The 60,948-nt window shown below is 39.8% G+C and overlaps 2 protein-coding genes across 2 annotated transcripts; both read right to left on the bottom strand.

The window, feature by feature from the left end:
- Positions 1-1,888: 1,888 nt before the first annotated feature.
- MUC21 (mucin 21, cell surface associated) lies at positions 1,889-12,176 on the bottom strand. Its single transcript, XM_072638023.1, has 3 exons — positions 11,536-12,176; positions 10,807-10,927; positions 1,889-2,256 (listed from the first exon to the last, which is right to left on the bottom strand). Exons 1-3 carry the CDS (start codon positions 12,145-12,147, stop codon positions 1,889-1,891), a joined length of 1,101 nt encoding a protein of 366 aa, XP_072494124.1. The 5' UTR covers positions 12,148-12,176.
- Positions 12,177-37,801: 25,625 nt separating this feature from the next.
- On the bottom strand, positions 37,802-43,301 carry MUC22 (mucin 22). The gene is made up of 2 exons (XM_072638022.1): positions 38,130-43,301; positions 37,802-37,921 (listed from the first exon to the last, which is right to left on the bottom strand). The coding sequence occupies exons 1-2, from the start codon at positions 43,299-43,301 to the stop codon at positions 37,802-37,804; spliced, it is 5,292 nt and encodes a 1,763-aa protein (XP_072494123.1).
- Between the last annotated feature and the right edge of the window lie 17,647 nt (positions 43,302-60,948).

The raw sequence follows: 60,948 nt of genomic DNA, 5'->3' as shown, positions 1-60,948 counted from the left end.
AGCCTCCATCTGTTCCATTTTAATTTTGAAAGAACTATTTTCTTCAGTGAGCTTGTGGACCTCCTTTTCCATGTGGCTAATTCTGCTTTTGAAAGCATTCTTCTCCTCATTGGCTTTTTGAACCTCTTTTGCCAATTGAGTTAGCCTATTTTTCAAGGTGTTATTTTCTTCAGCATTTTTTGGGTCTCCTTTAGCAAGGTGTTGATCTGCTTTTCATGCTTTTCTTGCATCTCTCTCATTTCTCTTCCCAGTTTTTCCTTCACCTCTCTAACTTGATTTTCAAAATCCTTTTTGAGCTCTTCCATGGCCTGAGCCCATTGAATATTTATTTTGGATGTTTGGGATACAGAAGCCTTGATTTCTATGTCTTTCCCTGATGGTAAGCATTGTTCTTCCTCTTCAGAAAGGATGGGAGGAGATATCTGTTCACCAAGATGGTCTTATTTTATTTCCTTCCTTTTCTGGGCATTTTCCCAGCCAGTTACTTGACTTCTGAGTGTCCTCTCCACACCCACCTCACCTCAAGATCCGCCCAGCCAGGGCTTGGGGTCTGAGATTCAAATGCTGCTTCCCAGCCTCAGGGCTTTGGGTGGGGGCAGGGGCTGCTATTCAGTGTGAGATTAAGTTCAGGTGCTCAGGTTGGGCAGAGCCACCACTCAGGGCTCAGTTCCCTCAGGGGGTTTATGCAGAGACCGTCAACAATGGATACGAGTTCCTGCCTGCTTTGGGAGCCCCTGTCTGCTGCTGCCTCTGCTCTGCCCCCTCCCGAGGGGGCCCGAGTTATGGGGACACCCAGCTCCCCTCTTGGTGAGCCAAAGAGACTCTCTCACTGACGTTTGGCGCCTGTGGGTGGAGGGACCTGCGTGGCTGCTGGAGATTCCGCCCCTGAAGCCTGCTCAGATCTGCTCCTCTTGGTGCCACGTGGCCAAGGCAGGGCTGGGCTCTGCTCTGGGTCCAGTGTGTGACAGACCTTTTGGGTCAGATTTTCAGGTCTCTCTGGAACAGAAATCTCCTCTGCTCTGTTGTTCTGTGGCTTCTGCTGCTCCAGAATTTGTTGGGAGTTCTTCTTTACAGATATTTTATGGGCTGTGGGTTCGGAGCTAGCATATGTGTATCTTTCTACTCTGCCATCTTGGCTCCTCCCCAAGGGTAATAAATCTTTACCTTGACTTTAACCATGGTTGAGTACATGAATTCTTCTCCAGATGACCTGCCCCTGGTACCCTAGTCTTTGTGGGGGTCTCATACCCCCTTTCCAGCCCTCATCAGGTCTAGGAGAAGTACCTTGAGATGAGCCTGCTCCACCCTGAGGGAAATCACCAGGTGTGTCTCCTGGCATGCCCCCTGCTTTCTGGTACAGCTTAATAATGATGCGGTTGCAGACCTTGTCTAATTTTTTCTGCTGCCGTTCAAATTTTTCCTTTTCAGCAGTCCAATTCTTATCCAGTTAGTTGATTATTTCATTACATTTGTAGTTATATTTCATTCCATCCATTTATCTTCATTATCAACTTTGCCTTGGAGTTTCTCTTCCTCTAAGGTAGCCATCATGTTGAAAGCATAAGAATCAAGAGAGTTCTTGGGAGATACCTTGTCTCTCTGCTTTTGTTTTCAGCCTTGTATTTCTCAACCTTTGGGGTCATAGCTCAATGTCTTAGATCAGACAATCTTTGTCATTGGCGATAGCGATCTTATTCTCCTTGTTTGTGCTCTTATTCACAGCAGAAACATTGAGGATGCCATTTGCATCAACTTCAAATGTTATTTCAATCTGAGGAATACCTCTGGCTGCTGGGGGGATTCCTGTGACCTCAAACTTGCCAGATTTGTTATCCTTTGTCATTGTTCTCTCACCTTCAAAAACCTATGTAAGATCATACTGATTGTCTCAGTAGGTGGTAAAGATCTGTCTGGTGAGAATGGTGGTATTGTGTTTGATCAGAACTGTCACAATTCCACCAGCAGTTTCAGTTTCAAGGGAAAGAGAAGTGATGTCCAACAGGAGCAAGCCCTGCACATTTTCAGTTTTATCTCCAGACAAGATGGCATCCTGGACAGCTGCACCATAGGCAACAGCCTCATCAGGATGAATACTCTTTGACAGTGAAGAAGTCCTACAGAAGTTTCTGGATTTAGGGATCTGAGTGGAGCTACCCACCAAGATGATGTCATGAATCTGTGATTTATCTAGCTTGACTTCCCTTAGCACCTTTTTCACAGGGTCCAGTGTGCTGTGGAAGAAGTCAGCTTTTAGCTCTTCAAAACAGGCACAGGTGAAAAAAGATATATGAATTCATACATTTACAGAGAGAGTCAATCTCAGTACTGTACTGTACTGTACTGTACAATCTCAGTACTCCTTTCTCAAGGGAGAATGCTCTTTGTACATTCACAGTCAGTGTGCACATAGCAGACAACTGTCTTTTTCTTGTTGATGTCCTTGTGCTTTTGCTTGAACTCAGCAATGAAGTGGTTGACCATGCAGTTATCAAAGTCCTCCCCATTCAAGTGGGTATCTCCAGATGCCATCTTCAATGGTAAGAGTGGAGACCTCAGGAGTACTACCTCCAAGGTCAAAGATCAACACATTTCCTTCAACACCAACCTTTTTGTCCAATCCATAATCAATATTAGCAGCAATTGATTCATTGATGATTTGGAGTAACCAGTGATGGTTCCAACATCTTTGGTGATTTGATGCTGAGAATTGTTGAAGTAGGCAAGTACTTTGACAATGGCATTTGTAACAGTATTCCTAAGGTAAACTTTTGAAATTTCTTTCATCTTGGTCGAGACTATAGAAGATCTTTCTTCTAGATAGAAACTTTTGGTCTTCCCTTTGTATTTTATTTAGACCAGTGCTTTTTAAACTGTGGGTTGCAAACCCCAAACGAGGTCATGTAACTGAATGTGGGGGTCACGAAAAATTTGGCAACAGTAAAAGGTTTCTGAATGCACAGTGATCAAAAATTAATTCAAATCAAACAAGTAATGAATCTAAAATGTTTCTCCTAGCACTTGTCTGTGTTGCATCACACGACTTCATTGCAGCCTTGATTCTGAACATACAACATGCACACTTTGCATTGTGCACACTATTGTGCCATGCAATGCCAATGAACATTGACAGAAACACTTTAACTCAGATTTGAGATTATTGTATGTTATGAATTGCAGTGTTTTATTGTACATATGAAGTTTTCTCATCCTACAGAAACAAAATAGTTTAATTAAGGAAAATAAAGACGTTTAATATTTTCCTACCATCATTCCTCAGCATGTAAGCATCAAATGGGTATATCTTTGGATTGTATTATTAGAATATTTGATTTTTAAAAATCACTGTTATCTCCTTCTTTTACAGAAACATAAATGTATAATTGCCCCAAGTAAAGACAAAAGCCTTTTAATAACATTTTTGCTCCATCACCACTGTTATGTGTATATAAGTGTGAACATCAATTTTTTAAAAATTAAGCACAAATAAATGTAATTGCAAAAACCAAAGCTAATATCTATTGGAGAAATTATTAGCAATATTTATATTTTAGGACAAAAATATTTTTCAGTTATACATAAATGGCTAAATTAGGCAGAAGAGGTAAAAAATACTGATGACGATGTAGCAGAGTCTTTACTACCTGGTTGTAGTACATACCTAAATTGACATAATAAGAAAATATGTTGAATCATTTGGCTCTCCAAAGGGTGAAGTTTAAACAGAACACTGAAATTGAAAGATGAAGTTGTTATATTTTTAAATGAGCAGAAAACTGATTTTGTTAATTTTTTTCATAATGACTTATGAAAAAATTTTTTTTTCAAAATTGTGTTATTTGTTGAATATTTTCAAAAAATTCAATGATTTAGATACACCACTTCCAGGAGAAAGTTGTACCACATTTACATGAAAAGATAAAATCTAAAGTTTTATTTAAAAAAAGTTTTCTAAAAAATCATTAAATGACTTTTGACTTGGGATTAGGACAGAATTTCCAACAGTTTCTGAAATAGCCCTAAACATACTTCTGCCATTGTGTATTACGTATTTATGTGAAGTAATGTTTTCAGCATTGGCAATTTTAAAATCGAAATATCTATCAACTCTGAAAAATGTCAGAGATGCTCTATGTTCTGCAGTATCAAATGTTCCAACAAAATTTAATTCTTTATGGAAAAAGAAATAAGCATATCCATCTCATCAGTATGAAAATTTGCTTTTGTCTTTAATAAATGGCAAAATTGTATATATACCAAAGAATTGTTTTAAAATAAATTTCTTTATGATTTATTTTCAGTAAATGTTTGATTTGTATAACTATTTTATATATTGATATACCTGAGGTTGCATAAAAGTTTCTTGGGTGAAAAGAGGTCACTAGTGGAAAATGTTTAAGAAGCACCTGTTTAGAACTTAAGCCAGCTTGCATCATTCATCACCATGAAACAACATTGCTTCATGTCTGGCTGTACAACTGCAACATCAAATCTTTGACCAATTAGACATTTAATATTAAAGACTGTACTTGTGGGATTCATTGCATCTTAATTCTTTGCAGTCTCACCAATTAAACATTCTGTGTTGGTGAAGATGATGTAGCTTGGCGTGGTCCTGTTTCTTTCATTGCTAGCAATGATCTCCACTTTCCCATGTTGGAAGACTCCCGCACAGGACTAAGTGGTGCCAAGATCAGTGCCACCTGTGGGTCCCTTTGATGTGGTTGCTAGAGTGTTGGGGATTCTAGTTAACTGCTGTGGAGCAAAAAGAGTTGCTGCTGTGCTGAATGAGACCTGAATAAGTGACTATTTGAACAGAAGCACCCCAATGATCTGACCTTGGATTTGAACTATCAAACATTTTTATCTGATTAATACTTGAAGTCCTTAAAGACAATTATTACCCCTGTCCTTTGCCCCCTTGTATATGTGTTTAATTTTCTCATCTCTAGATTAAACTTTCAATTCAATTTATATCAGTAAACATCCACTAATTGTGTATTAGGTGATAGGTACTGCTCTTGGTAAGAGATATAAAGATTTTTAAAAAAAATTCCCTATTACCTTGAAGTCCAGGAAGATACAATCTGTATGCAAATAAGTATATATTATATACAAAATAATACAGAGTGATTTCAAGAGGACCAGAGTGTTAGTAGTGGAGAATCAGGAAAAGCCACATGTAGGAGGTAGTACCTAAACTCTATTCTGAAAGAAACTAGGAATTCCAAGAGGTAGTGGTTAGGAGGCAGGGAGAGCATTTCAGGCGTGGGGGACTGGGTGTGAAAAAGAGTGCCATGTATGGGGAACAGCAGACAGACTGGAAAGGGAGGATATGCCTGATTATGGAGACCTTCAAATGTCAGGCTAAGGATATTGCATTTATCCTAGAGGCAACAGGGAGCCACTGAAGATTTTTTTTCTGTAGGCAGGGTAACATGTCAGATCTTTGTTTCAGGAATACCAATTTGGCAGCTTGTGGAGGATCAACTGGAGAAGAGAGAGACTGAAAACAAGAACTTTCCCAATTTCTTCAACAAAGTATTCTGTTTTTGATAAGAAGGCACAATTCTTGCTCTCAGAAAGTTTCCTAACCACAAAATATTATATAGATCCAGGAGGAACCTATGCCTCTCCCAAATTATAAAAGGTTGCTAAAATGTTGTATTACAGAATCAAAATCCCAAAAGATATAAGTAGTCTAGAACACTGGGCCTAAACAAATAAGAGGATACTGAATATGGACAAGTATAAATACAACAAAGATGTAGCCTGCATGTGTGTACCTTATCTGACACCTGGGCAATATACTTGTGTAAGCAGCCCACATAAACGCCTGCGCTGCCTTCCTTAAGTCTACTATAGGAATACAAAATGTCACTTCAAAGAGAGTGAAATATCTGGTTGTCCAACAAGGGACACTAAATTCAGGGAAGCTATCAAATGGTCCCTTCAGATTTGCCATGGTGCTAGAGTGGAATAGTCTTTCTGAGAAGCTGTAGCATCCACACTGGCCACTATATGGCACTCAGCCTCCAAATGCTCAGCTTGCACTCCCTCTAATCACTATTGAATTGAATGATTTCCCAAAGCAACCTTGACTAGGTTCTGAATTTAGACTAGGGAATAATAAAATATTGCTTGAAAACTTTGCAAATAGAAAAATCCATAGCTCCATCTCCCTACTCATCTTTGGACCCCACTCAATGGATACTGCCACTCAATCGTCTATGGTCACATTGTTTAATAGTTGCAAAAATGTGAAGAAAATGGTTATACACTGCCCATGTGGGAAACCTCTACTTAACCTCTAACTTAACCTTTTCTTTCCCATGCCTGGAGGAAATCCCCCAACATTCATGCCCATAGTTCACAGAGAAGGGAACAGAGGAGAGTGGTTCATGTGTCCTGAGTGCCTGCTTTTCACACTGGAGATTAAACAGGAAGGCAAGGGCAGCATAGAGGGTTAATCTCCAGCCATTGGCTCACCACTTCTGAGTTTTGGTGATGGATGACAGGCTCTGAACCTCTGAACCAATGCTTGATCTGCTTTTCTGCTGCTTCTCCTCCCCTAGGTCTGACCTCAGCTTTCCTGCCCTGCCACGTTCAGTCATAACAGATAGACACATGAGTTGCAGCTACTGAAAGCAAAGAGGATCCATCCACCAAAATTTGCTGCCTTTTGCTTCTGTGTGCAAGTTTAACTGTGGTGAAATTGTTGGCTAGTCCCCTCATTGGCCAACAGGAAGTTTCTCTCAAGAACAAAAGAAAGAGACAGAGATCTTTCCACACCCACAGGTCCTACCATTTCCCAGACTTTCATTAATCTGCTCTGTTTCTCTTTCAAGATTTCCAAAGTCAATACTGTGGAAATATGTTTTAACACGATTGTACATGTATAACCTATATCAGATTGCTTGCTGTCTTTGGGAGGGGAGAGGGAGAGAGGAAAATTTGGAGCTCAATATTTTACAAAAATGAATGTTGAAAGCTATCTTTACGTGTAATTGGAAAGAAAATAAAATACTATTAAGAAAAAAAGATTTCTGAGGTCTAAAATTTCACAGAAATGAAGCAATGCTTTAGAAATGTGCTAAGTAACTCTACGCTTGGGTTTTAAAAGCAACTTCTTAAGCACGAGATGAAGAAGTAGGTTAGAAAATAATCATGTGGAACAGTCTTTGAGGTTTTAATAGATGACATAACACAGTTCCCAAAGCTCATTTGAATTTAGGTTGCATTAGGAAAGTTATTGAGTCCAGAATGAGGGAGCTAATACTCCTACCATTTAAGACAATATCTGGAGGCACCACATTTTTTGAGGGTATTGACATTCTGAAGTGTGTCCAGAGGAGGGTTGGTGAGAGGACTAGATACCATTCCATCCCAGCCTAAGGTGAAGGAATTAGGACTGTTTAGCCTAGAATGGAGAAAAGGGATAGGACTTGATAGTTAATTTAAAGCATTTAAATGGATTTCATTTAAAAAGGGGATTAGATATGTTTTGCTGGATATAGAGGGGAGAACTAGGAACCAGAATTAGGAGAACAGTAGTTGGAAGTTGTAGAGAGAGAGATTTCTGCTGGACGTAAGGAAAAGTTTCCTTACCATTATAGTTATCCAGTAGTTTGATGGGCTGCCTCAGAGAGGTCTTCTTTTCTCTAGGTCTTAAAATAAATGTGCTAATAAGTAGCAGATAATTTTTATAAGGTAGAAAAGCTGGACTGCTGAAGAAAGAAGGAATGAGAATGAGAAGAGAATTCTCCTCTTGCCCCATCTTTGGAATGTGAGGGATAGCAGTCTTTTTCAGTCATTCCCTTTCCACTCCCATCATCTGTATCAGTTATCTAAGAAAAAAGCTCAGTTAACAACCAGACATGTTTCCCCTTAGTCTTACACTGTTCCACTGTTCCACTGCTGTGGATGAAAGCAGTAGCAAAGGTGAAACTCTAGTCACTATTCAACAAGCTGCACTAGTCATTATGAGTCTACTAAATTTCCCCAAAGGGGGCAATATCGTCCCCTAGAGGGGGCATTAGAATGATTCAGGATGGTGGTAGTATCCTCAAGTGCAATTGGGGGGGTATTGAATGAAAATAAGGGGATGGTGGAAGCATAAGGAAAGAAGAGAAGAAAATTTTGAAAAATCATTCATAAATGTTTCATCTGTTGTGTAACAGAGTTAAAGTTGCAGTGATTACATTATTTTCCAAATAAACACACAAGATACAAGTTATAAGCAAACAGTGATGAAGTCTATTGACAGTTCTTAGCAAGCAAGTGTTGGCAGGCAAACGTCAGACATTATCTAGAAGTCCAGCATGCATCACCAGGAAAATGTTTGTATAATGACTCATTACAGTATGATACCATATGGTTACATGATGTAATACTGTGTCACCAAATTTTCGATGCAAGAAAAACCCCACGAATTTACAAGAAATTATTAAATTTAAGATGTATCATTTAAAAAATATTTTATGTTTTTTGAAATGATGCAAATTTCAAAAAACTGTTACAGGGTTAAAGAAAGATTTCCATGGTGGTGCTTAGTACTTTTTTTAAAGGGGGCAACAGGTCAAATAATTTGGGGAACCTCTAATCTAGACCTTATTTACTTATCTTTCCATTCTTTTTACTACCAGTATAGTTGGATTTTTGGACTTGGTAATGACGTCATTGAAATTGATGGTCTCTCATGGACAAAGGGATATTTTTAGATCATCTCTCAGAACAGTTGGGAGTTGGTGAGCTATCTCTTACAGATTCCTCCTTGGGCATATCCCATGTCACTCATGCAGTGAGAACACATCTATCCTCTTGATGACTTTGTGCCTCAACAATTCCTTCTATTATTTTTATATTGGAAAGTTCCTAAAGTCAAATTTCTTGGTATCCTTAAAACTTAACAGAGAATTCCTAAGAAGGAGTAGAAACTAAGTCATGGGGCAGCACTTTCATAAATGAAAGGATTTCCTTGAAATAGAAAGGAAGATCAAGTGTGTGAACAATGTGTAAGAGTAGTTGAATTTCATGGTAAGGGTGCCAAATGTGTACTTAGATGTTTCCATATCTTAAAATCTTTTTCTAGTTTATGTACTATGGCATGTAAACTGATCAGTATAGAATAATCATATTAACTGGTACTTACATAGGATTTTAAGGTTTGCAAAAATGCTTCATGTATATTATCTCATTGAATTCTCACAACAACTCTGTGGTGTGGTTGCCCCATTTTACAGATGAGGAAATTGAGTAAGTGATTTGCTCAGGCTCACACAGCTAGTAAGCATCTGAGACAGGAATAGACCTCACTGTCTACAAAGGCAATGGCAGGGTTGTGTTGGAGCGAGTTTGAACAGAGCCAGTTGTATCTTCCAGGGTGAGATTTACACTTTGAAAACCAGCAAATGTTATAAACTAGGGCTGAACTTAATGTTTTCTTGATTTTCTAGACTTAAGAAAGTGTTAACAATGCAGATAAGAATTTAAAATGTGTCCTGAATACATTTTTCTGGTGAATTTATTTTTCAGAGAGATTTTACCAACACACTCCTGCATGATGGCAGAGTACAGGACTTGGGTGTCAATGAAGACCCGAGTTCCAATTCTACCTCGGACCCTTATTACCTGTGTGAACTGAAGAAATCACTTAACCTCTTCCTATCTCAGTTTCCTCATCTAAAAATAGGGATCATAATAGCACCTATTTCCCAGCATTGTTGTGAGGATAGAGGGAGATAATATTTCCAAAGACTGTTGCAAATCTTAAAGCACTATTTTTATAATAAATTATTTTTTGTTGTTTGTTTATAACATACATTTATAGATAGCATTTTTATGCTAGGTGTTATATGAACTAATCTAGTCCATATAATAGCTTCTTTATATAAGCACATCGCTGTATGAAATGAATATAACTAAGATAGCCATTTACATAAAGCAATAATATTGACAAATATTATAATGAAATTATAATAAAATAATAAAAGTAAAGACAAGCTTTTGAAGGATTTGGAAGCTCTGATCAATATAATGTCCAACCAGGATTCCAGAGGGCTCATGATGAAGCATGCTGCCCACCTCCTGAGAGAGAAATGATGAACAAAGGGTACCCAATGAACTATATATTCTTTTGGATATGGTCAGTATGGGAACACCCTTGATTTAGTATGCTTTGGATTTTGTTTTTCTCTATTCTTCAATAAGGGTCAAGAAAGTGGGAGGGAAAGAAGGCAGACTTTTGTTCATTGAAAGAATTAAATTTAATTTTTCTAAAAAATCCTTAGCTTCCTTCAAGGTTCACCTGAAATGCTACTTCCTATTTATCCTGATTACCCTAATTGCTAGTGCTCCCCTAAAAATGGCTTTGTTTTCACTTTGGTTACATGTCAGCTCTTTGAAGCTAGATACTTTTCTATTTTTTGGTCTTTGTACCCCTAGTATTTGACATACAGTAAGTGTTTAATTGGTTGATAAGTTGATTAAATTAATAGATGGAGAGATATAGACACTAAAAAAGTCTGACTTTCATATGTGGTAAATATATTTATTTTTAGATTGGATATCCTCACTGACAGAGTTTAAACACGGTCTTTGGGGTGGGGGGTGTATGAGGCTCAGGAGTGCTAGGAAGAAAGATCCACAAGCTGGAGTTGGGGAGAAGGAAGCTCTCTTGTTCTAAGCTGCCGCATTTCCTCCTGGAGCCAGTTGACCTGCCATTGGAGGACCATAGGCTTCCTCAGGATCAGTGTTTCCCACTTCTCATCATGGCTGATGGGGCTGCTCATCTCCTCTAGAACCAATTACGTCCCCATCTAGGTTGAAGTCCATGGTTCCATCCATTTACCCCATGGCCCAGGCCAGCGGTGGGGCCATGAGGATGATAAATGGTTATGGGGACGGGATTTCTTGGGTACAGAATATTTCTCTAAAACAGAAGAAAGTAATTGGTTTCCATGCTGAATCCTTTTAAGATCCTTTCCCAGCCTTTCTCCCCAGATCCTAAACCCCTTGTCCTCCCTCCCCATCCCTAGAATATAGACTAGAATCATAAACTCGTAGAAGTTAGAGTTGGAAGAGACTATATGTGGTTAGTCATATAGTCCAACCCCCTCATTAAATGAATAAAGAAACTAAAGACAAGAGAAGGGAAATGACTTGTATAAGGTCACAGTCAACAAATAACAAAGCCAGAATTAGAATCCAGGTCTGAACTCCCAAAGTGCTTGTACCCCCCTACATCATTGCTCTCAGAATTTTCTCTGGAAGGAATAAGGTGCTTTTCTTTGTCTCTCTGGCTCTCTAGCTATTTCTTTTCTAATTGTTATTAGTATTGCAATGGCATGACTGTAACAATTATAAATCCATTTGCATATTGAAGTTTTTCCAGTCTCTCATATACATTATCATATTTCACTGTCTTTCTAAAAAGTTTCCTCCATCTCTCATTTTCACTCGCTTCTCCTTACATCCTCTTTATTTTCCCACAGCCACAAAAACCCTCCCATCCCTGTTCCCTAGGACTTAAACACTTACAAAGCAATAGAAGACTCCAATGCCAGCACCCATAGCCCCAACAATTGTGGCAACAGAGATGAGAGCGACAGCCCAGGGTTTCAGAGGCTGAGTAGGTTTCGCAGGATTGCTGCTTGTACTGGGAATTCTCCCAGTAGTGGAAGATCCTGTTGTAGTGATTGTAGACATAGGAGTAGAGGTGGTGGGGTAAGGTGTAGATGTTACAGAAGCTGTAGAAGGGATTGTGTGGCCAGTAGTAAAGACTGTGGAGTCAATAGCAGAGGTTGAGGAACCAGAAATAGTTGTAGAGCTCATAGTAGAAGTTACAGACCTGGAAGTAAATGTGGAGCCCATAGTAGTAGCTGGAGAGCTGGAAACAGATGTGGAGCTTATAGTAGAGGCTGAGGAGCCTATAGTAGAGGTTGGAGAGCTGGAAACAGATGTGGAGCTTATAGTAGAGGCTGAGGAGTCTATAGTAGAGGTTGGAGAGCTGTAAACAGATGTGGAGCTTATAGTAGAGGCTGAGGAGTCTATTGTAGAGGTTGGAGAGCTGTAAACAGATGTGGAGCTTATAGTAGAGGCTGAGGAGTCTATAGCAGAGGTTGGGGAGCTGGAAATAGATGTGGAATCCATAGTAGAGGTTGGGGATCTGTAAATAGTTGTGAGACCTGTACTTGAGGCTGGGGAGCTGGAAATAGTTGTAAAACTAATAGTAGTGGCTGGAGAGCTGGAACTAGATGCAGAGCCCGTGGTAGATTGTGAGGAGCCTGTGATAAAAGTTTTGCATTTTTATCAATAGGAGTAGTAGTGAAGTGGTTGGTAGAGCTTATACTTATAGGAGCTGAGGTTGAGTTGCCTATAGAAAGACAAGTGTTAAAAAGGAGGTTCTAGAGTTCTCTAACATGTATTTCTTCTATTACATGGCACCACTGATTCTAGACCTATCGATTTCATAAACACTTATCATATCAAATGCATAAATCTGATTGAAAGACCACTGGCTCTGGCATTAGAAACCCAGGTTTATATCTTTTTTTAAAAAATTAATTAATTTGTTTTCAGTTTTCAACAATCACTTTCATAAGTTTTAAATTTTCTGCCCTTCCATCTCCTCTCCCTCCCCAATATGTTTTGCAATCTTCTGTGGGTTCTACACATAGATTCTTATTAAACACATTTTCACATTAATCATGTTGCACAGAAGAATTAAAACGAATGGGAGAAACCATGGGAAAAACCAAACCAAAACGTAACATAACACAAGAGAAAACAGTCTTCTTCATTCTGCATTCCAATTCCACAATTCTTTCTCTGGATGTGGATGGCATTTTCCATCAAGTCCTTTGGGAATGTTTTGGGTCCGTGCATTGCTGTGAAGAGCTAAGTCTATTAGAAACAGTCTTCACACACTGTGGCAGTTACTCTGTATAACTGGGTTCATATCTTAATGCTAACTTTTACTTATATGACCTTGAATAAGTTATTTAACTTTCCTGGGTCTCAGTTTTCTCATCTGTAAAATGAGAGTGTTGGAATAGTTGGCTTCTGAAGGTCCTTCTAGTTCTAGACCTATGATCTCCAAAGACCAAGAGTCCTAGAAAACAAGGTCGAGTTCAGTCCCTATATCTTATCTGGTACAATTAGGCATAGGATCCAGGGGGGTCATCAGCATGTCGTCGTCATTATCACCATCATCATTGAATTTTAAAAGCACTCTAAACACTAAGATTAGAAAGCACTAAAGCTTTCCTCACCACAACACTGCAAGGTATAACTATTATTACAGATGAGGAAATTGAAGAACAGAGAAATTACTTTGCTGACCCTCTTGCCCTTAAACTTCTCACTCCTTTCAGAGCCTTATGTACTCAAAGTTCCTGCTTTCTTCACCCTACCTTCCACTCTCCTCATATATTCTGTGTCCCCATAGCTATATCTTCCTGCCACCTCTCTTCCAATCTAGGACCAGTGTGCCTCACCACTCAGAGTATAAAGTTCCCTTGGAGAGATGGAATGTGACATGAGAATTAGGACTGACCCTCAATTAAGTGAATGAGCAGGGTTCAGATATTCAGATTATTTTAGATTGGTTTAGAGGTTAGGACAGAACTGAAATTTGGGGCTGAGGTGGTGGTATATTGTGATGGAAATATTTTGAAGATTATAGAAGAGATACTGATCACTATGAGCTTGAGAAAGGGTTGTTAGATTAAAGTATTCCTGGGAGAAATTAATAATACTTTAAAGTGGGGGAGGAAATAAGAGCAGGACCATTGAAATCCCTCTGATTCCTATATATCTCTGAGAACCTCAATGATCCATCAGAAAAGCAAATTACTCACCATCTTCCAAGAATCCCAAAAGAATCAACAATAGCAGCCAATGTGTGAGGACAAGCTTTTCAGTATTCATCTCAAGATAATCCTCTGGGGCTTCTGGGGAAGGGAGAAGGAGAACAAGGGGAGTTCTTAGAGAGAAGGGAGAATACAGGCAGAGAGATGAACCTACAGCACTGAATTCTGGGGTCCCCAAAGCATAGAGGGATGAAAAGGGAAGGAGAAGGGAGGGCAATGTCTGAGACTGGATACCTGGGTTCCTTGGGCTTCCTCCACAAATCATCTTCTCTTTTATGATTTATTTTTTACTTCATAGCTACCGGAAACATTTATAGCTTCAGCTGAACAAGGAAAGGGCCGGGCTTATAACCTATTTCTATTTGCCAACCATGGCAAGGTTAGGGGAAGGTAAGAGAGGAGAATGGCATGATACCCATAGTCAGGGTGCTGATTTTGGGGAGGAGTAGGAAATAGAAAAAACACAATGGGATCAAAGTTGTCAGAATAATCTGGAAACCTGTTCTCAATGGAGATCTTCAAATTCCTGATTAGGGAGGGCTGAGGTAATGCCCTGGGAAATATAACTCAAGGAGATATTTGACAATGACTGAGAGAGAACACTTGGGTCTTTATAAGGATCATGACTGATGTGACTGGAAAATATGTTGTTACAATAGGGTCTGTGGGAGTATCTCCCTATTTTTGTTTGAATGGAGTGAACCATCTCCCTCCATATTGTGTATCTCTAATCAATTCATAGTCTCTTCTGTAACAGCATCATCAAAGAGCCCTAACGAAACATTTCTTTGTGATTTGTGTTGTGAAGAGCTAAGTCTATTAGAAACAGTCTTCACACACTGTGGCAGTTACTCTGTATAACTGGGTTCATATCTTAATGCTAACTTTTTCATCTGTTGAATTTTAACTTGTCATTTAGAGTCCAACTTAAATACTATCTCCTTTTTTAAATTTAATTTTCTGAATTACATGTAAACAAAAACTTTTAACATTCATTTTTCAAAATTTGAATTCCAAATTCTCTCCCTTTCCCCCCTTCTTGAGAAGGCAAGCAATTTGATATAGATATTACATGTTGCAAAACAAAATGCAGGCCAAAACAAAAAGGAAAAACCAAAGATATAAAGAAAGCTTAAAAAATATGATTTAAGCTTTATTTAGACTCCATCAGCTCTTTCTTTGGAGGTGGATAGCATTTTTCATTATGAGTTCTTCAGAATAATTTTGGATCATTGTATTCCTGAGAATAGCTAAGTCATCACAGCTGATTATTGAACAACATTACTGTTACTGAGTACAATGTTCTCCTGATTCTGCTCATTTTGCTTCATATCAGTTCATGTAAGTCTTTCTAGGCTTTTCTGAAGGCATCCTGCTCCTCGTTTTATATAGCATGATAGTATTTCATCACAACTGTATATGGCAACTTTTTCAGTCATTTCCCAATTGATGAGCATTCCTTCAATATCTAATTCTTTGCCACCACAAAAAGAGCTACTATAAATACTTTTGTACATGTAGGTCCTTTTCCTTTTCCTTTGATCTCTTTGGGGTACAGACCTAGTAGTGGTATTCCTGGGTTAAAGGGTATGTATCAGGGATGGGGAACCTATGGCTTCAAGGTCACATGTGACCCTCTAGGTCCTCAAGTGTGACCGTTTGACTGAATTCAAACTTCACAGTTCAAATCCCCTTAATAAAAGGATTTGCTCTGTAAAATGTGGACTCAGTCAAAAGTCTGCACCCAAGAACCTAGAAGGCCACATGTAGCCTTGAGGCTGCAGGTTCCCATCAGTTTTATAATCCTTTGGACAAAGTTCCAAATTGTTCTCCAGAATTGTTATGTCAGGTCACGCCTCTACCAATGGTGCATGTGTCCCTATTTTTCCACATCCCCTTCTCCCCTCCAACATTTGTCGTTTTCCTTTTCTGTCATATTAACCAATCTGATGGTTGGAAGATGATACCTCAAAGTTGTTTTAATTTACATTTCTATAATCAATAATGATTTAGAGCATTTTTTCATATGACTACAGATAGCTTTGATTTTTTTTTTAAGTAGCCTTGATTTCTTCTTCTGAAAACTGCCTGTTCATTTCCTTTATTAATTGGGGCATGATGTATAGTCTTGTAAATTTGACTCAGTTCTCTGTATATTTGAGAAATGGGATCTTTATCAGAAAAACCTGTTGTAAAAAAAATTTCCCCAGTTTCCTGCTTCACTTCTAATCTTGGCGGCATTGGTTTTATTTGTGCAAAACCTTTTTAATTTGATGTAATCAAAATTATCCATTTTATGTGCCATCATGCTCTCTGTCTCCTGTTTAGTCATAAATTCTTCCTTTATTCACAGATCCAACAGGTAAAATATTCCATGTTCCGCCAATGTGTTCATGATTTATCTTTCTTTACATCTAAATCACCTGCCCATTTTGAACTTGTCATGATATATGGTGTGAGATGTTGGTGTATAACTAGTTTCTGCCAAATTGATTTCTAGTTTTCCCTGAAATTTTTGTTAAATAGTAATTTCTTCTCCCAAAATGTTTGGTCTTTGAATTGTCAAACATACATTACTATGATCGTTTACCACTGTGTGTTGTTTACCTAATTTATTCCACTGATCCACCACTTTATTTCTTAACCAGAACCAGATTGTTTTGACGATTACTACTTTGTAACACAGTTTGAGATCTGTTACCTTCCTTCACAATTTTTTTCATTGATTCCCTTGATATTTTTGACCATATGTTCTTCCAGATGAAGTCTGTTATTTTTCCTAGTTCTACAAAATACTTTTTGGTTATTTAATTGGTATGGCACTGAATAAGTAAATTAATTTAGGCAGATTTGCCATTTTTAATGTAATGGCTCAGTCCACCCCTGAGCAATTAATCTTTCCCCATTTCTTTACATCCAACTTCATTTGTGTAAAAAGTGTTTTGTAATTATATTCATATAGTTCCTGGGTTTGTCTTGGGGAGTATTTGTGTTGTCAATAGTTATTTTATGTGGAATTTCTCTTTCTATCTCTTCCTGTTGGACTTTATTGGTAATATATAGAAATGGTGATGATTTATGTGGGTCTATTTTATATCCTGAAACTTTGTTGAAGTTAATTATTTCAACTATCTTTTCAATTGATTCTCTAGGATTCTCTAAGTATACCATCATATCATCTGCAAAGAGTGATAGTTTTGTTTCTTCATTACCTACTCTGATTCCTTCAATTTCTTTTTCTTATTTTGTTATAGCTAGCATTTATAGAATAATACTGAATAATAGTGATGATAATGGGCATTCTTGCTTTACTCCTGATCTTTTTGGAAAGGTTTCTAGCTTATTCCCATAAAGATAATGCCTGCTGATGGTTTTAGATAGGTACTACTTATAATTTTAAGGAAAGCTCCTTTACTCCTGTGATTTTTAGTGTTTTTAATAGGAATGAGTGTTGTATTTTGTCAAAAGCTTTTTCTGCATCTATTGAGAAAATCATGACTTTTGTGGGTTTTGTTATTGATATGGTCAGTTATGCTGATTATCTTCCCAATATTGAACCAGCCCTGCATTCCTGTATAATCCCACCCAGTAGAACTGTATGGTCTTTGTGATATATTATTGTAATCTCCTTGCAAGAATTTTTGTATTAATGTGCATTAGGGAAATTGATCTTTAGTTTTCTCTGTTTTTGCCCTTCTTGGTTTAGGTATCAGCACTATATTTGTGTCATAAGACGAATTTGATAGGACTCTTTCTTTGCCTGTGTTCCCAAATAGTTTATATAACATTGGAATAAATTGTTATTTAAATATTTGGTAGAATTCACTTGTGAATCATTTGGTCCTGGGTATTTTTCCTTAGGAAACTCATTTATGACTTGTTTCATTTCTTTTTCAAAGATAGCATTAAGAATTTTATTTTCTCTTCTGTTAATGTGGGCAATTTATATTTTTGTAAATATTCATTCATTTCACTTAGATTGTCAGATTTATTGGCATATAATTGAGCAAAAATAGCTCCTTACTTTAATTTCATCTTGTTTGTTGGTGACTTCACCTTTTTCATTTTTGATATTGATAATTTGTTTTTCTTTTTTAAAAAATCAAATTAACCAGTGATTTATCTGTTTAATTGGTAAATAGTACCTCTTTCTTAAATCCTTTCCTTATCCCTCCTACTGATAGTGACCCTCTCTTTTGGACCTTACATAACAGTAATGTTATATACTATTATTACTGATGTTTCTATCTCACTTTCCATTGAATTGTAAGTTCTCTGAAGGCATTCATATATTTTCCAGTGCTGATTGCTATGCTATGCATGCACTAGGTCATTAATGGATTCTGAGTTTAACTGGGTTGATTTGAGATGTACAAAGTAAATAACACAGAGACAATCCCCTACCCTGAAGAAGATTGCAGTTTGATGCCTTCTGGGCAGCAAATGGAGCCTCACAGGATTTTTGGAAGGATAGGACTGTTAAAACTGGAAAGTGATATGAAAATGTAAGTTAAAGTTATTCTAGATATTCCCCCATTGAAGTCTATTCCTATGTTGCCATGAAATTGACCTTGGATTCTCATGGGCTATGCTAATGGGGCATTCCCTACCAAGCTAGACCCCAAGTAGGGGTTTGGTGATGTAATGTCATTGGGCTAAGTTCAGAAAGGTTCATTTCCAGGTCTACTATCATGAAGGGTTGCCATCTGCATTGGTAATACAAATACATAACACTAAGAAAATCATATATCCTTGAAATATCACTGCTACTACTTCTATTATCTGAGTCTGTCTTGGACTCCAGACATCCTAGTTCTGGTGAGCATTTCACCTTGGTATCAAATGCTCAGAAAATCCTTCAAAAGATAATGCGTAGAGGCGAAGAGCACAAGAATCTGGGAAGAGAGATGAGTCTCCCTGAGCATTGCTACAAATAGGCAAAAATCAGCTTAAAATGTTGTAAGAGGAAGGGATGGTTTTTTTAAAGGCAAGTTGTTTGGGGGGAAATTGATTATTATTAGAATAGTGTTTTGGTGATGTACTATAAAAAAAAAACACGTTGTGTTCATAGACTCTAAAGGTACTTGGGCTATCTGTGCATAATAAGAAAATGGTAGGTAAAAAAGGCCAGTTGATTATTGAGTTCAGTGACTAAAGGTTTGTAAGTTTGAATCTGGATTCTTTTTTTTTAATCGAATTATTTTATTTGTCTTCAGTATTCACTTCCATGTATCTTAGATTTTTTTTTTTACTCCCTCCCCCTCATTACCTCCTCCCTCTGAACTCCCACCCTGAGACAGCATACAATCTTATATAGGTTCTACACATACGTTCCTATTAAATGCATGTTGCATAGAAGAATTAAAATGAATGGGAGAAAACAGAAAACAAAACAAAACATAATACAAAAGAAGATGGTCTGTTTCTATCTGTGATCCAATTCCATAGTTCTTTCTCTGGATGTGGAAGCCATTTTGCCTCAGGAGTCCATTGGAGATTTTTTAAGTCCATGCATTTCAATGAAATACTAAGTCTATCAGAAAAATTCCTCACATACTGGGGTTGTTGCTGTGTACAAAGTTCTGATTCTGCTCCTTTCCCTCAATATCAGTTCATATAAGTCTTTCCAGGCCTCTCTGAAGTCTTCCTGTTCATCATTTCTCATAGCACAATAGCATTCCATTACATTCATATACCACAACTTGTTCAGCCATTCCTCAATTGATGGGCATCCCCTTGATTTCCAGTTTTTGGCCTCCACAAAGAGAGCTGCTATAAATATTTTTGTATATATGGGACCCTTTCCCATTTCTATGAGCTCTTTGGGATAGAATCCTAGAAGCGATATTGCTGGGTCAAAGGGTATGCATATTTTTGTAGCCCTTTGGGCATAGTTCCAAATTGCTCTCCAGAATGGTTGGATCAGCTCACAGCTCCACCAACAATGAATTAGTGTTCCAACTCTCCCATATCTTCTCCAACATTTATCATCTTCCTGTTTTGTCATGTTAGCTAATCTGATGGGTGTGATGTGGTACCTCAGAGTTGTTTTGATTTGCATCTCTCTAATCAATAGTGATTTAGAGCATTTTTTCATATGATTACAGATAGCTTTAATATCTTCCTCTGAAAACTGCCTGTTTGTATCTTTTTACCATTTATCAATTGGGGAATGACTTGTATTCTTCTATATTTGACTCAGTTCTCTATATATTTTAGAAATGAAGACTTTCTCACAGACACTAAATGCAAAAATTCTTTCCCAGTTTTCTGCTTCCCTCCTAATCTTGATTGCATTGGATTTGTTTGTGCAAAAACCTTTTAATTTAATGTAATCAGAATTATCCATTCTGTACTTCATAATGTTCTCTATCTCTTGTTGGGTCATAAATTTCTCCATTCTCCATAAATCTGACAAATACACTATTCCTTGCTTCCCTAATTTGTTTTTAGTATCAATCTTTATACCTAGATTCTGTATCTATTTGGACTTTATTCTTGTGTACGGTGTCAGGCATTGGTCTATGGCCAGTTTCCACCACACTGCTATCCGGTTTTCCCAGCAATTTTTCTCAAAGTGAGTTCTTATCCCAGAAGCTGGGGTCCTTGGGTTTATCAAACAGTAGACTGCTATATTCATTGACTATTGTGCCTTGAGTACCTAACTTATTCCATGGTCTATCCCTCTGTTTCTTAGCCAGTACCAAGTGGTTTTGATGATTGCTGCTTTATGAATCTGTATTCTTATGGGTTAATGATCTAGTCAAAGGGTCAGGGAGACTGTCACATTATGGGCATACACACACACACACACACACACACACACACACACACACACACACACACACAATTGGACCCAGAGAGTTGAGAAAAAAATCACTTTAAAAAAAGAGACAGGATTAGACAGCAAGATTTGGTAGTTAAAAGACCATACCTGAGGGTACATTTAAGGCAGTGGTCAAGAAGAGGTAGGAAAGCCCATTTTCATTCCAGATTTTGCATTGCTAAGGCATGGTTGTTCTACCATCAGTTCAAAGAGGCTTCCTGGAGGAGGATATAGGGTATTGGAAGAAATGATATCCCGGGCACATTGTGAGAAGGCAACAAAAATGATGCCTCATTGTATGTCAAGTCCAAGTTGTGAAGTCTGAAATGGGGGTTATGGAACTTGGAATGGGGATTATAGAGTCCGAGATAGACATTGTGAATGTCAAAATAGGAGATGCAAAATCTATGATAAGGACTAGAATTATGGACTTAGACTGAGGAAGATCTGGGTTCAAATTCTAATTCCAAGACTTACTAGCTGAGTATCCATGGTTGCTTATTTTCCTCATCTGTAAAATGAGAATGATATTGACAGGCAGTACTTCACAGAGTTGTTTCAAGACTTACATCTGATATGTGTAAAAGCATTCTAGAAATCTTAAAACACTCCATACATGTCAGTTATTGTTGTTATAGTGTTGTTGAGGTTGTCGTTCATCCTCTTTTCTTGAAGAGGACCAATGACATCAGGAGGGTGATATTTTGACTTACAAGTGAATTGGATGGAAGTGAGGTAGAGCTGTGCAAAGTCATCAGCCTCACTTTCTCCTCCAGAGTTATTGGAGTCAACTGGCAAGCCACAGGTCAAGACAAGTGGCAATCACTCAGGGATGCTGAGGAAGACCTCAGCCTTTTTAAGCTAAGGTCTGTTTCAGATTTCAGTTTGTCTGAGACAATGCCCACTCAGTAATTAAAAGTTAGATGAGAACTGAAGCAAAAAATGGCCTAGTTTGCCTTCACAAATGAATCTAGGGGGGTGGGAGGGTGACGAGAAGACCCTCAGAGGTTCTGGTTGGAACAGAAACAATTGTTATTTACACTCCCCCTGAGTCATCAGAACCCAAACAATGGGCAAGTGAGGCTTTGGCTGGGACCTATCATTGGCCAATCAGTGAAAGCCAGAGTGATTTGGGTTTGAAGGCATAGCCAAGTAGTTCCATTTGAATCACAATGGGCTGTATCAAAGCCTGGTTTTCCAGAGTTGTTTCAAGAAATCATGAGACAAAGGGTTAATTGTCTCAGGTTTTTTTGGGAAAAAATGATAAAATAGGGAAGATTTGGGGGGGATGATAGAATAAATAAATAGGGAAGAAAAAATATCTACTTACCAAACCCCAATGTATCTTGGAAAGCATAAGTGATCAAAATTTATATTCCTTTGGACAGAGTAACCACATGTAAGGGTATGAGTCCCCATGTGGAGAAGGAGGGGAGGGAGGAAGAGGAGAAAGAGGAAGAGGAAGAAGAAAGAGCAATATTGCCCAGCTGGACCTGGCTGGTTGGGTCCCAAGGGGGCAGCTTCTACTGCTCACAGATTCTTGTTTGTCCTTCATTCTCAAAGAGAACCAATGACATCAGGAGGGTGCTATCTTGACTTGCAAGTTATAGTGTGTGTGTGTGTGTGTGTGTGTGTGTGTGTGTGTGTGTGTGTGTGTGTGTGTGTGTATGAGAGAGAGAGACAGAGAGAGATGGAGGAGATTTGAATAAGTATTCAAGAGGAAGGGTGGGACCAGTTTGGAATGAGGGAAAGATAGCCCAAGGATGCTTATTGCTTGATGGCAGGAATAAAAAATTTCCAGTTGAAGAGACATCAGTAATATTCTCAGAGTTCCAGTCTCAGAACCAGGTACCCTGCTTTAAGTATAAAAACTCAGTAAAATTACTAAGTAGTACATGAATTCCCAGAATTGAATGGAATGAAGGGAGAATGCAATCCATCATAGATTAAGTACAAAGAAGGACTCTTAAGGCCCATCTGGTCCAATCGTCTCACCTAACAGGTGGGAAACTGAAGTCCCATGGGATAGAGAGCTTTGTGAAGAAATGGTTTTTATCGATCATCACCTAGTTTTGTCACTGTATGGCTGGACATGTTTGTGATATTATCACATTGTTAGAGAGGATTATAAAAAGTTACTCCCTGAGTAGGGGGAAGGACACCTGAATCATGAACCATTAAAATGAAAATCTGTAAAAGTGAGTGGAGTTCCTATAAGATAGGTCAGGAAACGGGTGATGATTCAGGGCTTTCTTGAAACAGTCAGTTGCTAATTTTTTGAGTGGGTCCAGTTGCCTGAAGAGTTAGTATTTCTTTGAACCCACCAAGATTCAGTGAGAGATACTCTTATGGAATAGGAACATGTTGCCCCTACCCTGAGGAAGGGAATAGAAAAATGGGATGGATTTACTCACACTTGACTAAGAAAGAGATGGGAAAACTATGACTCACTAGAGCAAGGCAAGAAGGTGGTTTCCACAACATTTGAAGGGCCCTTTTTATTTATAGGGTGGGACTGTGGGCCTCTATGAAAAGCAGAACAGGAGCCATTCTGTTCCTGGGTATGAAATAGCTGACTTTCTAGCTGACACTGAATCTGAGGCTTTGCATAGGTTGCCTGCCCCCTATCCCTGGAATGATCTCCCTTCTCACCTCTGCCTCTCACCTTCTGTGGTTTCCTTCAAGATTCTGCTCAAATCCCATTTTCTATAGGAGGCCTTTTCTAGTTCTACTTGCTACCTAGTGCCTTTCCTCTGAGATTAATTTTCATTTGCACTGTAAGTATGTACATTTGTACATTATATGTACATTCATAAGTGAACTCCTTAAAGTCAGGAACTGAATTTTTTTGCCTTTCTTTGTATGCTCATCATTTAGCACAATACCTTGGGACATAATAAGTCCTTAATTAATGCCTATGACAAGAGAACTGACACCATTTCCTAGTGAGAAGGAGAGACTGTCAGAGACCATTTTTGGAAGGAGAGCCAAATAGCAGGGTGAAAACTTACAATGTCTGCCAGAAGGGAGGGCAGCATCAGCAGAAGTGATAGAACATCTTGGTATAAAGGTAAACAGCAGGAAGTGGCAAAGCAGGATTAAGGACAGTGACAGGGAGAGCAACTAAACTGACTACACGATACTGGCTTAGAGTCAAATTGTAAATGCCTTCTGAAAGGTTTCTCAATAGGAGAAACCAGGGTTCTAGGACCTCCTCCCTTTCTGGGGTCCCTCCCTAGCACAGTCCTGGGTCACAGGAACTATATAGATTTCTGTGATTGGGGGAACAGGGTTCTCAACTCTTTATGGACTTGGAATTGAATCCTTTCTCTGTCTTTTACTATGAAACTAAAACCCATACTATATTTGGTGCTTTGTGAGCCTTGGTGTTTGTTAGGGAAGTCGATAGTCACCCTTGGGACTGAGAACATTACACATTGACATTATTAGGATCCAACTGGGTGGGGATGAGTGAATCAGAGAAGTTTAGAGGTCCTCAATGTGTCTTTCATGCTTATACTTCAAGTCTTCAAAAAATTTGAGATTTCATTAGTGTGGGTCCTTTCCTTACCAATACAGACCATAATCCTTTCACACTTTCATCATTTGGATTCCTCATGAGTTTTTGTCACCAAAAAAGATCATCACCCACTGACTGACCTCTCAGTAAAGAACTTCTACATGTTTAACTTATCTGTCACTTCTCAGGTCCACAAACTCCTTTCCATGTTAGTTACCTATTAGATCTTGTATTCTGTAAGTGTAATCTTCAAAAACCCAGGGCCACCCCAACACCACAAGGAGACATCATAGTAAGACATTAATAGACAATTCTTTTGTATTTTGTCTTATTTTCCTTTCCCCTTGTTAATCTTATAATGATTGTCTTTTTAAGAAATTGGTTGTATTGAATCAAGAAAAGATGTGTTCTTAATATTATATAATTGTTCCTCTCCCTTCGAGTCTTTTGGTGCCTATACCGGGAGCAAGTGTGAGGAACTTCTCTTTGAGAGATCTTTGAAGAAGGAATCTGTTGTCTAAGATAATTTGCATAACCTGTCCCAGGTGCCCTAGAGGAATGCCAGATATGGAAAGAATAGAAATAGGAAAGGTCTCTTCCCAAAGTCCAAAAGACTTAGAAGGAAGAATTAATCTGATAAAGACAAACCTTATCCAGGTATTGAGAGAGGAAGAAGGTAAATGACACTCATGAGACAACCCAGAATGGTAAACAGATCTGATTCAGGCAACCAAGTAGGAAGTGTACCAATGCACTTGAGGAGAGCCTTTATGGTTGGAGGTACTTGATGTCCTCGACATGTAAAAAGCAGCAACATCAACATCTGAGACTCCGGTGTAATTTCTCTATGACTCAGATCCTCGTGAGCTGGAACTATCTGCTGTAGGAGAGCAGGACAATGGGGAACCACAAAGTAGGGCTAAGGCCAGGATTCATGACAACTTCTGGGAGTGGAGTACAAGCAACAATACCAGTAGGGTCAATAATTCCTGCCAAGAGCAAAGGACAGGGATCAGTAGAAAGAAAGTTATTAGTAAAAGAGCAATGAGATGGAAAAAACTGACCTTTCAGTGACATACTGGAGTGAAAAGGAATGTTATAATTTAAGGGAACTGTGCAGGTCTGGGGAACCCTCAGAGGAGAAGGGTTTTCTGAGATACTAAGAATAAAAAAATCTTTTACTGTGTAAATAAAAATCATTCAATGTTTCAAAGCCTTATGAGCCTAAGTTCTTGTTAGGAAAGTTGGTGGTCATGCTTGTGGGAGAGGCAGCTACTGAAGTTTGTATTTTCTACTTGGATTGAAGAAATGAGTGAGATAAGTAGGAGATCCTCAAAGTATGCTGGAGCCTTCATATCAGGAGCTTCAGATACAAAGGTTCTACCTTGATTAGGGGGAAAGTTAATATGTCCAAAGGTTAGGCATGAATGTCAGTGACAATTTTTTAGAAGAAGAAAAGAAGAAAATCTCCAACAGAGCAACTTAAGGTTTGACTATGAATACTGTTCCCTTCCTGCTGGGGGAATTTCCATATCCTTCACATATCGTAATTTGCAGCAAGACAAACAAAAACACACAGTCAAAGACACAAACAGAAGAAGAAATAAATGTAAGGGAGTGTATTGAGCAGAACCAGGAGAATATTATACACAATAACAGTAATATTGTACAATGATCAACTGTGAATGTCTTAGTTATTCTTAGCAATACAGAGATCCAAGACAATTCCAAAGGAATTATGATGAACAAAGCTCTCCATCTCTAGAAAAAAAATTGATGAAGTCTGAATGCAGATTGAAGCATACGATTGGTCATTTTCTTTATTTTTTGCATGTTTTCTTTTTTTTGATCTGTGTTTTCTTTTACAACATGACTAATATGGAAATATGTTTTGCATGATTGCACATGTATAACCTGTATCAAATTGCTTGCCATCTCAGCAAAGGGGAAGGGGAAGAAGGAAGGAAGAGAATTTGAAACTCAAAATTTTTAAAAATGAATGTTTAAAATTATTTTTTCATGTAATTGGAAAAAAATTTTAAAAAAAAAGAAATGCAAGGATACAAAGACAGAGACACAAGGAATTTGATTCTATTTCATTTCTTAAATTTTTTGGATAAAATCTGGTTACCTTCTCCTTTATCCGGCTTACTTGGTATCCAGGGATACATGGGAAGAAAGAAAAGAGGCTTCCCTTTGAAGAAACCAAGGCCTAGAGACAACTCTTCTGGTGTTGGCCAACGTACTATATGATGCTGACTTGACTCTGAGTTGAGTGGGAGAATCTCAGGAGATGCTTTTCACTGAGGTTGTCTCCATAGCTTCTGAAGTTGTAGGACTCCTTTATAACCAGCTTTTAACCTGACTGCCACTCTGCTAAACATTATATCATTACCATTATCATATATCATTATCAATTATATTGAACTTTTCCATGACCATGTTCTTGACCAAGTCCACCACCATTTATCTGACCTATTCCACAATTCACATTTTGATCCTCATAGCCTTCTCTGCTGTGGTCTTGTCTATGATTCATTCCATGGTTATTTTCATAGCTTTTTCTATGGTGTCCTTTACAGCCAACTTCATGATTTCTCCCATGGTTCTCTCTAAGACTGCCTTTAAGACCTTCATAGACTAGTCCTTGCCCCTCACTCTGATATTCACAATGCCCAAGCCCTTGACTATTTCCAAGGCCCATCCAGTGTTTCTCTCTGATGCTCATCCAATGTTTCCCTCCAAAGTCCATTCCATGTCTCAATCCATGGACAACCCTAGATTCCAGATCAAGGTCATGACTGGGGAAATAATAAGTGCTTCTGTTGAAAGGATTTCCCAGAGGTAGAGTGCAGTCCCTCTAAAAGAAAAACAAAAGTAGGGTTCTTAAAGAGATGAGTACTTTCCCAGGCACTGATCTTAAATTCTTCTTTGGATTCCAAAATTTGCACATTTATCCACACAACGGATCTCTTCCCCTCAGTACTATCCTTTTTTCTTGTCCCTAGTTCTTTCCATGAATATCCAAATAAGGTTTATGTAACAGACTCATAATGAGAAATTGATTTTTTTCCCAAGATGTTTCCTTACTTGTAAAAGGAGTAGATTAGATTAAATGATATCTGAAGTTTCTTTCAACTCTATATCCCTGAGATTACTGTCAAAATATACTCTGTTTCTCAGAGATAAGGCCCAGAAAGCAGACTGTGCCCTGAGCTCAGCATAAAAATAATCCTTTGTGCTTCAGATGATCTTACTCTCTGGTAAAGTGTATTGCACCAGGTGTTTACTTCCCCCTATTTCTCAGGGACCTGAGAACCACCATCCATCACGTTTCTGACAAGCTCACAATCTCTGTTCCTTGTACTATCCTCATGTTCCCATCACAGAACTCTAGTTCTATACCCCATGGAGTAATCACGTCCCCTCAAGATTTGGGACAATACTGTTCCCACAGGGAACAGTAACTTAGGACCTAAAAATATGTTATAGTCCATCCCACTATGTATATAAGGTCTGCCTGTCCTCCAACACATTAAGCCATATTTTCCTCCCTGTGAAACTAAAGAAACTACTACTTGACTCCTGACACACCTGCCTTTTGCCTGCTCCGTTTCAGCTCCAGCCACTCCTAGGGTAGAGTGATGGTCCAATATGAACTGTATTCAAAATTTTGTTTACATTAATTGGTGGCAGTGGTCTTAAAGGGCAGGCGTGGAGACCTCTCCAGTTCTGGAGAGACAGACTATGTGCCACTGGAGTTTCTCCAGAGTTTAGCCCCTCCTAGTCTGACAAGTCCATTACTGTCACTCCCACTCTACTAGCGGCTCACCCTTGATTAAGCTCACATTTCCTTGTGAGGAAAAACTCCAGAGTCCCTTTTTCATGACCCAGCTTGTCCTGGATCACTCTGGTAAGGCCTTTTTTTGCACATGGCTTACTTGGCTTAACTGCATGCCTTTGGTTTGGTTTTGTTGCACGTATCTGACAAATTTGTATCTACATAAGCCTTTGATCTGTTTAATTCCTTACACTTCTGATTTGTGTGCCTCTGGAACCAGTTGAAATTAGCATTTTTATTGCATGCTTTTTTTTGTATATGTCTTGTCATTTTTTCTGTATCTGTATGTCTTTGTAGGATGCAGAATGTCTGTGTCATGTTTGTGTTGTGAGCTAGATTCTGCTACCTTGAAAGATTTAAAATGCAGCCAGACAGAAAAACTTCTGATAGGGGCAGAGCCAAGATGGTGGAGTAGAAAGACACATATACACAAGGTCTCTCCCCACAGCTCATAAAACACCTGTAGAGAAGGACTCTCAACAAATTTTGGAGCAGCAGAAGTGGAGAACAACAGAGTGGAGGAGATTTCCAGCCCAGGGTGACCTGAAAGGCCCACAGGAAACATCTGTTGCACTGGACACTGAGCATGGAGGCCAGCCCAGCCTTGGCTGCGTGGCTAGCAAACAGCTCTTGGGGGCAGAATCTCCAGTCTTGGAATCCCCAGTCCCAGCAGCAGCGATTCAAAGATCCCTCAACCCACAGGCACCAAAGGTCAGTTATGGGGTTTTTCCAGCTAGCCAAGAAGGGAGAAGGGCCTTTTCATAGCTCTGGCAGCAGGCAACGGCACAGAGGCTACATAGTAGGTGCAATAGCTGCATACATTTTTGGAGCATAAAAACCCTGGGAGCACTGAGGAACTGATTCTTGCCTTCACCCTGTGTGGAGGCCCTGGGCGAGCTGATCTTTGTCTCACACTGAATGGCGGCCCTGCCTATCCAGCTTATCTGAAAATCAGCCCCCAGTGCTGACTTGGGAACTGGAGGCCAGGTGGCTGTGGAGAGGTAACTGCTAAGATTCTGGGCACAAAAATCCCTTTCTGCATCTAGACCAGTACATGCTTGATCGTGCCACATTGGAGGAACTGAGATCTCACAGATTCCCAGAGTATACCCTACTCTTGACAAAGGACCCAAAAGTCAAGTAACTGGTTGGGAAAAATGTCCAAAAAAGGGAAAAAAAATAAGACTATAGAAGGTTACTTTCTTGGTGAACAGATATCTTCTCCCATCCTTTCAGATGAGGAAGAACAATGCTTACCATCAGGGAAAGACATAAAAGTTAAGGCTTCTATATCCCAAACATCCAAAATAAATATTCAATGGGCTTAGGCCATGCAAGAGCTCACAAAAGAGCTTAGACTGAAAAATCTAACTAAGAGAGGTGGAGGAAAAATTGGGAAGAGAAATGAGAGAGATGCAAGAAAAGCATGAAAAACGGGTCAATACCTTGCTAAAGGAGACCCAAAAAATGCTGAAGAAAATAACACCTTTAAAAATAGGCTAACTCAATTGGCAAAAGAGGTTCAAAAAGCCAATGAGGAGAAGAATGCTTTAAAAAGCAGAATTAGCCAAATGGAAAAGGAGGTTCAAAAGCTCACAGAAGAAAATAGTTCTTTAAAAATTAGAATGGAACAGATGGAGGCTAATGACTTTGTGAGAAACCAAGACATCACAAAACAAAACCAAAAGAATGAAAAAATGGAAGATAATGTGAAATATCTCATTGGAAAAACAACTGACCTGGAAAATAGATCAACGAGAGACAATTTAAAAATTATGGGACTACCTGAAAGCCATGATCAAAAAAGAGCCTAGACATCATCTTTCATGAAATTATCAAGGAAAACTGCCCTGATATTCTAGAACCAGGGGGCAAAGTAAACACAGAAAGAATCCACCAATCCCCTTCTGAAAGAGATCCTAAAAGAGAAACTCCCAGGAACATTGTGGCCAAATTCCAGAGTTCCCAGGTCAAGGAGAAAATATTGCAAGCAGCTAGAAAGAAATAATTCAAGTATTGTGGAAATACAATCAGGATAACACAAGATCTAGCAGCTTCTACATTAAGGGATCGAAGGGCATGGAATAGGATATTCCAGAAGTCAAAGGAACTAGGACCAAAACCAAGAATCACCTACCCAGAAAATTGAGTATAATATTTCAGGGGAAAAAATGGTATTTCAATGAAATAGAGGACTTTCAAGCATTCTTGATGAAAAGACCAGAGCTGAAAAGAAAATTTGACTTTCAAACACAAGAATGAAGAGAAGCATGAAAAGGTAAACATCAAAGAGAAGTCATAAGGGACTTACTAAAGTTGAACTGTTTACATTCCTACATGGAAAGACAATATTTGTAACTCTTGAAACTTTTTTAAGTATCTGAGTAGTTGGTGGGATTACACACACACACACACACACACACACACACACACACACAGAGAGCACAGGGTGAATTGAATAGGATGGGATCATATCTTAAAATAATGAAATTAAGCAGTGAGAGAGAAATATATTGGGAGGAGAAAGGGAGAAATGGAATGGGGCAAATTATCTCTCATAAAAACAGGCAAGTAAAAGACTTTTCACTGGAGGGAAAAAGGGGGAGGTGAGAGAAAAAAACATGAAGCTTACTCTTATCACATTTAACTAAAGGAAGGAATAAAATGTATACTCATTTTGGTATGAAAACCTATCTTACAATACTGGAAAGTGGGGGACAAGGGGATAAGCAGGGTGGGGGGATAATGGAAAGGAGGGCAGTGGGAGGAGGGAGCACTCTTGGGGAGGAATAGGATCAAAAGAGGGAATAGAAGAAACTGGGGGCAGGATAGGATAGAAGGAAATGTAGTTAGTCTTACACAACACGAGTATTATGGAAGTCATTTGCAAAACTACACAGATATGGCCTATATTGAATTGCTTGCCTTCCCAAAGGGAATGGGTGGGGAGGGAGTGATGATGAGAAGCTGGAACTCAAAGTTTTAGGAACAACTGTTTAGTATTGTTCTTGCAACTAGGAAATAAGAAATACAGGTAATGGGGTATAGAAATTTATCTTGCCCTTCAGGACAAAAGAGAAGATGGGGATAAGGGAAAGGAGAGATGTTAGAAGGGAGGACAGATTGGTGATAGGGGTAATTAGAATGCTTGGCGTTTAGGGGTGGGGGGAGGGGAGAAATGGGGAGAAAATTTGGAACCCAAAATTTTGTGGAAATGAATGTTGAAAACTTAAATAAATAAATTTAAACATTAAAAAAGAAAGAAAGAAAAACTTCTAAAGGTTATAGCTAGAGAAAACATTGGGAAAATTAATGAATTTTCATAGCTAAAGCAGTTGCCCCAGTAAGCAGGACTAGTCCCACTTTAGACTCTCTATAGGAGATTAGGTTATAAGAAAAAAGGAAAAGCCTGTAAGGCATGATGTTTTGGGTTGTTTTTGGTTTGGGGTTTGACATTGCAACACTGGCCAAGTTGGAACTACAGAAATAAATTTAGATAATGAAAGCTATAGAACCCCTAAAAAAAATCTTAGCAGATTCTGGGGGTTTTGAGATTAATTAAGGAATTTTGTTATTAGTCATTTTAAGATTGCAGGAGGGAACTCCTGAGACTTTCGTGTAATTCCAGGAACTCACCACCTTCTGAAATATCTTAGTAAGTTTTGAGGTACCACTCTGTAGAATTTGTTCTAAGGAAAAATAAGAATTAAATCTTATAAAGGTTTTTCAAGTTTTAAAAGCAATTGGCAATATTAATAGTTTCATTGTTCTAGGATAATAAAGGAAAGTTTTGGCAGAAATATCAGACTGAAGAGAGTAAAAGAAAAAATATAGATAAATGGTTTGTTCATTAATTCAACCTCTTGTTAACTCCCTGGTTCATAGACTCTCTCCCTTTTTTTCTGTAACTGCTTCTCATACCAGATCAGATTTCCTAAAACAAATGTTGGAGAAAAAAAATGTTGGAGAATTGTGGGGAAACTGTCTGTCCCCACCTAGTAGAGTTGCCTCAATGGCCTTGTGCCCTTGGGCATCTTTCAACCTTCCCCTCTAGGACATCCTGCCCACTTTGGCCTAGTAACTGTAGTAGCCTCAGTCCCAGCAGCACCTGCAACTGTGGGGAGACAGGTGACAGAGGGGCTGTTGAGCCCCACAGCCAGCATTCCCTGAACCCTGCCACCTGGAAGTACCACCAATGGGGAGATCCAGGCACCAGCCCCCAAGCAGTGCCCTCTGCCACATAACCCCATCTCCAATGTCCAATCAGTCAGTTTCTCCAGGACAAGGCCAGCCCTTGACAGGAGCCCCCAGCAGCATCTAGCATGGCAGTATGAGGTGGGGGAAGCCAACTAGCCTCTGCCGTCAGTTAGCCCACACTTCTCTGTTCCAGTTGCAGAAACTTATTAGCTGTATAATCTTAGGAAAGTTATCCTATCTCTCTTTGCCCAGTTTTTTGATATGTAATTATTATTATCTCTCTAAATGAATGTAATTGTTTCATACCTGATAACTCTAAAGTGGTTTTAAATTGCCAAATGTAATAAGATCAATGATTTTTATTTGTAATAATTTGGAAATGCAATTGGTGCCATCTGAAATTCATTGTTTGTGTTATTGTATTTCTAAATTTATTATGCAAAATTTGTGATCATTGCAAACAGAAATGCTATTAGAAAAACTTCCCTTATAATCTGGATTCTATTAGATTATGAATTGGGCTTTTAAAAGGATATGATAAAAATTAGATGTTTGAAAACTATTAATATTAAATGATGTATATTTAGTTATAAAACAGCTATGACTACTATTTATTATAATAGCAAATTTTCATTTGAAAATCTTGGCTATTATAACAATGTATGTGGTGATTTAAAGTTTTGATCTATTAATGATGACTCAACTATCAGGTATTTGCTGTATGTCTACATCCCCAGAATATGGGTAGTTTTAGTTTATAAGTAATGGACTAATGAAATGTTAACTATTAGGGAAACATCAGGAAAGATATTCAAATTCTAAATTGTGGCGAGTGAAATTTTACTATTTAAGATAAAAGGTCCATGGGACTATAACTTATTGTTGTTTTGAGCTTACCAGGAGAATCATCTAAATTGTCATGAAGCCAATAGCAGAAAATGGTATGTGCAGCAATCTGGGGACTGCTAAGGTGGATGTCTATGCCTGGGAAAAGTTGTGAGGATGACATAGGACACAACCTAAATAGTATCCTCCTGATTCTGTTTCCCCATTGTGCTGATTCCTGGTTGAAAAGGAATATTCCCCACCTGGTTAATCTTCAACCTTGTCTTTAACACTCTGTGACTATGTGATTGGCTGTCAGACATGACTCATGCCTGGAATCAAACAGCACTAAGGGAGTTTTTCCCCCTATTATGATATAACTATGTCCCTCTTTTATAACAAATTTCTATAATCAAGAAATTTTATAAATGTAATACCAAATCTATTAAATAATAGATTGATACTAGAACATCTCTGTTACTATAACAGGATGCAAGTATAAACATATTACAATTTTAACCTATATTTGTGGTCAGATTATAATGTAGGGATGATATCCTCCAAGGAGGGAAATGATTAGACAAAAATAATAAGATAAAGAGGTAATGTAAAAGTTTTCTAATTAAATGGAATAATAAGTTTTGAGAAAGCAACAGAATTAGACTGTTTTCTCTAAAAAACTATAATACCGATGTACATGATTGACTTCCAAAGTTTATCTATCGTGGAAATTCAGGCTTTGAGTTTAAATTTAGTAATAAACTTTGATAATAAGTTCTCAATATTGGATTAAAGATTTATTAATTAAAGATAAATTGGATTTTGCATGAAAATTGTATTGATAATAGCACAGAAAGTTAAATTATTTTCCCATTTTGAAAAGTACCTATCTGATAATCTTTAAGGACAGAAGAGTTCATTTTCAGTTAGACTCTCATAAATTTTCAAAAGATTCTCATATCAAGTAAAGGATTTAGGTAAGGATAGAAACAACCCAAGAATAAAAAAAAAAAGATATCTGGGGACCAGAAAGTTACCTGAAACATCTGGGACTCTCTGTTCCCCTAGGTTAGCCACATGCCTCTATTATGTTAATGTTTAAGTTTTCTTGGTCACCTTAGTGACATGTAAATCTCCCTTCTCAGTACTAGTCCATTGTGAGCCCTCTAAGTAATTTGATCTGATCCTGACAATGTAATTATGGGAATTGTGAGACAAACTTAATTGCATTGTTTAAACCTAGCCCTGTGTGGCTAGAAAACTGGATCATCTGAAGAAAACCTCTACTCCTGAGTGGATAGACCCAGAAGCAGCTGACATTCAGGTCAGACAGCTGTCCCAAGATTCTAGATGAGGGCTAAGTCTACTGTCCTAGGTATTTTTTTCCTCTTCTCTTCCCTTTTGGTATGTGCCCAACCACCAAGGCCCGGATTCAAGTATGTGTTAGCATTTTGTCATTCTAACATTCTTGGCATCCTATCTATGGCTAGCAGTGACACCTGGGACATACTTCCTTGATAAGTCCCCTCAAGGAATTAACCCACTGGGCATATGACTGCCTCTCTTTTATTGGCCGTTAGGGTAGGGATTCTTTCAGGCTTCCTCCCTTTGGCCAAAAGGGAGAAATGTATTGGAGATATCCTATTTTCCAGAGCTAAGGTCCAGAAAACAGATTGTGCCCTGAGCTTCTCGTAGCAATAATCCTTTGCTCTTTGGATGATCTCATCCTCTGGCAAAATGTATTGCACTAGGTGTTCACTCCCCCATTTCCCAGGGCCCTGGGAGCCAACATCCATCACATGCTCACAATCTCTGTTCCTTGTGCTATACTCCTGTTCCCATCATAGAACTCAGGCTTTGTACCCCGCAGAATAATTTTGACCCCCCCAAGACTTGGGATAATACTATTCCCACAATACCTATGGAAATAGAAACTTAAGACCTAAAAATGATTGTCATAGTCCAACCCAGTACATATATAAGAACTGCCTATCCCCCAACATGTTAAGCCAAGAAGACTTCTACTTGCAAGTGTTTTCCTCATTCTGAAACTAACGATTCCTGACACACCTGCCCCTGGCCTGTTCTGTTTTGACTCCAGCTAATCCCAGGTTAGAGACTGGTCCAGTCTGGACTGCATTCAAAATTCTGTTGGCAACTATTATTTCTCTTTCTGAGTATAAAACTCCATGAGTAAGTCTTTTATTTCTCTTTCTCCATCTCTCCCTCTCCTTTAAAATTTTTGCATTTGACTTTGTATCTATCCTTTTTTTGTCTTCATATATCTCTCTATCCTTATGCATTTTCCTCCCTTATATATTGTTTATTCTTCTTACAGGAAGCTTGTGATTGACCATCAACAAGACATTTATTCTCATTTGTGTTTGCAAAAGAAGGATGAAATGAGACCATCCATCCACAGTCTTGCTGTCTGTGACCACTGGAACACATTTGCAACTTAAATAATGGAGCAAGGCATACTCTGAGTAATGGAGTGTTTGATACTTAAATGAGGTAATGGATATAAAGCACTTTCCAATCTCAAACTACCGTAGTAATGCCAGCTATTGTTGTTAATTTCATTATTATTGTTATTATTAGTCTCCAGCCTGGGGATGAGTTCATTCTCTGAGCCTTCTATGGCACTTGTGCTAAGCTCAAGCAATTTTTATAGAGCAATACAGTGGTATGCTCTCACAACTGAGCTCTAGGAAGGAGGTAGAGGGAAATATATGTACACACACTTTTCAGTTTAATCTACACAATTAATTCTTTCTTAAGTCTAGACAATTAAAAGAATAAATCAAGCCCTGATTGGTAATGATTGCTGATTTGTGAAGTATCACTGCTCACACTGAAAATGTAGCAATCAGCTGTCACAAATGGCTCCAGCAAATCACTGAGTGCATAATTCTAAACTAATGAGGAACATACTCTCACTGATTAGTAACTGGCTTGAAATAAGAATCTCTCCACAATGGTTTTCCTTTGTTTTCACTGACATTCCCTTTCTTTCTTTTTTTCCTTGTCTTGTGCCAACTTTCTCCTCTCCATCTTTCTTTCCTACCTGTTATTAATCTGATTCTCCCTCTTCCTCTTAATCCTAGTTCTAAGGGAAGCAGTATAGTGAAATAGAAATCACAAAAGATTTGGAATGAGAAGGTTCGAATGTTGTGACTTGAATTTATGACCTATGCAACTTTGGGAAATCACTTGCCCCTTTGAAGTGTCATTTCTCTAAACTGTAAAATATTGGGGTTGGACTAAGGTCTCTTTGGACTTTATGACCCAAAAGACTTTTTTTACCTCTGTGTCTTTTACCCAATCACTTTAGAAAAAAGTTTTCTCTCTTTCTTCCTGACAGACCCATGTACTCTCCTTTTTGTGAATATCCACACACAATATATGCCATCTTTTGAACTGTGAGAATTGACCACTCACCAGGCAGAAACTGAATCCCACACAGAGTCCCAAAGTCATTGCAGTTACAGCAAGACAGATGACGATGATGACCCAGGGTTTCAAGAAGCTAGAGGGCTTCATTGGGGAAACAGAAGTGAAGCCTGTTGTTCCTACTTCCTTGGGGAATGCTGTAAGAAGAGGGGGAAATGTAACTCCAGTAGAAGACATAGAAGAACTAAGAGATGATGTTTCAGAAGACAAATCTGTTGTGAGTTTAATGACTTCTGAGATTACATGCCTATTACTGGTAGATGGAGAAGAAATATCAAGTAGCTTTGTGGGACTTGCTTTTGAAAATGTTGGACCTGATATTGAAGAGCTAGGCATCAAAGTAACTGCAGTTGTTCCTAAAGAGGAGGATGCTGGAATTTCAGATATCTCTGATGTTGTAGCACTGGCAGAGGATGGGAAACTGGCAGATGCATATGTGGGGGTGGCTGATAAATGTATAGTGGATGGTGTTGGAAAGGAGTGTATTGAAATGGCTCTTGTTATTCCTGAAGAGGTTGCTGGGATTTCAGTCACTTCTGATGTTGTAATCACAGCACTGGCTGAAACTGGGAGAGTGGTAGATGCTAGTTTGAGGACTGAGGTTGAAAGTGTGTGTGATGTTGAAGAGATAGGGCCTGAGGTGTTAGTTGTTCTTCCTGAGGAGAAAGTGGTTGGGCCTTGAGACACCTGGGGTGTTTTAGTACTGGATGTTAAAGTGGTAGCTCCATCTGTAGACATTGTTAATAAATTTATTGTTCTTGATGGTGAAGAGGTGGACAATGAATAAGTTGTTGTTGGTCCAAAAGAAAAATTGGGTGGGACTTCAGATATCTCTGTTGCTGGGGCACTGGCTGAGGGTAAAAAAGTGATAAATCCCTCTTTTGTGTGTGTTGATAAATATATTAAGGCTGATGTTGAACTGATGGGCACAGAGGTGGCTTTTCTGGCTTCTAAAGAGAAAGTGGTGGAGATGTCAGATGCCATCAAGGTTGTAGCATGGGCTGGGGATGGTGGAATGGTGAATCCCTGTGTAGATCTTGTAATAGAATGTATTTCTCCTGATGTTAAAGACAAGGACACTGGAGTGGATTTTGTTATTTTTGAAAAAAAAGTTGATGGGACTTTAGTTCTCATTATAGCACTGGATGAGGATGGAAGAGTGATAGATCCCTCTGTGGGGTTTATTGATATATATGTTGTGCCTGTTGTTGAAGGGGGGAATGTGGAAGTGGCTCTTTTTGTTCCTGAAGATAAGGTGCTTGGGGCTTCAGCTATAACTGATGTTGTACCAATGTATGAGACTGGGGCAACTTTAGACCTTTGCATGGGGGTTGTTGCTGAGTATGAAGGACTTTCTTTTGAAGAGGTGGCCAGTGATGTGGCTGTTGTTCCTAAAGAGAATTTAGCTGGGATTTTAGATATCTCTGATGTTTTGGCAATAACTGAGGCTGGGGTAGCTATAGATCCTTGTGTTGGGGTTGTTGCTGAATGTGTTGTGTGTGATGTGGAAGAGGCGAACAATGAAGTGCCTGTTCTTGTTTCTGAGGAGAAGGCTGATGGTAATTCAGTTATCTCTGACCTAGTAATTATGGCACTGACTGAAGCTGGTAGAATTGTAGGTCCATTCATAGAACTTGTTGATGAATGTGTTGTGTCTGATGTTGAAGAGGCAGGCACTGAAGTGGTTGTTATTTTTCCTGACGGGAAAGTTCTTTGGACTTCAAACATAATTGAGGTTGTACCAATAGCTGAGAGTGTGGTAACTGAAGATCCTTGTGTGGGAGTGGTTGCTACATGTGAAGTACTTGGTGTTGAAGAGATGGTCAACGATGTGACTATTATTCCTGAAGAGAAATTTGTTGGGACTTTAGACATCTTGGATGTTGTGGCAATGGCTGAGGCTGGTGTAACTGTAGGTCCTTGTGTGGGGGTTGTTGCTGATTGTATTGTGCTTGATGTTGAAGAGCTGGACAGTGAAGTGGTTGTTGTTCCTGAAGAGAAGGCTGGTGGGTATTCAGTTATCTCTGGTCTAGTAACTGTAGTACTGACTGAAGCTGGTAGAATGGTAGATCCATTTATGGGGCTTGTTGATAAATGTGTTATGCCAGGTGCTGAAAAGGTGGGCACAGAAGTTTTTGTCATTGTTCTCAAAGAAAGGGTGCTTGGGGCTTCAGACAAAATAGACTTCTTACCAGAGGCTAAGACTGTGATAACAGTAGATTCTTGAGTGGTGGTTGTTGCTGAATGTGATATATTTGATGTGGAAGTGGTAGGCATTGAGGTGGCTCTTATTTTTTCTGAAGACAAAGTACTTTTGGCTTCAGAGGTAATGGCTATTGTTCCAGTGGTTGATACTTTGGGAACTGTAAATCCTTGTGTAGAGGTTGTCACAGAATGAGCTGCACTTGATGTTGAAGAAGAAGTCAATGTAGTGGCTACTGTTGTTCCTGAAAAGAATGTGCTTGGGGCATCAGACATATCTGATGCTGTGGATACATCTGAAGCTCGTAGAGATGTAGCTCCTTCTGTGGGGGTGGTTACTGATTGTACTGTACTTGATGTGGAAGAAGTGGTGACTGTTGTTGTTCCAGAAGATGAGCTGCTTGGAGTTTTAGACATAGTTGATGTGTTGATGGATGAGACTGGGGCAATTATGCATCTTGGTGTGGGTGTTGTCACAGAATGTTCTGTACTTGATGTTGAAGAGGTGGGCAATGAAGTGGGTCTTCTTTCTGAAGAGAGAGTCATTGGTACTTCAGATAACGCTGTCATGGCACTGACTGAGGTTAGGAAAGGCTCTTTGGGGATTTTTGATAAAGGTATTATGTCTGACTTTGAACTGGTGAGCATGGAACTTGGTGCTCTTGTTTCCAAAGAAACAGTTGTTGGGACATCAGATGCCAATGATGTTGCAGCATATGATGAGGTTGGGAAAGTGGTAAATTCCTGTATGGGTCTTGTGGATGAATGTGTTTTTCCTGATGCTGAAACCCTGGGCAAGGAAGTGCCTGTTGTTTTTGAAGAGAAGGTTAATGAGACTGCAGTTCTCTCTGATGTTATAGTTTTAGGTAAGGATGGAAGAGTGGTAGATCCCCCTGTGCGGTTTGTGGATAAAAGCATTGTTCCTAATCTTGAAGAGGAAGACAAGGATGTTGTTGTTCCTGAAGAGAAGGTACTTGGAGCTTCAGACAACTGGGAAGTTCTAGCACTGGCTAAGGTTGAGAGAGTGGTAGATCCTTGTGTGGAGACTGATGTTGAATGGATTGTGCTAGAATGTAAAGTGGTGAGAATTGAAGTGTCTGTTGTTTTTCTTGAGGAGAGGATGGTTGGGACTTCAGACACCTGGGATGTTGTTTTACTATTTATGACTGAGACAGTGGTAGATCCAACAGGGGAAATTGTTGATAAATGTGTTGTACCTGATGGTGAAGAGTCAGTTACTGAAGTGGTTGTTGTTCCTGTAGAGAAAACTCTTAGGAGTCCAGTTTTCTCTGATTCCTGCATGGTAACATTGACTGAAGCTGGTAGAGTTGTAGATCCATTCATAGGGCTTGTGTGTAAATGGACTGTGCCTGCTGTTGAAGAGGTGGGCACTGAAGTGGCTGTTAGTGCTCCTGAAGAGAAAATACTGGGGGCATCAGACATAATTGAGTTTGTACCAATGGCTGAGAGTGTGGTAACTGTAGATTGTTGTGTGGGAGATATTGCTGGATGTGAAGTACTTGAAGAGGTGGTCAGTGACGTGGCTGTTGTTCTTGATGAGAAATTTGTTGGGATTGTAAACATCTTGGGTGTTGTGTCAATGGCTGAGGTTGTGGTAACTATAGATCCTTTTATGGGAGTTGTTGCTGAATGCACTGTGTCTAATATTGAAGGGCTGAGCAATGAAGTGGTTGCTGTTGTTCCTAAAGAGAAGGCTGGTGAGAATTCAGCTATTTTAGATCTGGTCATTCTAGTACTTCTTGAAGTTGGTAGGATGGCAGACCCACTCACAGGGCTTGTTGATAAATGTGTTATGCCTGATGTGAAAGAGGTGAGCATAGAAGGTTTTGTCATTGTTCCCAAAGAAAGGGTGCTTGGGACTTCAGACATAACAGGTGTCTTACTGGTGACTGAGACTGGGGCAACTGTAGATCCTTGTGTTGGTGTTCTCACAGAATGTGTTATACTTGATGTTGAACAGGTGGTCAAAGAGGGGGCTGTTGCTCCTAAAGAGAATGTGGTTGTGACTTCAGATATCTTTGTTGCTGTGGCACTGACTGAGGTCAGGGAAGTGGTAGGTCCCTTTTTGGGGCTTGTTGAGAAATATGTTGTACCTGATGTTGAACTGGTGGGAATGGAGGTGGATGTTCTTGCTACCAAAGAGAAGGTTGTTGGGACAGCAGATGCCAGTAATGTTGTACCATGTGCTGAGGTTGGAGGAGTGGTAAATCTCTGTATGGGGCTTATAGTTGAAGGTGGTTTTCCTGATGCTAAAGCCATGGGCAATGAAGTGGCTATTGTTTTTGAAGAGAAGGTTGATGAGACTGCAGTTCTCTCTGATGTTACAATATTGGGTAAAGATGGAAGAGTGGTAGATCCCTCTGTGGGGCTTGTGGATAAAAGTGTTGTTCCTGATGTTGAAGAGGGGGACATGGAAGGGGCTGTTGTTGTTCCTGAAGACAAGGTGCCTGGCATTTCAGACACTTGTGAAATTGTGGCACTGACTGAGGCTATGAGAGTGGTAGGTCCTTGTGTGGGCACTGAGGTTGAATGACTTGTACCTGAGGTGGAAGAGGTGGGAACTGAAGTATCTGTTGCTTTTCTTGAAGAGGAAGTGGTTGGGACTTCAGATACCTTTGATGTTGTAGTGCTGACTAAAAGAGCGGAAGGTCCCTCAGTGGAGGTTGTTGATAAATGCATTGTGTCTGATGATGAAGAGTTGGGTACTGAAGTGATTGAAAAGAAATTGGTTGGGACTTCAGCTATCTTTGTTGTTGTGGCCCTAGCTAAAGCTGGGGTAACTGTAAATCCTTGTGTAGGGACTGTTGCTGAATATGTTATACTTAATGTGGAAGAGGGTGACAATGATGTGTTTGTTGTTCCTAAAGAGAAGGCTGATGGGTATTCAGTTATCTCTGGTCTAGTAACTGTAGCACTGACTGAAGATGACAGAATGCTAGATCCATTTATGGGGCTTGTTGATGAATATGATGTACTTGAGGATAAAGAGGTGGACAACAAAGTGTGTCTTGTTGGTATTCCTGAAGAGAAAGTGGTTGAGACTTCAGATAACTTTGTTACTGTGGCACTGGCTGAGGTTAGGGAAGTAGTAGGTGCCTCTTTGGGGTTTGTTGATAAGTGTATTATGCCTGATGTTGAATTGGTAAGCATGGAGGTGGCTGCTGTTGCTCCTGAAGAGGTTGTTGGGACATCAGATGACAGTGTTGTTGTAGCATGGGCTGAGATTAGGGGAGTGGTAAATCCCTGTGTGGGGCTTGTAGTTGAAGGTGGTTTTCCTGCTGTTGAAGATATGGGCACTGTAGTGGCTTTTGTGTTTCCTGAAGAGGTGGTTGATGGAACTAAAATTCTCTCTGATGTTATCATTGTGGTACTGGCTGAGGATGGAAGGGTGGTAGATCCATCAATGAGGCTGCTTGATGAATGTGTTTTGACTGATATCGATGAGGTAGTCACTAAAGTGGTTGTGGTTGTTCCTGAAGAGAAGGTGCTAGGTGCATCAGGCAGAACTGCTGTTGTAGCCATGACTGAGACTGGAGTAGCTGTAGATCCTGCTATGGTGGCTGAGTGTGTTGTACTTTCTGTTGAAGTGGTCAGTGTTGAAGTGACTCCTGTTGTTCCTGAAAGGAAAGTGATTGGAAATTGAGTTATGTCTGTTGTTTTCATTTTAGGTCTGGCTGAGACTGCAGTACCTGATGATCCTTGTGTGGGGATAGTTACTGACTCTGCTGTACTTATTGTTGAAGAGGTGGGAATGGAGATAGTTCCTGAAGGGAAAGTAGATGGGAACTGAGTTGCCTCTGATGGTCTCATTATAGCACTGGGTGAGGATGAAAGAGTAGTAGATCCTTCTGTGGAGCTTGTGGATAAATGTGCTGTTCCTAATGTTGTAGAGGAAGACATAAAAGAGGCTACAGTACCTGAAAACAAGGTGCCTGGGGATTCAGGCACCTGTGCTGTTGTAGCTCTGGCTGAGGTTGAAAGAGTGGTAGATCTTTGTGTGGGAATTGATGTTGAATGGGTTGTGCCTGAATGTGAAGTGGTGAGAACTGAAGTTTCTATTGTTTTTCTTACGGGGATAGTGGTTGGGGCTTCAGATTCCTCTGGTGGTGTTTTACTGACTGTGGCTAAGAGAGTGGTAGATCCAGCTGGGGAAATTATTGATAAATGTGTTGTGTCTGAAGGTGAAGATTCAGTTACTGAAGTGGTTGTTGTTCTTGTAGAAAAAGTTGTTGGGAATTCAATTTTCTCTGATCTTGTCATGGTAGCATTGACTGATGTTGGTAGAGTTGTAGATCCATTCATAGGGCTTATGGGTAAATGGACTGTGCCTACTGTTGAAGAGGTGGGCACTGAAGTGGTTGTTAATGTTCCTGAAGAGAAAGTGCTGGGGGCATCAGACATAATTGAGTTTGTACCAATGGCTGAGAGTGTGGTAACTGTAGATTGTTGTGTGGGAGATATTGCTGGATGAGAAATACTTGCTGTTGAAGAGGTGGTCAATGACATGGCTGTTGTTCCTGAAGAGAAATTTGTTGGCACTTTAGACATCCTGGGTGTTGTGGCAATGGTTGAGGCTGTGGTAACTGTAGATCCTTGAATGGGGGCTGTTGCTGAATGGACTATGCCTGATGTTGAAGAATTGAGCAGTGAAGTAGCTGTTGTTGCTCTTGAAGAGAAGGCTGCCGGGAATTCAGTTATTCCAGATCTGGACATTACGGTACTGACTGAAACTGGTAGGATGGCAAACCCACTCACAGGGCTTGTTGATAAATGTGTTGGGCTTGATGTGGAAGAGGTGGGCACAGAAGTTTTTGTCATTGTTCCCAAAAAGAGGGTGCTTGGGGCTTCAGATATAACTGTTGTTTTTGCAATGGCTGAGCCTGGGGTAGCTGTAGATCCTTGTGGAGACATTGATGCTAAAAGTGAAGTACTTGATGCTGAGGAGGTAATCAAAGAAGTGGTTGTTTTTGTTTCTGAAGTGAAAGTAGTTGGGACTTCAGACATCTCTGATGTTGTGGCAATGTCTGAAGCTTGGGTAACTGTGGATACTTGTGTGTGTGTGGTTCCTGAAAGAATTATACTTGAAGCTGAAGTGGTAGTCAATGAATTGGCTATTGTTTTTCCTGAGAGGAACTTGCTTGGGGCTTCAGACGTAACTGATGTTTTACCAGTTGCTGGAACTGGGGTAGCTATAGGTCTTTCAGTGGGGATTATTGCTGAATGTGTGGTACTTGATGTTGAAGAAGTGGGCAATGATGAAAGCGTTGTTCCCAAAAAGAAAGGGGTTGGGACACCAGATGCCAGTAATGTTGTACCATGTGCTGAGGTTGGGAGAGTGGTAAATCCCTGTGTGGGGCTTATAGTTGAAGGTAGTTTTCCAGATGCTGAAGCCCCAGGCAATGAAGTGGCTGTTGTTTTTGAAGAGAAGGTTGATGAGACTGCAGTTCTCTCTGATGTTACAGTATTGGGTAAAGATGGAAGAGTGATAGATCCCTCTGTGGGATTTGTGGATAAAAGTATTGTTCCTGATGTTGAAAAGAGGGGCATGGAAGGGGCTGTTGTTGTTCCTGAAGACAAGGTCCCTGGCACTGCAGACACCTGTGAAATTGTAGCACTGGCTGAGGTTGTGAGAGTGGTAGATCCTTGTGTGGGGATTGAGATTGAATGAGTCATGCCTGAGACCAAAGAGGTGGAAATTGAAGTATCTGTTGTTTTTCCTAAGGAGAAAGTGGTTGGGATTTCAGAAACCTTTGGTGTTATAGTGCTGACTGAGAGGATGGGAGATCCATCAGTGGAAGTTGTTGATAAATGCATTATGCCTGATGGTAAAGAGCTGGGTACTGAAATGATTGTTGTGTTTCCTAAAGAGAAATTGGTTGGAACTTCAGTTACCAGTGTTGTTGTGGCCCTAGCTGAGGCTGAAGTAACTGCAGATCCTGGTGTGGGCGTGGTTGCTGAATATATCAGACTTGATGTTGAAGAGGTAGACAGTGAAGTAGTTGTTGTTTTTCTTGTTCCTGAAGAGAAAATGGTTGGGACTTCAGATAACTTTGTTGTCATGGTACTGACTGAGGTTAGGGAGGTGGTAAGTCCCTCTTTGGGGCTTGTTGATAAGTGTATTATGTCTGATGTTGAATTGGTAAGCATGGAGGTGGCTATTGTTGCTCCTGAAGAGGTTGTTGGGACATCAGATGCCAGTGTTGTTGTAGCATGGGCTGAGATCAGGGGAGTGGTAAATCCCTGTGTGGGGCTTGTAGTTGAAGGTGGTTTTCCTGCTGTTGAAGATATGGGCACTGTAGTGGCTTTTGTGTTTCCTGAAGAGGTGGTTGATGGAACTAAAATTCTCTCTGATGTTATCATTGTGGTACTGGCTGAGGATGGAAGGGTGGTAGATCCATCAATGAGGCTGCTTGATGAATGTGTTTTGACTGATATCGATGAGGTAGTCACTAAAGTGGTTGTGGTTGTTCCTGAAGAGAAGGTGCTAGGTGCATCAGGCAGAACTGCTGTTGTAGCCATGACTGAGACTGGAGTAGCTGTAGATCCTGCTATGGTGGCTGAGTGTGTTGTACTTTCTGTTGAAGTGGTCAGTGTTGAAGTGACTCCTGTTGTTCCTGAAAGGAAAGTGATTGGAAATTGAGTTACGTCTGTTGTTTTCATTTTAATACTGGCAGATACTGGGTCACCTGGAGGTTTTTTATGTGGGGATAGCTACTGACTGTGCTGTACTTGTTGAAGTGGTGCGTAACGAATATGTTTGTTGATTTCAGACACCTGTGGTATTGTAGCACCACTTGAGCTACCATCGTAGCACCGGCTGAGCTAAAGAGAGAGGTGAATCCACCCATGGGCTTAGTTAATAAATATCTCGTACCTGATGTTGAAGAGGTAATCACTGAAGTGGCTCTTCTTGTTTCTGAAGAGGAACATGTTTTTACTTTAGTAAATGTTGATGTGGTTTTCTGCTGTGTTTTTTGGAACAAAATATCTTTGTTGCTAATTAGGCTGTTGGGATTTCTTTTGTATCTGATCATGTAATGTAACAGGCTAGTCCTTTTCTATGGAGAAATCTTTTTTCATTGTATTTGTTCCTGTTATTGCATTGGACTTTGAGGTTGATTTTTTTCTTTCATTTGTAGTAGTAAAATCTATATGAATTGTTATATTTGAAAATTAAGGTAAACTGAGGCACAGAGTTCTGAGCACATTCAATTTATTGATAAGCCTAGCAGTTATTAATAAAAGGGGTCTTTCAACTCCTCAGTCAGCCAAAAAAAAAAAAAAAAAACAAACCGCAAGGTGGGGTTTATTAGCCTTCAAAATGTTTTGGGAAGTGGAAGATGGAAAACAATATGATTGGCTCTACAGTCTGAATTATCATAAGCGGCAAAACCAATATAAATGTCTGAATATTTGAGGCCAGTAACAACTCTTCCTTCCATTCTACTGTCAATAAAGATTGACAGAGTGCATCTGCTCCTTTGTTGAACAGAAATAAGATTTCTTGGCACCTGCCTACATTCTCTAAGGCTTGTTATTAAGGTATCAGAACTCCCTTGGTTGTAGATGGGTATGCAATGTTATATAGAAATAACGTATTTCTTTGTGTTAAAGTGATTTTTTGGAAAACTGAATTTTAAACTTAACTCAGAAGGCAAAACTGAACTTCTGGACTCATTAACTTTCAAACTCATCTTACAGACAAAGAAACATGATCCAGACAGTTTCAGAATTGAATCAATTATAGAATGGGAATTAGATACAAAATACTAAATCAGTATTTGATTTTTCCACAATATATGATATATACATTCTGTTTCACAATGTAATTCAAAGCATAACAATTTTGTAACTCATTGAATGCAATTACAATGTGTAAGCTTGGCCCCAAAGAAAAGGGATGGGAGTTCCCTTTCCTCTGTTTTTTCCCAAGGTGGCAACTATTGGTACAAAGCACTATATATCCACTCCAACATGGCTGATGGATAATTTTGATAATTTTTTGTTCTTTTCTTTTGTATATGAGACATATCTTTAGGAGTAGTGGAAGGAAAATATTGGGAAATGAGTAACAATTAAACTTTAAAAGCCTGGAATAAAATCCTCTGTGTCCCTAGTGGACACTATAATGAAACCCTGTAGACTTTTCTGTGATGTGCTACAGATGAATCTGTCCTGGTGATTGCTGCTTTTGTCTCACTAGTAGGTCTTGTGTTATGTAACTTTTCATATTAGTACCTCTGTTGATATCTTCTATTGCAGTAATAGCTCCAGAAATAATGAATTCAATGTCATATTCTTGTCATTTCACTTCCCTTTTTCAATAAGACAAGATCCATGTAAAAATCTTCCTCAAACTTATTCTGAGTTTTATGGATTTTTTTGGGATCAGATTGGAATTGCAGAACTCTAGAATTTGTAGTGACCTTACAGATCACATAGCCCAACTCACTAAAAAATTTGGGAATTTCCAGTCTAAAACTAGCATTTGTGTTTGTCCTTCATTCTCAAAGAGGACCAAGGACATCAGGAGGGTGATATCTTGACTTGCAAATGAATTGGATTTAAGTGAGGTGGGGCTGTGCAAAGTGACCAGCCTCACTCTCTCATCCAGAGTCATCTGAGTCCAGTGGCAAGATAACAGATCAGGATGAACGGAGATGACCCCAGATGCAGAGGGAGACCTTGGCCTTTTTAAGCCAAAGTCTTTCCCAAGTCTCAGTTTGTCATTCAATGACTAAGGCTAGGTTAAAAAAAATGAGGCAAAAGTCTTGGGGATGGAGACAGAAGAGGGGAAGGAGAAAAAATTTGAAACTTAAAATCTTATTAAAAAATGAATGTTGAAAACTATTTTTACATGTAATTGGAAAAAATAGTAGCAAATAATAGTACCAAAAAAAATGAGGCAAAAGATGGCCTCTTTTACCTACTTGAAAAAGAAATCAACCTGGAAGACTCTCCGGATTTCTGACCAGAGAACAGAAACAGTTGCTGTTTACCCTTACTCTGAGTCAACAAAACCCAAACAATGATCAACTGAAGCTTGGCTGGGACATATTGGTCAATCAGTGAAAGCTGCTACCATTGGTGGCTAGGTGAAACAATGGATAGAGCACTGGGCTTGCAGTCAGGGAGATCTCCTCAGATTCAGATAAAGCCTCTATCTGTCTAACCCTGGACAAGCCAAATAACCTCGGTTAGCCTCAGTTTCCTCACCTGTTAAATGGGTACAGTAACTTACTTCCCAGGGTTGTTGTGAGGAGGTAATATTGTTAAAACTCTTACTACAACTACCTGGCACATAGTAGATGTTTAACAAATTTTTGACTCTTTCTTTCCTTCTTATAGAAGTTCCAAAAGGAAAGTTTGCAATAAACATTTGATAACACCTTTGGCTGCCCCCATTTCCCCATTTCTTGGCTGTGCTTTTTCAGTTCTCATTCCTTTCTCAGGATTTAGGTACTTGGCTTTATCCCAAACTCCTGTTTTCTCTATCCATCATGGCATGTCCTACATACATTGCTTTCAATATCCCAATATCACTGCATCCATCCATTTTGATCTTTCGTTTGTCTCAGATCACCTCCTGGATATACTCTAGGAGCTGATTTTTTATGGGGATTACCATGAAGGTTAAATCTTATATATATTTTAAGGAATGAGTTGACTTTGGGATTGTTGCTTGTATTGAAGTAGGTTTAGGCAGAATGATAATTTTATTTAAGGAAGATTATTTCTTTGTGTTAAGATGATTTATTGGAAAACTCAATTTTAAACTTAACTCAGAAGGCTAACCAGGCTCAGGATGCCTTGTCAGACGATCACAGGACCTCTTTCCCTTTACCTGTAAAAGGGCAGGTCACAGGTTAGGTGTCCTGATCTCCTTGTGTCAGGCCCTGGGATGTTAGGGAGAACAATACAAAAGCTTCATCCCCTCAAAATTCACATTTTAGGTGAAGAAACTCTAGCTTAATGAGAGAGATAGATTTAAGGCCTCTGAAGTGTCAGAATAGAATTTAGACCTACCTTCTTCCCACCTAAGATCCTTTCTTCCAGGCTAAAGGAAAATATCCACCGATTTGGTCAAACTGATTCAGTGACTGAACTCTTGATCAATTAATCAGAATATTAAAATAAATCCTGTTTAGTTCAAGTCAACAGCTAGGGCATGGTGGGAAGAGCAGTAGGCCTAAGTTAAAAAGATATTGGTTCAAATCCCGGCTCTGACACTTACAAGTTGTTGTTATTCAGTCAGTCCTGTCTGACTCTTTGTGGCCCCATTTGGGATTTTCTCAACAAAGATACTGGAGTGGTTTGCCATTTCCTTCTCCAGCTCATTTTACAGATGAGGAAACTGAGGCAAAGAAGGTTAGGTGACTTGCCCAGTTTACACAGCTATTAAGTGTCTGAGACCAGATTTAAACTCAGGAACATGACTCCCTCTGATTCCAGGACAAGCAATCTATACACTTCACCACCTAGCTGCCTCCACTTACAAGCCCTGTGACCTTAAACAACTCATTTACTGGCCAAGCTTTATTTTCCTCATTTGGGTTAACATTTAGGAAGTACCTATATCACAAAGTTGTTATAAGAAAGCACTTTAGAAACTTTCCAGTGAGTTATCAGTAGCAGTACCAGCCTCCTTGTAAGAAGCCCATGTAGTCTAGAAGTAGAGGGAATGAGCTGTCTCTGATACTGATGCCTGACCCTGACATAAACCTCAGGAGCATTTTCCAGGGAACGAAGGAATATAGAGGCTTCAGCATTTCCAATTTGTGAGTTGCCTTGGCCATGAGTATTCCTTGCCTCACTACTTAATTTTATGTCTACTGTTGCCCCAAAAGACTCTGTGTACCTTTATGGGAGAGTATTCCCCAGGTATTTGGTAGCACTTGCTATGGAGTAAATACCTTTCCTAAAAAACTAATAGATTTACTCATTGATTGTTAAGAGGAAGCAAACCAGTTGGGGCTCATGAGCTACAGAACAGGAAGACAGTTACCCATAGGGTTACCTTGGAATATGAGGGTATTTGGGGATACAGTCTTCCAATGCTAGTGTAAATGGCATTGGGGGAGTGAGCCCAGAGGGAGATGCTATTGTGCAGGAGAGAGAGAGGGAGATGGGTTAGAAGTGTGGACAACAGGATTGCAAATTAGACAGAAGAGCCTCTTGTCATCAGGGATCAGATCTGAGGGCTAGAGGAAGCAGGTTAGTTTGCTCTCTCTCTCTCAGCTGATTCTCATTTTCCCTCATTGGTCCTTAGGACTTCTTTCCTCCAAGCCCCTTTCCTTAAGATTGATTAACTCACCAAATTCCAAGAGCCCAAGAAGAATCAATAGCAGAGTCCAGGAGGTAGGAGAGAGTTTTCCTTTCTTCATCTCAAAATAATAGGTGTCTGGGGCCAACATAATGGACAATGGTCAAGGACGAGGGAGGCCAGGATTCAAATGTGTGGGTTCCTGGTGGAGATGCCAGTTTGCAGACACCAAGCTGAGGGTTGGAGGGCAATGCCTGGTGGGAAGGGGAAACAGAACCAGAGGCTAGGTATCGCCTTAACACTTGAGTGACACAAGATCTCACTACAGTTTTTCTTCTCTTTTTTCACCTCATCATCTGTGACATTTATAGTCACTACTGAGGAGAGGGGGCCTGGGTTTCTGGGTCCTCCCTCACCTAGGGAGGGGCAACTCTGGGTCTTTTTTTTGTCACTTCAGAACAGAAAGAGATTGAGATGTAAAATGCTATTTGGGGAGAAAAATATGAAAGGGGTCAAGGGGAGGAGAAGCAGAAATGGCACAATTACAGGGTGCTGGCTCTGAAGAGGATCAGGAAAGGAAAGAGAACAAGGCAATCAAAGCTGACAGGCCTGAGAGACCCACCCTCTGAGCCAGACACTAGGTCAGAAACCAGTTTCCTCTGGGGATTTCTCTAGTGAGGCCCTTGTGTGGGGGGCAGGGGAAAGAACAGGGAAAGAAAGAGGGATTTGGGGTTTAAAATCCATGTTCCTAGAACACTGCGGTCTGGGGCAGCAGGATGCCTGAATTTCTAGAAAAGGCCTCAGAGTCTAGGTCACAAGAGGGAAGCATGCTGGGGGATGGGGGGAAGAAGGTGGCATTGTCTGGTGGGGCAGATTGATTGCTGGATCCCGGGAAGAGAGTTAAGGGTTTTCAGGAGAGAACTAAATATTTAGGGCTTGAGAGTCTGTGCATGGTGGTGACCATTAGGGATTGAGGAGATTCAATGAAATTCTGCAAACATTTGTTAAGTAATTGTTTGCAGAGGACTCAGTTCGGCCCTGAGAAAGATGTTTAAGTGATACAAAGTCCCTACCCTCGTGGTGCTTATAGTTTATTAAAGGGAAAACACATACACAATTATAATTTACAATATGTAAGTGCATTAGAGGTGCTAAATACTATTATGGATGTGAAGGGGAAAGTCAAAAGGGGGTCCAGGGAGGGGATCCAAGAGGAAGTAGCATTTGAGGAAGTCTACATTCAAATCTCTGCCTGTTACCTACTAACTCTGTGGTTCTGGGCAGTCATTTAACTTTTCTGAGGCTCAATTTCTTCATCTTCAAAATGAGGAAGTTAGACATGATGACTTCTAATATCTTGGCCTAAGTACCTGAGGCCACCAGTCTCTACCCTCCTGAAGCCCAGATTCTGCAGCCTATATAGTACAAAATAAAATATGGAGAGGTTTATTGTTCTCATGCTTAGAACTTAGACAAGCACCAAGGAGTGGGTCAGTTCTGTGCTGCTGGAGAGCACTGATGAATCTGCTGGTGAAGTCCTGAAAGGAGAGACCATCCAAATATCTTGGAAGAGGAGCTCCAGGGTACAACTCCTAGTGCCAGGTTAAGTTTCTAAAAGTTTCTAAAGTTTTGCCAGACTGAGGCAAAGCAGTATCTTAGAGTCCTGGGGATGGGACCTGTTAGCTCCTCTCTCCAAGTATACCAGGATTTTTTAATTAAAGGGGTTGTTCCTTGACTCACTTTTTAAAAAGGCCTATTCAGCGAATGGGTGTTACCTTACTCAAAATGAGAACTGAAAAGTCCTTAACCTAAAAGGGCCATGGTCTCCAGGGTCTCCCATTGCATGCTGAGCTATCTCCAGTAGTCTTGATGAATATCATTGCCACTGGACCCAGATGGCCCTGGAGGAGAAAGTGAGGCTGCTGACCTTGCATAGCCCTCTCTCCCTCAAATCAAAGTCAACTGCAAGTCATGTCATCATCTCCCTGATGTCATGGTCCTCTTCGAAAATGAAAGACAAACAGAACAACTAAGAGTCATTAAAAGACAAGCAGGTGACAGCCACAGTCTGCACACTGATCTTCAGCAGAACAATTAAAAAACTGTTTATAAGACCTGGGAAACAACTGACTGCACAACTCAGAGCTGCTGCTTCTCTCAGGGAGCCAGGCATCAGATCCCCTGTCCTCCTTCCTCCTTATTCACCTAGAGCCCAGGAGTCCTGGTCTCCACCCTTCAGCCTTGCTCCCCTTCTGGGACCCAGATATTCCATCCCAGTTCTCTCTCTAGCGCACTCCTGTTCCACAGACATGACTCTCTTCTCCCCACTTCAAAGACCCTCTCCCTGCCCCTGGCTGACCCTTCTTTCCCCCTTCCTCACTACTCATTAAGTGATTTCTACTAATGAAGTATCAGCCCCAAGCCTTGTTATGTGATGTTCTAACTAAAAAAGGAGTCTGGACCTCTTGATATTTCAATTAAGGTTATAAGCTCCCTTCCTTAGGGTGAATTCTTTCCTCATCCTCCTACCCCTGTCTCTTTGGAGGCTAAAGGTGGGGAGAGGAGAGGTTAAGTGAGGGGAAGGTGACTGGTATTAGAGCTCATGGGTTCTCTCAAGCATCGCGGTTAGTAAAGTGGCTGAGATGGGATGTGAAGAAAGACTTTCTTGTAGGGAAGCACTGTTTAGGCTGGAACCCAAACCTGCGGTGGCCAAAGCCAAACAAAGCAGGCTAGAGGCAGGAGAGTCAGTAATCAAACCGAAGTTTAATTTCAGAGTGAGGAAAATGCTTACAAGAGGAAATCCATCTTCCTGAGGAGTGCTTATAGCTTGTGGCAGGGGTAAGGCTTTTATATGTGAAAACCACAAAACAGGAGAACCCAACACAGTCTTGAGTAAACAGTTCCCACAGTTGGCATTTCTTGGAACAACACACATTCTTGGGCTCTGTGGAAACAGTCTCTGAGTTATTAGAATCACTGAACCTTGTGATTGTCTCAAGTCGTTAGGGTCATTGAGCCTTCTGATTATTCAGCAGGGTACGGAATCACAGAGTGGCTGGAACAGGAGTGCAACACTTGCTTTGGTTCACTTAGCATGTCAGGAGATTTGACTGATCACTTTGTGTTGCAGCATGTCGCCTGCAGTACCAGCTCCCTGGGAACCCCTGGGAAAGAGAAATCAAAGCAATACAAAAAGCACATGATTTTGCCAGAGGATGAAATCATCCAGAGGGTGAGCACAAAGGATTGTTGTTATGCCAAGCTCAGGGCGCAGCTTGATTTTTGGGCCTTAGCTCTGGAAAACAGGGTGTCTCCTAATATCTTGACAGTTGCACCCCCAAAATTTCAATTGGCAAACCCCCAAGTGTTTTTCCCTAATTCAAATGAGATGTGATTCTCAGGCCAGAGATTCTAAATAGTTGTGTTATTTTAAAACCCCAGAAACTGGCCAGATCTTTACCCAGCAATGATTATTAGTGGGCTTTTTTTTTCAGTTGTAGCAGCAACACCTCCTACCATCTTCTTAGCACAGTGGCAAATGCCTTGTTCAGAAGACTTTCCTAGGGTTTCCTAGGAAGATTATATAGGGGTTTTTGTTTTTGTTTTTACTATTATATATACAGCCGTGGCAATCAGGGAATCTACAATTTGCTGAAAAAGTCTCTTCTCATCTTCCCTCCCCTCGTTATAAGGGTGGAATTATTTCCATAGCTTTTATAGTAGAATGGGGATGGGAGTTCCTCCACTGTGCTGTATTTCCTTATGATCAGTCATTAATCATCTTTGAAACTACCACACAGCATCACCATCATAACCACCACCATCTTCATCCCCAGAGACCATTCCAGAGTTGTGTAGGTCATTCCAGCAAGACCCATCTCTCACATTGAAGAGCCAGAGTACATCCCACTCCATGGCCCGTGCTCCAACTAGCAAATCCATGTGTTCTTAATTGCTTTTGCTCCCCAAAGGTTTTCCAGCTGGAGGACTTATTTCATCCAGTTGAAAGAACTGGGGGCATGGAGCCTGGAAAAAAAAGGATTGAAGTAGGGCGGGGAATAGGACCTCATAGCTATCTTCAAGGATTTAAATGGTCAGAAGACCCGAATTGAGTCTCAGTTATTCGACTTACTCACCAGGCAAGTCATATCCCATCAAGTTTGGGCTTCCTCATCTTTGAGGTTCAGTTCTATGATTCTGGATAACCAGTATGATGAAAAAATTCAAAGGTGAACCATAGAGGAATCTGCAACTATGGGTAATTTGTCTGGTAAACAGAAGACTTAAGGAGAATGTGAAGATTATTTTCCTGTGGTCCACATGGAAGAATAATTAGGATTTTTTTTTTAGCTTAGTCTCAGGTTGAAGAACTAGAAGCAGTATTTGGAAGCAACAGGGAAGCAAATTTTTGGCTTCACCTAAAAAACATTTACTAACAACTAGATATGTCCAAGTAGTGGAACAGACCTCATGAGATAATGAATTCCCCAACATGATGGACAGCTAGATGATAGAATGGATAAAGTGTTGTTCCTAGAGTCAGGAAGAATTGAATTCAAATCCAGCCTCTAATATCTACTGTGACCCTGGGCAAATCACTTAACCTGTTTCCTTCAGTTTCCTCAATTGTAAAATGGGGATAAAAATAGCTACTACCTCCCAGACTTGTTGTGATGATCAAATGAAATTATATTTTGTAAAGTGCTTAGCACAGTGCCCAGAGAATAGTAGGTACTTAATAAATGCTTGTTCCCCATTACCTCTACTCCTCATTATGAGAAACTTTTGAGTAGAAACTTAGTAACCTCCTACAAGAATATTATAGAGGGGATTCCTACTGAGATAAGGGTTGTAATCTACTAAAATCCCATCTAGTAGAATATCAGCTTCTTGAGGGCAAAGACTATTTCACTTTCTTCTCTATCCCCAGTGCCTCAAATAGGCCTGGCACATAGTAGGTCTTTTTATCACTATTTGTTGAAGTTAATTGAATTGTTGAATCAAATCCCAAGAGTCTATGACTCTTTTTTTTTTTCTTCTATGCCCATTTGAAAGACTGGAAGCTCTGATACCCCCAGGTCCAAGGAAAATTTGATGTCTGATAGATTTCAGTTGGGGGCTCTTTTCACTTTTCCTTCTGTAGTAGAGTTGATGATTTACTGTTCAAATTCTCTTCCTATGAGAATGATTTCCTTGAACTCTTTGAAGTATGGATTGGCAATACATAAATACTTCACACATATTGTAACTAATCTTCCTCTAGCACAGCTCTGAAAATGGTACTCTCTCGCTCAACAGTTTTTCATAGTTCTCCATTTCCCATGAAATAAAATATGAACTTCTCAAACTGGCATTCAAGAAATTTCATAATCTGACCCCAATCTGTAGTGTTGTGTAATGGCAAGAGCCCTGGATTTGAAGTCAGGAGTTATGGATTCAAATTATGCTCTGCTATTTTCTAAGTTATTAGAGTAGTGAGTTTAATCTCTCTGGGCTTCAGGGTCCTCCTCTGTAAAATGACAGCATAGGTCTATCAAAGGTTCCCAAAGTGGGTTATACCCCCCCAGGGGGTGCTGGAACAATGGAGGGGGTGGTAGTAGCCTCAGGTGCAATTGGGTTTCATTGAATAATAATAAGGGGGTGATAGAAGTATAAAGAAAAAAGAGAAGAAAATTTTGAAAAACCATTCATTCATGTTTTATCTGTTGTGTAACAGAGTTAAGGTCATAGTGATCACATTATAATGGAAATAAACACACAAAATGCAAGTAATAACCAAACAGTGGTCAAGTCTGCAGACAGGGCTTAACAAGCAAGTGTTGGTAAGAGAGCTTGTTGAATATTGTTGGGAAGTTCAGCATGCATTGGGAGGAATACATGTATGTGATGACTTGTTTACAATATGATACTGTATGGTTACATGACACAATATTGCATCACCAAAATTTCAATTCAGGAAAAACCCCACAAATTAAATTATTAAATTTAAAATGTGTCATTTTTTTAAAAAAATGTTATATTTTTTGAAATCATGCGTATTTCCCCAAAAAATCATTAAAGGGTTAATGAAAGTAGTTTTCTGATGTGGGGAGGGCACTCAGTAATGTTTTTTAAAGGGAGTGGTAGACCAAATAGGTTTGGGAACCTCTGGGCTAGATGTTTTTTAAGTTTCCACCTTTAAAGGTAATATCACCTCTCCAGCCTCATCTTTCACCATAGGCCAATTTGTATTCCAACCAAGTTAAATTATTCCCACAAAAAAAGATGATGTATGAATGAGCTATTGATGACACTAATGTATTGTCCAAAATTCCTCTGGTAGACATTAATCCAAAGGGTTTAAAAGTAATAGTTTTAAGAGCTGATTTTTCCTTCCTTCCCTCCTCCCTCTTTTCATCTCTCCCTTCATTACCACTTCATTCCCCCCTCTGTCTCCCTCTTCCTTCCTTTCTTCTTCCCTCTGTTCCTTCTTCACTCTCTTCCTTTTTTCCTCTCTTCCTCCTTTACTCTTCTCTCCCTATCTCCCTCCTTCTTTCCTTTCTCCCTCCCTCCTTTCCTGCTTCCTCCCTCCCAAGAATGTCTTGTCCAAAGACAGTCTAACTAAATTCATAGAAATTCATGACCAGTACACTGAGTAATCCCTGTTTTTTTTGTTTGTTTGTTTTAGCCATAGGAAATACTCACTAATCATTTACTCAATAAAAGGTAGCATTTATATGGACTTTATAAATATTAGTTAACTTTATCTTTACGACAATCCAGGGAGGCAGGTTGCTATCTCCACTTTATAGAAGCAGGTTAGGTGACTTGCTCAAAGTCACATAGCTTGTAAGGTCTGAGGTTGGATGTGAATTCAAGTCTTCCTAACTCCAAGTGTAGCTCCCTATCCATTGTGAAGACTAGCTACCTGGAGTATGGAGGAGTTCTGATCTGCTTAGGTGAAAGGAGGGAGGGAGGGAAGAAGGAAGCACATGGGTACAATCATGGATCTTTGAATTATTGAGTCTCAGTTTCCATACCTGTAAAATTGCCTGGTTGATAATCCCCTCCTAGTTCACACAATTGTTGTGAGGATCAAATGGGAAAATATCTGTAAAGTACAGAGGATTCTAGAAGTCTTAGTGTGGTTTTAAAGCAGTTATTACTAAAGTGTTTTAGGCTCACTTAAAGGAAGAGGAATTTTTCACCGTAGGGTTGAGAAAGTGGATTCGTCATTATCAATCAATTTGATATGATTCTATAGAGGTAGTGATTATAAGTTCTGTATATTTGACCCCAGAGCTGTGAAATTCTGATTGTAAGTTCACTTGCTTAATCATAGGAAGTTAACTAGAGGCCCTCCACCCTTGTTTTTCCTTGTCATGGTGATCAAGCCCAGTGTGGTGGAGGTCACTCAAATACGTGGGAAGTTCCCCAATTTATTTTTGTACCTCCAAAACGTTCTTTTTTGTCCAATATGAACAGGTGACCATCTTATGAGCATTATATGACCACTTGAGATGCCCTATGCTTTATTCAATGTGTGACACCCTGCGAATATGTCATTTTTGGCCCTCAAGAGTGAGATTTGTCATCTAATGAGATTCTGTATTTTCCCATGCCTGTTTTGCATATTTGGGCAAGAATAAGCAATGTATTTGTCCATACTTTGTTTAAGTCATATAGGAATATCGTTTCTAATAGAAGGGCCCTATAATAGGCTTCAAATTTTAATGTTATGTTCATTACTTGTTTACCAGCTATAGAGCTCACTTGTGCAACCATAACAATGTTGAGAAAGCTATCTCCATCCTGTTTTGCTCAAATTTCATGACCAAACCAAACATGGGTGGTAGCATGGTATGGAAAGTTCCCCTGATAATTTCTTGGAGTATATGTATAGCTCCTGCCTAACTTCCATCTTGTGACCTGCTTTGCTCAACTTGTGACCCTACTGATATATTGCTTGCTTATTTTAGCCTATACATCATATGTCAGCCAATGGAATTATTCTGTATTTGGTATAGCCACTCAAGAATGTCTAGATGTCCAGTTCTATAAAAATTGGGCCCTGGGGTATCTCAGATCATGAGGAACATCTGAGGTCCACTACCTTAGAGAGGACCATGGATCCTCTAATAAAGTGCCATTGGCCCAGAGCTCTCTCAATCTCTCTTATTGTAGGTTGGATAATTTTTATCCCCACAGGGCGAAGGTTAGTTTTTAAGACAAAATAGAGTATGATATTGGGTTAAGGAAAAACATTGGAGTTAATGGATTGAAATTGACTTATATTTAGAATTCAGGATCAGGGGACATATTTGGTGCCATGGTCAGGACTAAGAGAAAGAGGTAGGAAGCTGAAGGTACGTGGCAAGAGCATTTGGTTGGTGAGTGGGCCTCATGATGAGGTTTCTATAGTGTCCACTTTAGGACTAGAGGTTTGGGCTCCCATTTTTTTCCATATTGAGGGTGAAAATCCAAGACTACTAAGAGTGACTTCACCATACATGTTATCTCCCCCTATAAAATGTAAACTCTTTAAGGGCAAAGCATATTTCATTTTTTGTCTTCATATCCCCGGTGCCTGGCACAGAGTAAGTGCTTGTTAACTGATTGACTTGTTTTCAAATTGAAGCTTGATTTGGACTCAGGACAAAGCTAAACACAGGCCTATGTTTGCATTCAGATCCACACCTATAAACCTTAATATCTTCACCTCTTGTTGGGCATGTTTCTGATTCCTAGTATCTCATATCTTTATTTAACTTTCATGTGTGTAAGTTTCCCAACTAAGTTGTAATCTATTCAAGGTCAAGGGTCATGTATTATATTTGTTTGTGTTGCCTCCCCCTTTCCCCCTCCACCCAGCCCCCACTACTCACTTCTCCATGTTCAACATAGTGTCATGCACATACCAGGCATTGAGTACATGTTTGCTATAACTTGTCATGTCAAAGCCATCACTGAAAGGAGGTAAGATCTAAACGAAATCAGGCACTAAGCAATATTGGACACACCAAACAGCAGACATCCTTTGGCATTCCCCATTAAAAATAATCAATCTTGTCCTTCAGGTTTCTGATATTTGAAACTATTGTTAGTGTCAAGACCAAGATGTTGTTAAGGGCATCAGTATTAGGTCCTTCTCAGTCACCACTTCCTTCATTTAAAATATTTGACCTTTTATTGTAAAACATAAGTTAAAGAAAACCAGTGATCCTTTGTTCCTTTAGACACACCTTCTTCCCATCTTCCACTACACTAAACCCCTGTCCAGTCTGTAGCATTACAGTCTTCTCTAAGATAAAGAAGAAAAATCTAAAAAGTAAAACAGAGAGAGGAGATCTAAAAGTACATGGCTGAATCACCTCAGAGGGAGCAGAGAGCCATAGCTGGGATGAGGGATGGAAGTTGGTAGGAACTGTGATAAGGATCATAATAACTTAACAGATGTGAGGGGGAGAAGGTCCAAGTGGGCCAGGTGGAGGGGGGTGAAGGATGTAATCAGTAGTGAGAGCTCACTCTTGGAAGAAGGGAAACAAATATAGGATCAACCTATAGGGATTCTACATGTAGAACCTCTATGTAGGAGGATTTCCCTTTTCCTGTGCCAGAGAGATCAAAAGTTCTGCTTCACTCTTGAAATTCAAATGTCCAATGCAGTTCTTTGCTCTCAACTCTGTTTGAGGACTCCAGATTTTTTTCCTTTACTCTCCCTTAGCATTTTCAGACTCCCCCCTCTGGTTCTTCTGGTTAAGGATCGAAGCTGCCAATGCTGGGAGTCTTAGCCCTTACTAGAGTCTAGGAAACAGGAAAGGAATTCTTATTCCTGAACTAGGAGAAGGGGTAAGTCATTGAGGAGATGAAGTTGGGATCCTGTAGGGAGATCACTAAGGTAATGAGTATGGGCTCCGACCCAATGCTTGCTGCTCCATCAGGTAGACAGGATAAGAATTGGGGCCAACATCATCCTCTGCATCATTTTCCTTTTGATTTGTAGTCGTCCGATGGTGACATGTTCGGATTAAATAGACAGCCTAGAAGATAGTAGGGAGAAAGTGATAAGAAAGATTGAATGTCATTTTCCTGTGTTGTCCTTCTCCTGTCTCTACTACACACACACACACACACACACACACACACACACACACACGTTTACTTTAAGAAATCTTTCTTCCCTTCTGATTCTCTGCAGGTAGTAACTCCACTCCAGCCCCAAATTATACATTTCTTCATCTGTGCCTTAATCCTTCCTCTTAACTGCAGCTCCCAACACTATATATTTCACAACTGTCTCCTTTTTTTGGAAGGGGGAAGGCAAGGCAATTGGGGTTAAGTGACTTGCCCAAGGTCACACAACAAGTGTCAAGTGTCTGAGGCCAGATTTGAACTCAGGTCCTCCTGACTCCAGGGTCAGTGCTCCCCACTGGCTATTCTTTCATATTCTACCACTCATTCCACCCTATGTCACTACCCCAAATTTATACCCCAACCCCTGGCTCTGTCCTTCAGTCCTTTCATTCTCCGATTATCTCTTCACCATCCTAATTCCAATCTTCTCCCTAATCTCCATTTTCCATATTTGAGATTCGCTTACATTCCCTCTTCCCCTTTCCATATTCCTTTTTCCAGCCCCCATTTTTTTTCTCCTAGCCCTGCCTCTAATCCCTAGCCTAACATTATTTCCATAATATATCATTCCCCTCTTTCCCTCTCTGTTTCTCACCATGATGAGTATGCCAGTGAACAGCAGCAGAAGAACCACAGCCACCAGGATTACAATGACAATGGCCCAAGCAGGAAATGAATTCCCCTCCAGCATCCCCTGGGTTGTTCCATTCTGGGATCCTTTTGGACTATCTGTTTTCTGGTCTGGCCGGTTATGATTGGCTGATTTTGTAGAATTCAACGTCTGGTTATCTTTGCGAGTTGTGAAAGGGTCAAAGGTTT

This window comes from Notamacropus eugenii, chromosome 2 (assembly GCF_028372415.1).
Source record: "Notamacropus eugenii isolate mMacEug1 chromosome 2, mMacEug1.pri_v2, whole genome shotgun sequence".
Classification (NCBI taxonomy): Eukaryota; Metazoa; Chordata; class Mammalia; order Diprotodontia; family Macropodidae; genus Notamacropus; species Notamacropus eugenii.
This window is presented reverse-complemented; position numbering and strand designations above follow the sequence as displayed.

Bases quoted from the DNA above. Each gene is read 5' to 3' on its own strand.
- MUC21 (XM_072638023.1), bottom strand. From the start codon at position 12,147: ATGGATTCCACATCTATTTCCAGCTCCCCAACCTCTGCTATAGACTCC. The intron at 10,928-11,535 runs GTAAGTGTTTAA...CTTCTGTTTTAG, and splicing joins TTGGAGTCTTCTATTGCTTT to AGAAATATTCTGTACCCAAG. The intron at 2,257-10,806 runs GTAATTGGTTCT...CCTGTTTTGAAG, and splicing joins ACTTCAACCTAGATGGGGAC to AGCTAAAAGCTGACTTCTTC.
- MUC22 (XM_072638022.1), bottom strand. From the start codon at position 43,301: ATGTCTAAAGTGCCAACAAATTTCTCTTCAGGAACAACAGCCATGTCA. The intron at 37,922-38,129 runs GTCAGTGCCATA...AATTCTCTTTAG, and splicing joins CTACAATTCTACCAGCTTCA to GAACAACAGCCACATCACTG.